Genomic DNA, 72,089 nt, shown 5'->3' with positions numbered 1-72,089 from the left:
GATTGAAAAACACCGTCTCCACTGTTGCACTGCGTTTTGGTTTGTTGCTCCAGTCGGCAAGACCAGAGCTCCAGCGGAGGGGCGTCTGATGCCATGATAAGGTCAAAATAGAGTGAAATGTTGGTAGCAAAGGCCGACTGTTTGAAAGTGCATTAACGGGATTGTACGATTCAGTACGGACTAAAGAAAAATAGCTTTCCTCATAATGGAAAATTCATTGCAGTAATCACTTTTAATGGAAAAAAAAATTCCTCATATTATATATATATATATATATATATATATATATATATATGTTATATATATATATATATATATATATATATATATATATATATATATTTTATTATAATACCTCAGTCATGCACCAGTATCTATGGTGAGGTCCTGAAAGGTTTATGATTATAGTTTTATTTTTCTTATATAATGGTGTGGATTTCAGGGGAATTTATTCACCGCTGATAATATCTTTTTTTGTAAATTTTTTTTATTTTTTATTATTAGGACAATTAGATTCGCTCATCTATTTAAAGAAAAATAATTGTTAATGTTATTTATAAAGCATTTATACTTGATAACTAAGTTATTAATTAGTTTAATATATTGTTATGTTATGTATTGTAAGTGCTTTTACATATACTATACAAAAATCCTTTTGAATCTTCATTACAAGTAATTCAAATTTTTATTTCATATCTCTTGCAAAACAAATTAGAAAAAGATGAGAGACCTGACAAAACATCAGGAGAAGATGCAAAAGCATATGGAGACATATAGGCGCATGGAATGCGAAAACAAGAAGAAAATGGAGGAGATTGAGGAGATAATCATTAAGTTATCTTAGATTTTGTTTTTTAGGATTTATTAAAAAGTTATTCTTTAGAAAAAAAAAACGTGTGGTCTCCTTTTTAATTATTATTTATGTTGTTTATAACTGCTGAATAAAAATTTTCATGTGGGCTTTTCGTAGGGAGGAGTTAACAACAATGGTCTAATTGGTCTGCCTGACTCACCTGACCTTTATAGACTTGACAGAACACTTGACTTATAAATTAAACATCATTTTAAAAGTAGAACACTACTTTTGCACACAAGTTAAGGTATTAAAAGACCAATTTAAAAACATGAGAAAAATAACAGGTCGCCCTGGGGTCACTCTGCCAGAGAGGACCTTGACCCTAAGGACAGATACATAAATAAATAAATAAATAGCTACCGGTAAATAAATAATTAAAATCAAATGTACAGATTGATTTACATAATTTCATGATTATAAATAATATATAAATTAAACCATGATTAAAAAATTTATAAATTCATCATCAAATTACTATATTAATATTAAATTCATATATATATATATATATATATATATATATATATATATACATACACATAAATAAATAAATAAATAAATACATAATTAAAAAGTAAAAAAACAACGGATTTAATGGAGGGATAGCCAAGGAGAGGGAATGAATGACAAGGGACCCTTCAGCGCCCTGAACCGACGGCGGGTGCCACAAAGTCGCCGCCGATCCAGGACTCATTCATCTTGATGAATGTGAGTCTGTCCACGGAGTCTGTGGACAGACTGGTCCTCTTGTCCGTGACCACCCCACCTGCCACGCTGAATTTCCGCTCAGATAGTACGCTGGAGGGGGGGCAAGACAATAACTCCATCGCATACTGAGCGAGCTCGCGGCAGGTGTCCAATCTGGCAACCCAGTACTCCATGGGGTCATCGGTGCTCATACTGTCAGAAGCACCAACGGACCCCATGTAGTCTGCCACCATGCGGGCCAGACGCTGGTTGTGACTGCTGCTGCTGCTGCTACTGGGTCACTCAGATTAGAAGAACATCCTCATCTCACCCATTAGGTCCCCTGCTCACCTGCTGCTGCTGCTTGGTGCAGCCACCTGCTGGGTGAGATGGGCAGGGACAACTGGAGGCCGGGGAGTTGCCTGCTCCAACTGGCTGACAATGCAGGCCTGCAGTTCCTCCATCCGGTGCTGCCTCCGGCTGGCTGGGAGGAACTGCTCCAGTTTCCCCTTGCACCGTGGATCTAAAAGGGTGGCCATCCAAAAATCATCCCTCTCCTTGATAGTCTTGATCCGGGGGTCCCTCCTGAGGAATCGCAGCACGTGGGCAGCCATGGGTAAGAGCACAACCCGCTGTGACTCTTCATGGCTGCCCGGGTCCATGACCTCTTGCTCCTCATGCTGGAGGCGCTGCTGCTCACGCTCTGAGATGCCCCACCCCCGGACTATCGGTGCCCCCAACACCGGCTCTCGCTCCTGACCAGGCCCTGACTCCGCGACGTCAGCAGTAACCTCCTCCTCGTCCTGGGCCTGGTCTTGGTGGAGCAGTGTTGCCTCCTCCTGCTCCACCAAGGCACTCTCCCCAGCATCGAGCAGGCGATCTAGTGCCCTGTCCAGCAGGAACACTATGGGGAGCACGTCATTGAGGCCAACATGCTCCCCGCTGACCATCTTGGTCGCCTGCTCTAAAGGGGCCAACACATGGCAGACCTGCTGTATCTGCCCCCACTCCACATTGGTGATGTACGGGAGGGTTTGTGTTGGCACGGAAGTGCCTTGCTCCAGCAGGTATTCTCTCACCGCCATTCGCTGCTCCCACAACCTCTCCAGCATGTGGAGGGTGGAGTTCCACCGCATCATACTGTCCACAATCAGCCTGTGAGGGGCAGGCTGTTGTCCTGCTGCAACTTGGACAGGGACGCGGCAGTGGTTGGTGAGCACCTGAAGTGGCTGGCAATCCTCCGTACCCTTAGCACAATGTCACTCAACACGGAATAGGTGTGCAGGAACTTCTGCACCACAAGGTTGAGGACATGTGCTAGAGAGGGCATGTGGGTCAGACTGCCAGCATGGAGGGCAGAGAGTAGGTTGCTGCTGTTGTCACAGACAACCATACCTGCCTGGAGCCTTCGGGGTGTCAGCTACTTCTGGACCTGAGCCTGAAGTGTGCTCAGCACTTCATGTCCAGTGTGTCTCTGGTCCCCTAAACTAACAAGCTGGAGCACGGCCTGACAGCGCACGTGCCCCACACTTGAGTCGCTTGCTGGGAGGCTCAGCAGCTGTGGAGACAGTGGCTTGAGGGAGACCAGCAGTTCTCCCCTGGACACCCCGGGGAGGCACCACAAAATCTGATGCCGCCGATCCCTCGGAGGGAAACCCAATGGGTCGTGAAACTGATGTATCGCCCCTGCCCATGCCTGCTGGTCCAGCCATCCATTGTGAGATGCACCCTGTCGCTGATAGCGTGATCCAGCGACAGGGATACATTCTCCACAATGTGCTGGTGTAGGGCAGGGACACCAGTCCTGGCAAAAAAATGGTGGCTGGGGACACGCCATCTGGGTTGGGCCTGCTCCAACATCTGTCTGAAGGGGTTGCTGTCCACAATGTTGAAGGGTAGCAGATGTTGGGCGATAACCCTTGCCAGTAGCCCATTGAGGGAACGCACACGTCGGTCTCCAGGGGGGAAGGGAGTGGTGCCGTCAAATGCGTCAGTGACAGACGGCTGGCGCTGGACGCCAGTGCAGGACACTGAAGAGGAGCGTGCAATGGAGGAAGAGGTCTGACTGCCAGTACCAGTACCTCTACCAGAGGGAGCGGGGGGGGCATGAACTAATGGGAACAGGTGAGGGTGTGGCAGGGGCTGCTGTACCCTGCACACTGGTGGTGGCGCTGCTACCACCACCCCTCATCCGCTCATACTCCCACCTGTGGTTGACTCGGAGATTCTGGGTCAGAGCTGTGGTACCCAGCCGAGCCAAACACTTACCTCTCCTCACTCTGGCACGACAAAGCTGGCAGATGGCTATGGTAGGATTGTCTGCTGCCAGGGTGAAGTAAGCCCAGACAGGTGACTTCAGCACCGCCCTCCTATCAGATGGGGTGATGCTGACTTGCATCTGCTGGGCCTCGGTGCGCACAGGTGGAGCTGGCTGCTGCTGCTGCTGCTGACACCTCCTGCTGCCATCACCAGGGGAGATCCTGACGCTGGTCTCCATGGTGACCTGGCGTACCGTTTCCCCAGGGTGCCTACCTTCCTCGTCACTGCTGCTGTGAACTGACAAGGGAGGTGGCACCCATGTTGGGTCACCCTCCTCTTCGCCCCCAGATATGTCAGACCCAGGGCTAAACTGTGGTGGGCCGAGGGAAACAGCAGGCATGGAGCCGCTGAACTAGCTCCGCTGTCCTCTCACTGACGCCTGGGTCTGACTAGATGCGGGTGTTTCTTGCCCAAAAACACCCGCACCACTTGGAAGGGATGTCTCTGGGGTACTGACAGCAGGTACCCCATCCTCCTCCTCCATAATCCCTTCCAAAAGGTCCTGAGCATCAGGACAGAACTGGATGTCTGCCTGATGCAGGGCCTCCCCCAAGATATCCCTCTCACTGTCACTGTCAAACAGTAAGAGGCTTGACTCTTGGAGCTGGGGGTGGGTCCTAAAGGCACTGGTGGACTGGTGTTACTGCTGTGGGGGCTGCTGGGAGTCGGGACTGAGGACTCCGTGGTACTGCTGTGCCCCATAAACTCCACCACTATTGGAGCCTGAGATGGTAATATCGGGCGGCTGCCCGAGGAATAAAAATCGCGGATCAGACGGACTCCCCTTCCACCTGATCCACTTGTAGGGGCGCGAGAGCTACCCCGTGCTGGCAGCGACCCAGCACTGGGAGTAACTCCCCTACCCCTGCTGTCATGGCCACATATGTTGCTCATACTTGCTGATGGGGGGGGGGGAACCTTATTGGGGGGGGGAATGTGAGAAGATAAATTTGATGTCTTTTTTTAAAACAAAGACAAGCATGCAGACAAAGACGCAGACAAAGACTACTCAACTACAATAATTTTTTATTTATTTATTTTTTTTCACAAGGACAAAGACGTAGACAAGGACACAGACAGCTACTAAACTAGAACAACTAAACTACTACAGCTAAAACTTTTTTTTGTACACTAACTGACGCAGACATGGACGATGACAACAAATACTAAACTATATGTAAACTACAACTAACTTTTATTTTTTTTTCACAAAGACAAAGACAAGGACACAGACAACAACTACTAAACTGGAACTAAAACTAAACTAACAGCTAAAACAAAACTTTTTTTTTTTTTTTTTTTTTTTAAGCTAACAGACAGACGCTGACACGGACGATGAAAACGAATACTAAACTATTATAAACTAAACAATAAGCTCAAAGGACGCTGGAAAAATGACAGAAGCACTCCACTCTCAAAACCACCATGTGAATCTGCAAGGAAATAATGCTGGGAGTGATCTTATATACTGGTCGTGCCAGCAAGTTTCTATTGGTTGCTATGGAGGTTGCTAACCTCTGACAACTGTGGTTGCAGAACTATCATTGGCTCAGAGGCATAAGAAGGGCGTGGAAAATATTTGCGAATATTCGCAATACGAATATTCGCAATATGAATATTCGCATGCACAAACTAATCACCTTAGATTCTCCCCCCATGGTCTCTAATCATACCAGCAATGCAATTATCCGTCGATGGAGATCACTATAATGTGATCTGTGTTTAAACAAGTTTGGGGAAAAATGAATATTCGTAATCGCAAATATTATTTGCGATATTCTAAATATTCGCGAATTCTCGAATATGCTATATTCGCGACGAATATTCGCATTGCGAATATTCGTGAGCAACACTACAGAATACAGACAGTGAATAATCTCCAGCAGAATACAGTCAGTGAATAATCTCCAATAAAATCAGTGAATTATCTCCATCAGAATAAAGTCAGTGAATAATCCCCAACAGAATAAAGTCAGTGAATAATCTCCAGCAGAATACTGTAAATGAATAATCTACAACAGAATACAGTAAATATTCTCCAACAGAATCAAGGTACAGTAAACAGGTTGGCTTTAAAAAATCACATATACACATCATGGGAAATGATCTCGCCATGGGCGCTTGCAGAAATGATTCCAGGGGCAGGAATGAAGCATAATTTTAAAGGGGTACTCCAGTACTTTAAAACTGAGACTCAGTTACATAACAAATCCCTCTTCTCCCAACTGCAGCCCATGCTCTCCAGAACGGGGCCATGTTTCTCCCTGTGAATGGAGTGGTGTACACTACATGCATTCTCTAGGGGAGTGCCAAAGATTTATAAGTGCTGTACTCTGGTATCAGAAGGAGATAAACCTCCAGGAGAATTTCATTTACATTAGATTCCAATAGAACTCCTAAAATCTCTACTGGTCAGTGAAGTTTAGTGTCAAACTTTTTATTCACACTGTTATTTACTGCAGTATTGAGAGGTATACACCTGCATGGTGTGGTAGGAAACTGTCTTTAGTTGCAGTCCAAACAGAAGGAAAATGAAAGGTTCTCCAGCTTTCAAGTAAAACTATCATTCTTTATTCACTTTATTAAAAAAGCAGAACAGATAAAACTGTATAAAAACTGAAACTAAAACACCTACGCATTTCGATCTAGATCTTACTCATGGCATATCTATCAACCACAAAGCCAGAAATGGATCAATAGAGAACAAAACAAACAACCTGAAAAGTAATACGTTAATAAATATCTGACAAATCATTATGATAGCTAAGACCTTAAGCAGTGCCGTTTGAAGAAATTTGGGGGCCCCAGGCAAAGTGGACATGGAGGGCCCCCCCCCCCTTGATGTTCACGCACGTCACGCTCTAGGGCCAGTGTCAGGACGTAGTAACGCCGGCCCTTGAATTCTGGGAGCGCAACGTGAGCGAACGTCGATATGAGGCCCCCACATTAGGTGCAGCACAGTTCCCCCCACGTTAGGTGCAGCACAGTTCCCCCCACGTTGGGTGCGGCACAGTTTCCCCCCCCCCCCCATCAGGTGCAGCACAGTTCCCCCCATGTTAGGTGCGGCACAGTTCCCCCCACGTTAGGTGCGGCACAGTTCCCCCCACATTAGGTGCAGCAGAGTTCCCAACACATTAGGTGCAGCAGAGTTCTCCCCACATTAGGCTAGGAGTGTTCCCCCACATTAGGTGCAGTATAGTTCCCCACATTAGGTGCAGTATAGTTCTCCACATTAGGTGCAGTATAGTTCTCTCCACATTAGGTGCAGTATAGTTCTCCACATTAGGTGGGCAGTATAGTTTATCCCACATTAGGTGCAATATAGTTCCCCACATTAGGAGCAGTATAGTTCTCCCCACATTAGGCTATAGTTCTCCCACATTAGGTGCAGTATAGTTCCCCCACATTAGGTGCAGTATAGTCCCCCCACATTAGGTGTAGTATGTTCCCCCACAGACATACAGCCTCCAGCCATACAGTGAATAGCTGGAGGCTGTATGCCTGTTTACTGCCCTACTTCAGGGCTCCGACCACTGCTCCTCTGGTTCGGCCACCATAGCAGTAGAAGGCACTGAAGCTGATGTGCCACTGGTCACTTACCATGCTGGCCAGCGCATGTCCTGTTCGCTGCTCCGCTCCTCCACGTTGCTTTCCAATGGGTGCACGCACGGGACGTCAGTGCACTACCTCCCAGCGGTCCCTACGAGGGCCGCAGAGGGTTAACAGGGGCATGGGATGTCCTTAATAGGGATGTCCTTAATAGGGATGGGGAAATTAATCTGGGCGGGGGGGCCCTGGATCCGCCACTGCATGCAATATATACACACACAACACACTGTACTCATTACATACTGTACATGCATGCTTCATACACACACATACTGTATACATTACATACTGTACATGCATGCTTCATACACACACATACTGTACACATTACATACTGTACATGCATGCTTCATACACACACATACTGTATACATTACATACTGTAAGAATATAAAGAAAACATAGCCTGCACTCACTGCACAGTTCAGGTCTCTCGGCCTCGGATACCCGACCTCCTCGGTAGCGTGGAACTTGCAGCAGCTGCTGGTAGCGCTCAGAAAACAGGCAACTGCCGGCGGTTTCGCATTACAATCAACACTTCTTCCGGCCTAGAGAAAACGTCATCGTGCTAATAATTTTATCAGGTGATGCTGGAATCATGTGACCAGGTGACGTATTAGAGCAGAATAACGGAAAGGAAAATAATAAGTATAACTTCATATACCATCACCAAAATAAGTTAACACTATTCACTATTAGTAATTAACACTTTAATACAAAAAGGGAGACATATCTAATCTGTCATTTAGACCTAGTGGACCCTGCGCGTCAAGACACAGAATCCACCTGGCCTCCGCTTGCAGTAGAGCTTGCCTCCTATTCACATTATTACGGTAAGTTGGAACGAGTTCTATTCCTCCAAATTTTAGACCGGTACAATTCCCATAATGTACCGTATGCATATGTTCAACGAATCTGGGGGAACCTCCTCCTTTTTTTACAGAATATAGATGTTCACGGATTCTAATCCGTAATTGTCTCTCAGTCTTTCCAATATAAAAATTGCCACAAGAGCAAAGCAAAAAATAGACTACATGCATACTGCGACAAGTAATCAAATTCTTTATCATGACTGTATGTCCTCCTAGTGTACATAAATCCGAATTGATATTCATATTACATTGATTACATGATCCACGCTTCTTATTTCCTTTTGGGAAGGGGGATGTTAACCAAGACTCCTGTATGTGCTCTTTATTATATTGCTTGGATTTATTTTTCAAGAAATCCTGAACGGTACCATTTTTCCTGAAGGTTACAATAGGTCTATTCACTGCTGTCTCATTTATGTCTGAATCTGCAAGTAAAAGGTGCCAGTTGCTGGATATAGCTGTTTTAATCATGGAATTTAGTGGACTATTCTTAAAGGCAAAAACAAATCTCTTATTGTTACTATCTGCATTTTTATTTTTAGAGCTGTTCTTCACTTTAATGAGATCATTCCTGCTCCTAGTTTCTGCTTTCTTATAAGCTTGGTTAATAACTCTGACTGGATATCCTCTTGCTCTTAATCTCTGTGAAAGTTCTGCAGCTTGTTTTTTATAACACTCATCTTCTGCGTTATTCCTCCTCAATCTCAGGAACTGACTGTACGGAATTCCGTCTTTTACCTGTTTTGGATGCGAGCTCCCATAGTGCAAGATAGCATTTCTTGCCACAGATTTTCTGTGACCTTGGGTAATTAATTGTGCATTTTTTACTAATAAGCGCAGGTCCAAAAATTCAAGGCTGTACCCTCCATACACACTAGTAAACAGCATGTTCATTTTATTCTCTGTATTTAGGAAGGATACAAAATTCTCAAATTGTGCTCTTGACCCCTCCCACACCACTAGAATATCATCCATATACCTCATATATGCTTTCAAATGTTTAATATATGGGTTAGTTGTACTTTATATGTATTGTTGTTCAAAAATTGCTAAAAAAAAAGGTTTGCATACGAACATGAGGTCTGGCTCCCCATGGCAGTCCCCGTACATTGCCTAAACCACTGGGTATAAAATTTAAACGTGTTGTTGGATTGTATAAACATTAAAGCATCACAAATAAAATTGATATATTCAGCTTTTTTGTCTGTTTGATTGAGCACTGAACGAACAGCTTGTACACCCGTTATATGTGGAATTCTTGTGTATAATGACTCAACATCAATAGATGCTAATGTATAAGACTCTTGCCCACAAAAATCCTGTACAAATCTCAGTACATCTCCCGTATCCTTTAAATAGGCCGGCATCTGTGACAGTAGTGGGCACAGTGCCCAATCTACATATTTCGATAGATGCTCAGTTACTGAGCCTATTCCGGCCACAATAGGCTTTCCTGGGGGAGAAGTATGGGATTTATGGACCTTAGGAAGAAGGTACCATTTTGGATCTTTTGGACTATCAGGTATAAGCTGCTCTGCAAGTTTCAAATCAATAGCTCCAAATTCAACATGTCTCCTAAGGAGTGACCTCAAATTTTCTTTTATTCTAGTGGTGGGGTTTTTTGATAATTTTTCGTAGGTAACCTCATCCTCCAATTGACGGGACGCTTCCTGATTATATTGATCTTGAGACCAGATCACTATACTTCCTCCCTTGTCTGTTCTTGACACTATAAGGTCCTCACGCTGTGCAATCTTCCTGAGAAATGATACTTATGGCTTGAGGGTAGACTAATGCTTTAATATCACTCCTCACCGCCTTACAGAACAGATCTAATGGACTTCCAGGAGCAATAGGGGGATTGAAAGATGAAGGCACACCCCCTGTAAATCGCGTAGTTTTGGTCTGTACACTCTCCTCCAGATTAGGCTCTCCAGCTGCTATATCAGCTAATACCTTAACAAAATCAACTTCCTCAGGACCAAGCCCTGATGTAGGGCAAAAACCTAGTGGGTCTGTGGTACATGGAGAACTATGATCTGCAAGAGATCCTGAGATTTTTTTCTGGGATTCTAGAAAAAAAAATTCTAATTAATTTTTCTTATTGCTTCAAACAAATCAATCTCAAATGCAGTAAAATCAAAGTTCTCCATTAACCCGAAATTCAGACCTTTAGAAAGAGCAGATATTGTAGTTTCAGGCATAGTTACTTCTGTCAAATTCTCCACTAAATTCACATGTTCTAATCTCTCCATGATACCCCTTTCCTCTTCTGGTAGTATCTTCCGCGAGGTCTTTCTTTTTCTCCCACCCTGCCTCGTCCTTCGCCTAAAGGGGGCCTCTGAGCACTTTCCTCAGGGATATTTGTATCCCTACTTGCCTCATCTGAGGTGCTAGTGTCGGACTCGGTAGTCCAAAAATCCTGACTCCGTTTTTTATGGATAGGGCTCCTTCTATTAAACCTACCTCCCCTTTCTTATTTTTCGCTGTATTCCAATAGAAGACATTGTCAGAATCATAGTCTCGTTTGTCGCGTATGAACTTATCCCTCTTTTGCTCTTTAATTTCAATTTGCAATAGTGCCATTTTTTTAATCAAGATTACATACTATACATGCATGCTTCATACACACGCATACTTTACACATTACATACTGTACATGCATCATACACACACATACTGTACACATTACATACTGTAAATGCATCATACACACACAACACACTGTACACATTCCCAACCAGTGAGCCTTCAGAGGTTGCGAAACTACAACTCCCAGCATGCCAAGACAGCCTTTGGCTGTCCGGGCATGCTGGGAGTTGTAGTTTTTCAAAAACTGGAGGCACACCCTGGTTGGGAAACACTGGTATAGATATACCCATGCACTTTACATATAGTCATCCACAATAGTAACACACACAGGCACAGTACATAGACATACACATATGTACACACACATATATATATATATATATATATATATATATATATCCACACACACATGCTTATACACATATATATACATGCAGGGACACCTACATTAGTCAGGCCCCACGTTGTACAGCCTCTGCGGTCTCCTTTCCTCACAGCTCTCTCCTCCCCCCTCCTCCTGCTTAGATGTCTGAAGGCTGAGAGAAGAGTCTGGGCTGAGGGAAGATATCAAGTGCAGCGGGGGTGGGGGGAGCATGATTGTGGTGAGGTGAGAAGAACTCCAAAGCTGCAAATGAGTTTATTTTAAAAAAAATGTCAGAAATTCTGGGGCCCTCTTGTTTGACTGGGACCCTGGGGCCCGGAGCACAAGCTCCAAGAGCATTATTGTTAATCTGGCCCTGGTGATAGGGGGAATTGCCCTGTCGCTACAGGACGGGCAAGCACTGGCTCTGCTTGGGGCCCCCCAGCCAGCTCGGGGCCCAAAGCAATTGCTTGGTTTGCCTGTCCTGTAGCGATGGGCCTGACCTTAAGGGTATCGTATATCGAGCAGCAAAATCCAAAACACAGCTTATGTAAAGACCGCACAGCCCAATATCTAGTTCACTGGGGGAAATGGACACAATTCATATCCACAATAACAAGGTTTGACAATATCACCCTGTTGCGCATCAAGGAAATATTTAGATGTCCTAACATGGAATGTTGAATAGTGTTAAGACCTAGAGGCATGTTCACATGCTCACTAATGCGAATCTCAGTTTTGTTGTCATATATCCTATGTAGAGATAAGCAAGAGGAAGCAAGAGAGAGGAAGCAAATATTGCTGAAACCAAAAAGTCATCAAAAATTCTAATCTACAGGGTGGGCCATTTATGTGGATACACCTTAATAAAATGGGAATGGTTGGTGATATTAACTTCCTGTTTGTGGCACATTAGTATATGTGAGGGGGAAAATTTTTCAAGATGGGTGGTGACCATGGCGGCAATTTTGAAGTCGGTCATTTTGAATCCAACTTTAGTTTTTCCAATAGGAAGAGGGTCATGTGACACATCAAACTTATTGGGAATTTCACAAGAAAAACAATGATGTGCTTGGTTTTAACGTACCTTTATTCTTTCATGAGTTATTTACATGTTCAATGTGCTGCCCATTGTGTTGGATTGTCAATGCAACCCTCTTCTCCCACTCTTCACACACTGATAGCAACACCACAGGAGAAATGCTAGCACAGGCTTCCAGTATCCGTAGTTTCAGGTGCTGCAGAATGGGCAAAACAAAAATTGGAACAGGACCCTCAGTTTGCGCAGAAGATTTTGTTCAGTGATGAGGCAAACTTTTATGTGAATGGTGAAGTTAACAAACAAAACCACTGCTATTGGTCTGACACTAACCCACATTGGATAGATCCCTCCAAGGCTGTTGGAACACAAAAATTGATGGTATGGTGTGGTATATGGGGTACAAAGATAGTAGGGCCATTCTCCATCAATGGAAACCTCAAGGCCACTGGATATGCAAAATTGCTACATGATAATATGTTTCCCTCTTTATGCACTGAAGCTGGCACGTTCCCTGAGTTTTTCCAGCAAGATGGTGCACCACCACATTATGGGTGTCAGGTCCGAGCATTCCTAGATGAACCGTTTCCTGGAAAGTGGATTGGTCATCGTGGGCCAGTTAAATGGCCCCCAAGGTCTCCTGATCTGACCCCTTAGACATTTATCTTTGGGGCCATCTGAAGGCAATTGTCTATGCTGTGAAGATACGAGATGTGCAGCACCTGAAACTACGGATACTGGAAGCCTGTGCTAGCATTTCTCCTGTGGTGTAGCTATCAGTGTGTGAAGAGTGGGAGAAGAGGGTTACATTAACAATCCAACACAATGGGCAGCACATTGAACACATTTTATAAGTGGTCAGAAACTTGTAAATAACTCATGAAAGAATAAAGTTACATTAAAACCAAGCACATCATTGTTTTTCTTGTGAAATTTCCAATAAGTTTGATGTGTCACATGACCCTCTTCCTATTGAAAAAACAAAAGTTGGATTCAAAATGGCTGACTTTAAAGCATTGTGAGTGAAAGTTGACTAGTAAGTGAGCAACAAATCACCCCCCCCCAAAAAAAAAAAAAAAAAAAAAATACATATATATATATATATATATATATATATATATATATATATAAATCTTTAAAAAAAAATGTGTCTGGTAAAGGAATTTTATGACAAGGTAGAGGAGAGAACACCTCTGCCATGTCCTCCAGGACCAGCCAGGTGCCTAGTTGTAGTAGCCACAGCAAGCATCAGTATGAGGAGACCCTATAGTGGCTGAATGACACAGCATGGAGGCCACAGCAGCATAAGGAGACCATATAGTGGCTGAATAACCCAGACTGGAGGTGGCAACAGCCTGACGAGACCATAGGGTCTAACAATTGAAAAGATTAAATATAATTTTTTAACATTTAAATTGAACATTTCAAATAGATGAACCTAAAAAGTTTTATTTAATGTGCCAGTAGCATGAGGAGATTACATGGCGATACAGTGACACCGCCTGGAGGTGGCAGAAGCATGAGGAGACCATATAGTGGCTAAATGACACAGTCTGTAGTTGGCGGCAGCATGAGGAGACCATATAGTGGCTGAATGACGGAGCCTGGAGTTGGCGGCAGCAAGAGCAGACCATATAGCGGCTGAATGACACAGCCTGGAGTTGTCGGCAGCATGAGGAGACCATATAGTGGCTGAATGACACAGCCTGGAGGTGGAGGAAGAATGAGGAGACCATATAGTTGCAGAATGAGATAGCCTGGAGGTGGCAGCAGCATAAGGAGAACCTATGGTGTCAGAATGAGACAGCCTGGAGGTGGCATCAGAAGCATCAGGAGTCCTGAAAGTGACCTGGTGACATAGTGGGGCAGTGGGTGGCAATACCACTACCAGTGACGAAGGTGGGTGAAAAAAGGAGAACTTGGCATCAGCTGTGAGGCATCAGGTAGGTGGCAGGAACAGAATAGTAGCTGAGGCAGGTAGGCAGAAGAAAACAGTCTCTTTTGTAAAATTGTTAGTGTGCACAAGTAAGATTTGAGGATATGGATTACCTAAAACTTAACTTTTAACCCCTTAAGGACAATGGACGTACTCCTACGCCCCCGTTTCCGAGTCCTTAAGGACCGAGGACGTAGGAGTACGTCCTGTCCATTCCCAGCCCCCAGCCGCTAGCCGGAGGGGAGCCGGTGCCCGATGCCTGCTGAAATCGTTCAGCAGGCATCGTGGCATATCGCCCAGGGGGGTCATTATGCCCCCCCATGTCGGCGATGGCCACAGATTGCTGGACAATTCAGTCCAGCGATCTGCAGCGATTCCGGGTCAATCGGGTCTCCAGTGACCCGGTGACCCGGAATTACTGGCTGAGACGGCCCCGAACAGCCATAGCCAGCAGGGGTGAGGTGGCACTGGTGTCACGATCGCCCTGATTCGTCAGCCGGTTTACAGGGCACCTGCTGCGGGTGTCACTCCCGCAACCCGCTCCGTCCCTCTTCCGGAGGACGTGAGCGGGTGCGGGAAGTTGACCCTGGCAGCTGGGGACCCCGATCCCTGGCATCAATGTTGGGATCGGGGCCCCAGGAGCAGCGGCGGCGGCGAGGGACTGATCTGTGCGGCGGCGTGGAGCAGCAGCAGGAGGTGAGTGACAGCCTCCTGCTGTTGCTAAGGGCATGCTGGGAGCTGTAGTTATGCAACTCGTACTAGGACTCCGACCCCCCAGACAAGTGTACCGAATCCCTCTTCTGGTGAACCTGTCTGGAGACCCCCAGAGGCTTATCAGCCACGGATTCCTGAGTTTGTTGGCGACTCAGGAATCTGGATTAACACCGCTGGATACACTGAAATTTACAATTTTAGTTATTTTTTCAGTGACAGCTTTGTCAATCTAATGGTGGAGCAGACGAATCTGTACGCCCAGCAGTTCATTGCCCACCACCCAGATTCTTTTTTTGGCAAGGTCCAATGAATGGTACGCCATTGTTGCAGCAGAAATGAGGACATTTTGGGGCCTTGTGCTGCATATGGGCCTGGTCAAAAAACCCAGTGTCAGACAGTACTGGAGCGGGGGCATTGTATACCAGACCCCGCTTTACAGTATGATCATGACACGGAAGCGGTTCGAGGCCATTCGGAAATGCTTCCATCACTCTGATAATGTGGCATGTCCCTCCCGAGGTGATCCCACCCATGACCGGCTTTACAAAGTGAGGCCGGTCATCAATCACTTCAGGACCAAATTTTGGAGGCCTACTTACCGCTCAGGGAGCTCTTGGTTGATGAGTCTCTTATCAGTTTTAAGGGGAGACTCATCTTCCGCCAGTACATTCACTCGAAGCAGGCACGGTATGGCGTGAAGCTCTACAAACTTTGCGAGCGTACCTCCGGGTACACTTACAAGTTTAGAGTATATGAGGGACGAGATTCCCGTATTGAACCCCCACAAAGTTCCCCCACTCTGGGTGTTAGCGGAAAAATCATTTGGAACTTGTGCACCCATTGCTGGATAAGGGTTACCACGTTTATGTGGACAATTTTTATACCAGCATCCCTCTGTTCATTTCCCACATCAGCTTGTGGGACTGTGCGGAAGAACCGGGGAGGCCTAACTCTAAATTTGATCCAGACACCTTTTCCCAAGGGAGAGTCCCGTGCCCTTACCCATGAAAACCTGTTGCTGGTCAGGTATAAGGATAAGAGGGATGTCCTTATGCTGACCACAATAACAGCAGCTCACCTGTCCCTTTGCGAGGTACCACAACACCGGTCCTCAAGCCTGATTGTATTCTGGACTACAATTGGTATATGGGCGGAGTTGATCTCTCTGATCAAGTCTTCAAGCCATACATGGCCATGCGCAAAACACGGGTATAGTACAAAAAAGTAAGACCTCTGGGGGTATCTTTTCTAAAATTGGGTCATGTGTCACTGAGTCACTCTCATCTGTGACTTTTTTATGTTGCCTCAAATGCGCATCTCTCTCCACCTGAACGGGGCGTGCATTTGAGGCAACAGGTAAGGACGGCCACACACATCACATTCCCAGAATGATGATTCAGAGCATAGGGTTTGGGGTGGGCATATTTTTTAGTTTTGGCTATGCTCTGGGTCATCATTCTGTGAACATAACCTTTTTATGATTTTACATCCCACTGTACCCCACTTTAGTAACTTAGTGTACCCCATTTTAGTAATTTACCCCATGTAATGCTCTTTGAGGGGGGTTCCACTGTTCTGGCTCCATAGGCAGCTATGTTGAAGCTCAAGGCCCCTGACTGCGCTCCTGCTCTTTTGCGACCTGTGTGCACCCGCAGAGCTGTTTAAGCCCAGATATGAGGTATGTCCTTACTCCAAAGAAATCATTTTACAAATTTTTGGTAACATTTTCTTCTGTTACCACTTGTGAAAAGGAAAAATTTGGGGTAACCCCAGCATTTTAGTGCAAAAAAAATAAAATTTTTCCTTTTCACATCCCCCTTAATGAACATTTATCAAACACCTGTGGGGTGTTAAGGCTCAATGTACCCCTTGTTACGTGCCTTCAGGGGTGTAGTTTTCAAAATAGTGGGGTGGGGTGTTTTTTTTTGCTGTTCTGGCACCATAGGGGCTTCCTAAATGCAACATGCCCCCCCCCCCCCATTACAGCATCCCCTATTACCCCTTGTAAGAATTTAAAATTTGGGGAAAAATCTGCATTTTAGTGGAAAAAAAACAATTTACACATCCAAAGCCGTCAAACATCTGTAGGGTGTTAAGGCTCACTGTACCCCTTGTTACAATCCTTGAGGACTGTAGTTTCCAAAATAGTATGCCATGTGTTTGTTTAGTTTTATTTTATTTTATTTTATTTTTTTTGCTGTCCTGGCATCATAGAGGCTTCCTGGATGCGATATGCCCCCCAAAAAACATTTCAGCAAAATTTGCTTTTCAAAAGCCAAATGTGACTCCTGTTCTGAGCATTGTAGCGCACCAGCAGAGCACTTGACGTCCACACATGGGGTATTTCCATACTCAGAAGAAATGGGATAACAAATTTTGGGGGTCATTTTCTCCTATTACCCCTTGTAAAAATGTAAAATTTGGGGGAAAACCAGCATTTTAGTGAAAACAAAACAAATCATTTACACATCCAAATTTAACGAAAAGTCGTCAAACACCTGTGGGGTGTTAAGGCTCACTGGACCCCTTGCTACGTTCCTTGAGGGGTATAGTTTCCAAAATAGTATACCATGTGTTTTTTTTTTTTTTTTTGCTGTTCTGGCACCATAGGGGCTTCTTAAATGTGGCATGCCCCCCAAAAACCATTTCAGAAAAACTCACTCTCCAAAATCCCACTGTCACTCCTTCCCTTCTGAGCCCTCTAGTGCACCCACAGAGCACTTGACATACACATATGAGGTATTTCCTTACTCGAGAGAAATTGGGTTACACATTTTAGGAAGATTTCTCTTCATTTACCCCTTGTAAAAATAAAAAAAACTGGGTCTACAAGAACATGCGAGTGTGAAAAATGAAACATTTGAAACACCTAAAGAGTTAACAAACCTTTTGAATGTCATTTTGAATACTTTGAGGGGTGCATTTTTTATAATGGGGTCATTTATGGGGTATTTCTAATAAGAAGGCCCTTCAAATTCACTTCAAAACTGAACTGGTTCCTGAAAAATTTCGATTTTGAAAATTTTGTGAAAAATTTCAAAATTGCTGCTATACTTTGAAGCCCTCTGATGTCTTCCAAAAGTAAAAACATGTCAACTTTATGATGCCAACATAAAGTAGACATATTGTATACGTGAATCAATATATTATTTATTTGAAATATTCATTTTCCTTATAAGCAGAAAGCTTCAAAGTTTAAAAAAATGCAACATTTTCAATTTTTTCATTTAATTTTGGAATTTTTCCCCAAGAAATTATGCAAGTAGAAACAAAATTTTACCACTAACATAAAGTAGAATATGTCTCGAAAAAACAATCTCGGAATCAGAATGAAAAATTATTAATGCTTAAAGTGACAGTGGTCAGATGTGCAAAAAATGACCGAGTCCTACAGTGAAAATTGTCTGGGTCCTTAAGGGGTTAAAATGCAAACACTGAGCCTGAAATGGAACAGAGTCTGCAGTACTCAGTTACAAACACACTGTAACACTGCTTTAAAATGCCCCCTCAACATGTTTTGCTGTATTGCAGCTTCATCAGGAGGAAATCTGCCTCTATATCATTCTGACAACACTGGTGGTAATAACTGGCAAGACGATGAACCGGAGGCATCACACAATCATACTGTATTGACTTTATTCAATTTCTGAGGTTTCCTGTGACTAAAATAAATTTGCTTTCTATCTGACTTTAATACCAATAAAGTTTCTCCTACATGGCACAGATTGGAGCTCGGTAATTGATAATTTGGTAATTTTAGCGGCACCTGCTGCTTCGGCAATTTACATAATCTTACAGCTTCTCCTTCTTGGTGTTGCAATTTCAATACTGAGAAGTGTGTACTGTTTGAAAGATATAAAATATACCTATATATGTTAAATTAGCAAAAAAAAAAAAAAGTTTATTTATAAATATCCCATGTGATGTGACTGCTCATTCACCTGAACTCCATGTGCTTCCCGTAAAATAAAATAAATAAATAGATAAAGGTAAATAGAAATGATTTTTAAAACTTTTGCAACAAATCTGACACATATGAATACTTTCTTATAGTTTAACATCATTTTATTGAAACCCTGAAAGACAATTCCATTAATATTGACCATATTACTGCATGCTTACATGACTTTACAAACAATAAGTCCACTCGAAATATTGGTAAAACCATTACATTCCAAAAATAAAAAATTAAATATTCAAAATATCACATAAATGGCTTTAATAAAAAACACATTGAGGTATTGGTATAACCATTACAACCTGAACAAAACATTTCAAGTTTCATTCAATAATTTCATTAAGTTTTTTTTTTTTTGTAACATACAATATAAGAAAATTACCAGGCAAACGTAGGAATTGTCTTCTACACAAATGGGTGCACATACTAAGCTAGCAGATAAAAAAAGGCTTTTATTCTGTCAAACACCATTACGGAAATGCTTTAAAATGTTAATTCGGCATACATGAGAAGTACAAGCTTCTAAAATTCAGTACTACCCTGTTTCCCCAAAAATAAACCCTACCCCGAAAGTAAGCCCTATCAGGATTATCCCGGTCTTATTTTCGGAGAAACACGGTAGGAAAACTGGTCATTCTACTAATATTTCCGTCATATGAAATGTTACATTTGGTGAATGTTTTATTACCGTTACACCGGCATTGGCAGGTTTCTATTTTATTAATGTGTCTGAGAACTAATGGTTTCGCATTTTCAGTATATAAATAAAAGTAAAAATTTTAAGATTGAAATGTGATAGAGGAGAGATTATTATAGTCGTAAAATTAACAGTCATAAGAGTCCATGATTACAAATATGATCAGCAGGGAAATTCAATGGCAGATTTTTTAACTTGGAGATTTCCATAGGATTATCTGTTAAAAAAAAAGACAGAAATAAATATAAAAATCAGTTATTTAAAGTGGTACTCCGGTGCTTAGACATCTTATCCTGATGCTGGGGACCCACCGTGATCTTGCACGCGACACCCCAGTTAAAATCAGTCCCCGGAGCATGTTCGCTCCGGGTCTGATTACTGTTGATCACGGGGCCGGAGCGTTGTGACGTCAAGGCCATAGGCTTGCATTGAGGGGCGGAGCGTGACATCACACAGGGGGGAGGCGTGACGTCACACGCTGCCAGCCCTGTGGTCGCCGGTAATCAGACCCGGAGCGAACATGCTCCGGGGACTGATTTTAACTGGGGTGTCGCGTGCAAGATCACGGGGGTCCCCAGCGGCGGGACCCCGGCGATCAGGCATCTTATCCCCTATCTTTTGGATAGGGGATAAGATGTCTAAGTGTCGGAGTACCCCTTTAAGAAAAACTGCAAACCTAAATCTAAAACTCTCCACTCTCTAGTGTATCTTGAATGTAGCACCTAAGCTTCTCTTTCTTGCTTATGATCTTCCCTATGCCAATCATTACATTGGTTGCCAATTACTTAAGAGTTCAATGCACATACACCCCCACATCTTTTTTCTCATTTACTGTACATTCTGCCAATGATCTATAGAATAAAGGGGTTATCCAGGATAAGAAAAAGAGAGCTGATTTCTACCAGAAACTGTGCCACTCTTGTCCACAGGTTGTGTGTGGTACTGCAGTTCAGTTCCCTTGTGTTTACATTTGTTTTTTATAACATTTTGTAAACATAATAAGTATAACATTTATGAGAATATCTTCACACGTCAACATTTAACAATAGTGATCAAGCTTCATGTAAGAAAATCTCTCATGCTATGTTAGGACTTCACCCTCATTTGCCAGTGGTGTGGCATAACACCGCCAAAAATTCATAATATTTTTGAGCTTTTGAGCTGTTTGACTTTTTCATAACAAAGCTGGGGTATATTGATTTGTAAATCCCCCCTAAATGTACATTTTTTTTTCTTCATAGTCTGACCATATGGGTGACTGATCCTACCATTTGGAATCTGTTGAAAGCATCCATTTATTGTAACTGTCCAAGTGTGTACAGTACATTAAATGGAGGCCATAAAAGTCATGTTAACACAGCCTTAAAGGGGTACTCCCACCCTAGACATCTTATCCCCTATCCAAAGGATAGGGGATAAGATGTCTGATGGCGGGGGTCCCGCCGCTGGGGACCCCCACATTATTGAATGCGGCACCCACCTGTGTTCTCACCAGAACTGCTGGAGGGTCCGCCCCGTGTGACGTCATGCCCGTCCCCTCAATGCAAGTCTATGGGAGGGGACGCCCCCTCCCATAGACTTGCATTGAGGGGACGGGCGTGACGTCACACGGGGGCAGAGTCCTGATGTCACGGACTTTCGTTCCCGGAGTCGCGACTCAGACCCTCCAGCGGTTCCGTTGAGAACACAGGTGGGTGCCGCATTCAATAATGCGGGGGTCCCCAGCGGCGGGACCCCCGTGATCAGACATCTTATCCCCTATCCTTTGGATAGGGGATAAGATGTCTAGGGTGGAAGTACCCCTTTAAAGGAGTACTTTTCCCCTAGACATTGTATCCCCTATCCAAAGCAGCCAGACCCCAGAGATCTCCATGCGGGCACCCCTACCGTTCTGAACATTATGTTCAGAACGCTGGGTTGGATGGCTGGGGTCGGGCCATCACATCACGCCCCCTCGTGACCTCACACCACGCCCCCTCCATTCATGTCTATGGGAGAGGGCATAAAGTATGATCCATAACTTCTTATGGTTCTTAAAATTAAAAATGTTGGCATAATTTGGCTGTAAGCCTGTTGAGTCACTACAAAAATCCGTACCTATAATCCCCTTAAGCAGCATGGTGACTCATTACACAATTTTTGAAGAGTCATCCTACATAAATGTATCGCTGGTGTAAAGGCATTTTTATACCAGCAAACACAAAAGCGCTCAATTGTCGGCTAAACAGACTTTTTATACAGCTATTTAAATCATCCTTATTAGCCACACATCCCTCTGTGTAAACGGGTGATATGTGGCTGACTATGATGATGTTAAAGGGGTATTCCACCCATAGACATCTTATTCCCTATCCAAAGGATAGGGGATAAGATGTCTGTTCATGGGGGTCCCGCTGCTGAGACCCCCACTGCGATCTTCGTGCAGAACCTGGCATTCTGTGCCAGGTGCTGTTCCAGTCTAAGAAACGCTGGTTTCCCGAACTGGAGACGTGACGTCACGCCACGCTCCCTGGACCTCACATTCCTCATGATGTCACGCCACGTCCCCTCCATTCATATCTCCATGCCGTCACGCACCCTCCTATAGACATAAATGGAGGGGGCCTGACGTGATGTCACAAGGGGGCGTGGTATGACATCACAACCACGTGGATTGATGTCCCGACCACCGCCTCCTGAACCTAGCATTCTGAACAAATTGTTCGGAACTCTGGGTGTCTGCACAGAGATCGTGGGGGGTCCCAGTGGCCCAAACCACCGTGATCAGACATAAGATGTCTAGCAACTGAGTACCCCTTCAAGTAACATGCTGTAAATATTAATCAGATTGAAAGCATTTGAGACTCTTGAGTTGTACTTACTGTTGACGATCTAAGCTTTCCAAGGACGCAAGTCCATTGTTTTGAATTTGGAACAGGCAATAAAATTTTTGGGAAACTTATTAGCCAAAAACACATTTTGAGGAACTTGTTTAATTCTGGTATTAGCACATATGATATGGGCCATAGACACTGACTCTATAGCTTTTCTTTGTGCTGAACTGAATACTGAAGAATTTTCATAATAATACCTAAAAAAGAGTAAAATGATTAGTCTAGTTGGCATGAGGTGTACAAAATGTGAAGGGAAAAACACATGAGCATGGTACATCACTGCATTGGCTTAAAGGGGTTCTCCAGTAGTTAAACAGATTTGTAAATTGCTTCTATTAAAAAATCTTAATCCTTCCAGTACTTATCAGCTGCTTTATACTACAGAGGAAGTTCTGTAGTTCTTTTCAGTCTGACCACAGTGCTCTCTGCTGTGGTCAGACTGAAAAGAACTACACAACTTCCTCTGTGGTATACAGCAGCTGATAAATACTGGAAGGATTAAGATTTTTTTTTTTATAGAAGTAGTTTACAAATCTGTTTAATTTTCTGGAACCAGTCGATTAGAAAAAAAATAGGTTTCCACCGAAGTTCCCCTTTAATGCATACTTCTAATGGTGTGGTCATTTTTCAAGAAACAATGTATTTAAAATTCAGCACCTAAATTCCTATAGGGGCACTGCTGTCTCCGCTTTGCCCTGTATATTTCTACGCGCTGTCAGACAGAGCCAGTACCATAGATTTCCATTTCACCAGGTCTGATGCTGGAGTTGTGTGCTTTTAAGGCAGAGCGGTAGGAATTTTGGTGCCGAAATTGAAATAAAATTGATTTAGACAAATGACTATTGTGCACAGTGCTACACGATAGTTATATGTCTAAAAAGCATTAGAGGTGCGCTATAAATGGATGGATGGTAGTGTCCATAGCCACGCTTCTCTGTTACTGAGTCTGATGTACGTACTGTAATAACACAAGGGGCATGTTTCTACTTACTATATGGACCAGAACCCCAAATCGGTCTTGATATCACAAAAAAATTGTAATACTGCTCTGCTTCAAAGGGGTTGTAAAGTGTTATGCAAAAAAAGATTCATATTTGTATAATTAAATGTTCTTCAATGCCTCAGCATTTTTAAAGGGGTACTCTGGTGAAAAACTTTTTTATTTTTATTTTTTAAATCAACTGGTGTCAGAAAGTTAAACAGATTTGTAAATTACTTCTATTAAAAAATCTTAATCCTGTACTTATTAGCTGCTGAATACTACAGTGGAAATTCTTTTCCGTTTGAAACACAGAGCTGTCTGCTGACATCATGAGCACAGTGCTCTCTGCTGACATCTCTGTCCATTTACGGAACTGTCCAGGGTAAAAGGAAATCCCCATGCTGTTCTGGAAAGTTCCTAAAATGGACAGAGATGTCAGCAGAGAGCAATGTGCTCATGATGGCAGCAGACAGCTCTGTGTTTCAAAAAGAAAAGAATTTCCGCTGTAGTATTTAGCAGCTAATAAGTACAGGAAGGATTAAGATTTTTTTAATAGAAGTAATTTACAAATCTGTTTAACTTTCTGGCACCAGTTGATTTAAAAAAAAAAAAAAAAAAAAAAGTTTTTCACCGGAGTACCCCTTGAAGATCTTGACTTGCTCTCATTGAATGGCTACAAATTTATAATCAGTCTAAAAACCTGTCCTGATCACTTCCTGTCCAAATGAGAGTTGTCACCGGTGCATCAGTTTAGACAATCCTCTGCGCTAAACAAAGCTAAAGCCCAAATCTCTTCTGACTGCTGACATATTATAGACAGATGGCATCCCTGATACAAGGATCATGAGAAGCATAGATATGAACAAGGTATACATGTACACCAGTTAAGAAGCAATCCTAGTTGACTAAAACATGTCGATGTTTACTGTCTGTGCATTATATATATAAAAACCAAAAACAAGAACATAGGAGAAATGGCAAATATAAGCATAGATGTGAACATAGCCTTATGGCCCTATTACAGAGGGCTATTATCGACCAAACATGTCTACATCACCCTGTGTAATAGGTCTATCAGATCAGTGCTTGTTTATAGGGTGGCTGGGGCTATCTTATACGGGTCTTAGCCAAAGCAATATTTATGATAGTATTAGCAATAGAGGTGAGCGAACTTACAGTAAATTTGCTTCGTCACGAACTTCTCGGCTTGGCAGTTGATGACTTATCCTGCGTAAATTAGTTAAGCCTTCAGGTGCTTCGGTGGGCTGGAAAAGGTGGATACAGTCCTAGGAAAGAGTCTCCTAGGACTGTATCCACCTTTTCCAGCCCACCGGAGCACCTGAAAGCTGAACTAATTTATGCAGGAAAAGTCATCAACTGCCGAGCCGAGAAGTTTGTGACGAATCGAATTTACTGTAAGTTCGCTCATCTCTAATTAGCAATTCACCAATTAAAGAATCACCTTTAATTGGTGTATTGATGTATCTATTTATCTAAAGCTATGTACAGGGGTCAAGTCCTGGGAAAAAAGTGTGGGAACTCACCCAAGATATCCACTCAAGGGCTGGACTCATGCTAATGGGAACACTGTTCCTGCTGTGAAAAAAGTGCAGGAAATCCATTCCCATCTGTTCCTGCAGGACTTGAGCCCTTGGCTACATACAATAAAAATCTTGGGGTTCCAATTTGCTAACTGAGGCCTCCTGTAGCACATGTAGAGGTTGGGCAATGTTGCTGTCTAACTCTTGACTCTTGTCTGCCATATACATATTTAATTTGGACCTGCTTATCTGACTAAATTCAGAGAAGTTATTCTTATATATTTTTTCAAAGCTAGGCAATGTTTTTTTCTGTTAAAAATTGTCACATACCGATCTCCATCTCTCGTCCTACGGAACTGGTTTCCAATCAAACAAGACAACAACTTCCCAGTTCTTCCATTGGGAACTAAAGGCTCAGAGACCCCGCCAACCCAGATGTCAATATTTTCAGGTGTTCCATACAGCTTTATGAGCTTTTCTGCAAGTTTCCTATTATTCAGCACAGTGGTGAGTTCATCAACATTACGTGGTGCGGAAAGGCCACAGTACCTTCTCCATGCATTGTATCCTATGAGATAAAGCAAATGCAGCCTAAAGAATTTTTTTTGCCAACAAGAAAAATGTTGTGGTCTTGGAGTTAGGGTATGTTTACATAAGATTTTTCTAGCATGGATTTAGGACGTATTCTGTGACTAAACCCAATGCGAAGCCCAATGACAGCAAACACCCCATGCATGTTAATGGATTTCCCATTACCTTTTTCCTATGTAATATAACATTTCTGCATGGGGTTTTTATTTCTAGTGGCATTTCACTTAAAATATTTCTGATAAAAAGAAAACAAGGTAAAGCTAAACAATGACAAAAGAGCTAACACTTGTGCAAGATAATGCACTTGGGGCGTTATTGTACTCAAACAACAAAAAAACGTGGTCTCAAATGGCTGGAGGTGCTCAACCCCAAATGCGGTTGTGCATTTATACTGGGGGAGCAGATCCTGCCCTTGTAGTCTGTTGCTAGGGGTGATCCCCAGCATAAAAATGCATACAATGGAGGATGCCTGCAGCGGACTACAAGTGCCACAATAGAATCCTACACCAGATAGATGGTGTGGATGTGTAACAATTAGAATAATACAATACAGGAATATGTGTGCACTACTATGGTAGATGTATACAATGACATTGGCTAATCCATCAACACTGATGTTAAAATTGAGACATTCGCCAGTATATCCTTATATGAAGGACATACCAGAGCCCGCACACCAGCGCCAAGGTTTCTCAAATGGCGCGGGACCTAACGCTAAACCTACCTGTGCGTAATCAGCAAAACAGGGGCCAGTGGGCAATTCGGTCGACTCACAGAGTTCTCCCAGGTACCCTCCAGCGTGACTAAGCACACGAACAATGGGAGGAGGGAGGCAGGCTGCAAGCCCCACCTAAGTTGGCTAATATAGGTGCATGGCCTCAAAGGTGCTACCCTAATGCTGCCTGGAAGATATTCGAGGCGCATTACATATGGAGTTTACACACCTCCAAGTATAAAATTTAAACAAACAACAAAAAAACGTGGTCTCAAATGGCTGGAGGTGCTCAACCCCAAATGCGGTTGTGCATTTATACTGGGGGAGCAGATCCTGCCCTTGTAGTCCGTTGCTAGGGGCGATCCCCAGCATAAAAATGCATACAATGGAGGATGCCTGCAGCGGACTACAAGTGCCACAATAGAATCCTACACCAGACAGCCTGCCTCCCTCCTCCCAATGTTTGTGTGCTTAGTACCTGGGAGGACGCTGTCAGTCGACCGAATGCTGCTGTAATTTCCCACTGGCCCCTGTTTTGCTTATTACGCACAGGTAGGTTTAGTGTTAGGTCCCGCGCCATTTGAGAAACCTTGGCGTTGGTGTGCGGGGTCTGGTATTTCCTTCATATAAGGATATACTGGTGAATGTCTCAATTTTAACATCAGTGTTGAGGGATAGCCAATGTCATTGTATACATCTACCACAGTAGTGCACCCATATTCCTGTATTGTATTATTCTAATTGTTACACATCCACACTGTCTATCTGGTGTAGGATTCTATTGTGGTACTTATAGTCTGCTGCAGGCATCCTCCATTGTATGCATTTTTATGCTGGGGATTGCCCCTAGCAACGGACTACAAGGGCAGGATCTGCTCCTCCAGTATAAATGCACAATCGCATTTGGGGTTGAGCACCTCCAGCCTTTTGAGACCACGTTTTTTTTTGTTGTTTGCTTAAATTTTATACTTGGAGGTGTGTAAACTCCGTATGTAATGCGCCTTGAATATCTTCCAGGCAGCATTAGGGTAGCACCTGTGAGGCCATGCACCTATATTAGCCAACTTAGGTGGGGCTTGCAGCCTTCCTCCCTCCTCCCATTGTTTGTGTGCTTAGTCACGTTGGAGGGTACCTAGGAGGACACTTTGAGTCGACCAAATGCTGCCATAATTGCCTACTGGCCCTTGTTTTGCTTATTACGCACAGGTAGGATTAGCGTTAGGTCCCGTGCCATTTGAGAAACCTTGGCGTTGGTGTGCGGGCTCTGGTATGTCCTTCATATAAGGATATACTGGCGAATGTCTCAATTTTAACATCAGTGTTGAGGGATAGCCAATGTCATTGTATACATCTACCACAGTAGTGCACCCATATTCCTGTATTGCGTTATTGTACTCCCCTGCTATATCAATTCCCTCTTATCCTATCAGATAGGACAGAAACTATATATTCAGCAGCTCTCTGTGCCTGGAGGGATATAGAGATGAACAAGCAAGGCAGAGCAAGGTGGGGAAGTAAAGGGCCTGAGAGGTACCAGGAAGGGTCTAATATGGGAATATGATCCTGTACAAACATTTTCTGGGGTCTCAGTGGTGGTCACATGATCCAGCTACAATAATGAAATGTATGGATGCAACTGAGCTTGGGTGAAACAAATTATACTGCAGTAAAGCTGGTAGTGATTAAGCACTTTATAAGCCAAACAAAGCGTGCTTCTTAATTCTTCTAAAAATGTTAATGTTCGCACTTGCTGACTGCTTTTGGATTTACACTGAATATTCTTGGAAGAGGATTTCTAAAGTTCCACTGACATAAAACTATGGGGGGGGGGGGGAGATAATTTAGCAATGTTGGCATTAAAAAAAAAATCAAAATTTTTGCACAAGCCTTATTTCTGAGGAAAGATTTGAAACCTTTTCAGTGCTTTGCACGAAAATGATGAGTGTTGCATAAAAACGTGCAGCTTTTTATTCTAGTTTTCTGGTGTCAAGCATTTGATCAAGTTCCCATAGGCCAGGAGTTTTGCTAGGATATAACTTTCAGCTCCGTCTCACCCAGGCAACTTCTTAAGCGCATGTTCATATCTGTCCTGAAATCTATGTAAAATCCTATCTGCATGAAATGGAAGATTTCCGTATAGTGCTTTACTGCTGAAAAAGCTGTTAACCCTGCATTTTACAGATAAAACGGGAATATAATAAGGACTCTAGCAACAATAACTATCCTTTGTCTTTTGCTTAATGTACCGTATTTTCCGGTGTATAAGACGACTTTTAAACCTGGTAAAATGTTCTCAAAAGTCGGGGGTCGTCTTATACACCAGATGCTGCAGTCGGCCGGGACGCCCGGGGTATGGATTATCCATACCCCGGGCGTCCTGGTCGAGATTAATTTCCCCCATCACATTCGGAAAAATCCCTGTGTCCTGAAATATCTTTTCGGGACACAAGGATGTCCCGGTTACCTTTCTGTGGTCCGCGTTAACTTTAAAAATGAAGGAGCCACCGGTAGGATGAGGGGTAGTCTTATACAGCAAGTATATCCTAAATTCTATATTTTAACTGTAAAAGTTGGGGGTCGTGTTATACACTCAGTCGTCTTATACGCCGGAAAATATGGTATTATATTAGGCAGTGTTTCCCAACCAGGGTGCCTCCAGCCATTGCAAAACTACAACGCCCAGTATGCACGGACAGCCAAAGGCTGTCCAGGCATACTGTTACGCCGAGCGCTCCGGGTCCCCGCTCCTCCCCGGAGCGCTCGCTTCACTCCCTCCGCTGCAGCGCTCCGGTCACGTCCTCTGACCCGGGGCGCTGCGATCCTGCTGCCAGCCGGGATGCGATTCGCGATGCGGGTAGCGCCCGCTCGCGATGCGCACCCCGGCTCCCCTACCTGACTCGCTCCCCGTCTGTTCTGTCCCGGCGCGCGCGGCCCCGCTCCCTAGGGCGCGCGCGCGCCGGGTCTCTGCGATTTAAAGGGCCACTGCGCCGCTGATTGGCGCAGTGGTTCCAATTAGGGTTTTCACCTGTGCACTTCCCTATATTACCTCACTTCCCTTGCACTCCCTTGCCGGATCTTGTTGCCTTAGTGCCAGTGAAAGCGTTCCTTGTGTGTTCCTTGCCTGTGTTTCCAGACCTTCTGCCGTTGCCCCTGACTACGATCCTTGCTGCCTGCCCCGACCTTCTGCTACGTCCGACCTTGCTTCTGCCTACTCCCTTGTACCGCGCCTATCTTCAGCAGCCAGAGAGGTGAGCCGTTGCTAGTGGATACGACCTGGTCACTACCGCCGCAGCAAGACCATCCCGCTTTGCGGCGGGCTCTGGTGAAAACCAGTAGTGGCTTAGAACCGGTCCACTAGCACGGTCCACGCCAATCCCTCTCTGGCACAGAGGGTCCACTACCTGCCAGCCGGCATCGTGACAGTAGATCCGGCCATGGATCCCGCTGAAGTTCCTCTGCCAGTTGTCGCTGACCTCACCACGGTGGTCGCCCAGCAGTCACAACAGATAGCGCAACAAGGCCAACAGCTGTCTCAACTGACCGTTATGCTACAACAGTTGCTACCACAGCTTCAGCAGTCATCTCCTCCGCCAGCTCCTGCACCTCCTCCGCAGCGAGTGGCCGCTCCTGGGATACGCTTATCCTTGCCGGATAAATTTGATGGGGACTCTAAGTTTTGCCGTGGCTTTCTTTCCCAATGTTCCCTGCATCTGGAGATGATGTCGGACCTGTTTCCCACTGAAAGGTCTAAGGTGGCTTTCGTAGTCAGTCTTCTGTCCGGAAAAGCCCTGTCATGGGCCACACCGCTCTGGGACCGCAATGACCCCGTCACTGCCTCTGTACACTCCTTCTTCTCGGAAATCCGAAGTGTCTTTGAGGAACCTGCCCGAGCCTCTTCTGCTGAGACTGCCCTGTTGAACCTGGTCCAGGGTAATTCTTCCGTTGGCGAGTATGCCGTACAATTCCGTACACTTGCTTCAGAATTGTCCTGGAATAATGAGGCCCTCTGCGCGACCTTCAAAAAAGGCCTATCCAGCAACATTAAAGATGTTCTGGCCGCACGAGAAATTCCTGCTAATCTACATGAACTTATTCACCTAGCCACTCGCATTGACATGCGTTTTTCTGAAAGGCGTCAGGAACTCCGCCAAGATATGGACTCTGTTCGCACGAGGCGTTTCGTCTCCTCGGCTCCTCTCTCCTCTGGTCCCCTGCAATCTGTTCCTGTGCCTCCCGCCGTGGAGGCTATGCAGGTCGACCGGTCTCGCCTGACACCTCAAGAGAGGACACGACGCCGTATGGAGAACCTCTGCCTGTACTGTGCTAGTACCGAACACTTCCTGAGGGATTGTCCTATCCGTCCTCCCCGCCTGGAAAGACGTACGCTGACTCCGCACAAAGGTGAGACAGTCCTTGATGTCTACTCTGCTTCTCCACGTCTTACTGTGCCTGTGCGGATGTCTGCCTCTGCCTTCTCCTTCTCTACAGTGGCCTTCTTGGACTCTGGATCTGCAGGAAATTTTATTTTGGCCTCTCTCGTCAACAGGTTCAACATCCCAGTGACCAGTCTCGCCAGACCCCTCTACATCAATTGTGTAAATAATGAAAGATTGGACTGTACCATACGTTTCCGCACGGAGCCCCTTCTTATGAGCATCGGATCTCATCATGAGAGGATTGAACTTTTGGTCCTCCCCAATTGCACCTCGGAGATTCTCCTTGGACTTCCCTGGCTTCAACTTCATTCCCCAACCCTGGATTGGTCCACTGGGGAGATCAAGAGTTGGGGGTCCTCTTGTTCCAAGAACTGTCTAAAACCGGTTCCCAGTAACCCTTGCCGTAACTCTGTGGTTCCTCCAGTAACCGGTCTCCCTAAGGCCTATATGGACTTCGCGGATGTTTTCTGCAAAAAACAAGCTGAGACTCTACCTCCTCACAGGCCTTATGATTGCCCTATCGACCTCCTCCCGGGTACTACTCCACCCCGGGGCAGAATTTATCCTCTCTCTGCCCCAGAGACTCTTGCCATGTCCGAATACGTCCAGGAGAATCTAAAAAAGGGCTTTATCCGTAAATCCTCCTCTCCTGCCGGAGCCGGATTTTTCTTTGTGTCCAAAAAAGATGGCTCCCTACGTCCTTGCATTGACTACCGCGGTCTTAATAAAATCACGGTTAAGAACCGCTACCCCTTACCCCTCATCTCTGAACTCTTTGATCGCCTCCAAGGTGCCCACATCTTCACTAAATTGGACTTAAGAGGCGCCTATAACCTCATCCGCATCAGAGAGGGGGACGAGTGGAAAACGGCATTTAACACCAGAGATGGACACTTTGAGTATCTGGTCATGCCCTTTGGACTGTGCAATGCCCCTGCCGTCTTCCAAGACTTTGTCAATGAAATTTTTCGTGATCTGTTATACTCCTGTGTTGTGGTATATCTGGACGATATCCTAATTTTTTCTGCCAATCTAGAAGAACACCGCCAGCATGTCCGTATGGTTCTTCAGAGACTTCGTGACAACCAACTCTATGCCAAAATTGAGAAATGTCTGTTTGAATGCCAATCTCTTCCTTTTCTAGGATATTTGGTCTCTGGCCAGGGACTACAGATGGATCCAGACAAACTCTCTGCCGTCTTAAATTGGCCACGCCCCTCCGGACTCCGTGCTATCCAACGCTTTTTGGGGTTCGCCAATTATTACAGGCAATTTATTCCACATTTTTCTACCATTGTGGCTCCTATCGTGGCTTTAACCAAAAAAAATGCTGATCCCAAGTCCTGGCCTCCTCAAGCAGAAGACTCCTTTAAACGACTCAAGTCTGCCTTTTCTTCGGCTCCCGTGCTCTCCAGACCTGACCCTTCCAAACCCTTCCTATTGGAGGTTGATGCCTCCTCAGTAGGAGCTGGAGCTGTTCTTCTACAAAAAAATTCTTCCGGGCATGCTGTCACTTGTGGTTTTTTCTCTAGGACCTTCTCTCCAGCGGAGAGGAACTACTCCATCGGGGATCGAGAGCTTCTAGCCATTAAATTAGCACTTGAGGAATGGAGGCATCTGCTGGAGGGATCAAGATTTCCTGTTATTATCTACACCGACCACAAGAACCTCTCCTACCTCCAGTCGGCCCAACGGCTGAATCCTCGCCAGGCCCGGTGGTCTCTGTTCTTTGCCCGATTTAATTTTGAGATTCACTTTCGTCCTGCCGATAAGAACATTAGGGCCGATGCTCTCTCTCGTTCCTCGGATGCCTCAGAAGTTGATCTCCCTCCGCAACACATCATTCCACCTGACTGCCTGATCTCCACTTCTCCTGCCTCCATCAGGCAGACTCCTCCAGGAAAGACCTTTGTTTCTCCACGCCAACGCCTCGGAATCCTCAAATGGGGTCACTCCTCCCATCTCGCAGGTCATGCGGGCATCAAGAAATCTGTGCAACTCATCTCCCGCTTCTATTGGTGGCCGACTCTGGAGACGGATGTTGGGGACTTTGTGCGAGCCTGCACTATCTGTGCCCGGGATAAGACTCCTCGCCAGAAGCCCGCTGGTTTTCTTCATCCTCTGCCTGTCCCCGAACAGCCTTGGTCTCTGATTGGTATGGATTTTATTACTGATTTACCCCCTTCCCGTGGCAACACCGTTATTTGGGTGGTCGTTGATCGATTCTCCAAAATGGCACATTTCATCCCTCTTCCTGGTCTTCCTTCTGCGCCTCAGTTGGCTAAACAATTTTTTGTACACATTTTTCGTCTTCACGGGTTGCCTACGCAGATTGTCTCGGATAGAGGGGTCCAATTCGTGTCTAAATTCTGGAGAGCTCTCTGTAAACAACTCAAGATTAAATTAAATTTTTCCTCTGCATATCATCCCCAGTCCAATGGACAAGTAGAAAGAATTAACCAGATCCTGGGTGATTATTTGCGACATTTTGTTTCCTCCCGCCAGGATGACTGGGCAGATCTCCTTCCATGGGCCGAATTCTCGTATAACTTCAGGGTCTCTGAATCTTCCTCCAAATCCCCATTTTTCGTGGTGTACGGCCGTCACCCTCTTCCCCCCCTCCCTACCCCCTTGCCCTCTGGTCTGCCCGCTGTGGATGAAATTTCTCGTGACCTTTCCATTATATGGAGAGAGACCCAAAATTCTCTCTTACAGGCTTCTTCACGCATGAAGAGGTTCGCGGATAAGAAAAGAAGAGCTCCCCCCGTTTTTTCCCCTGGAGACAAGGTATGGCTCTCCGCTAAATATGTCCGCTTCCGTGTCCCTAGCTACAAGTTGGGACCACGCTATCTTGGTCCTTTCAAAATTTTGTGTCAAATTAATCCTGTCTCTTATAAACTTCTTCTTCCTCCTTCTCTTCGTATCCCTAATGCCTTTCACGTCTCTCTTCTCAAACCACTCATCCTCAACCGTTTTTCTCCCAAATCTGTTCCTCCCACTCCTGTTTCCGGCTCCTCGGACGTCTTCTCGGTCAAGGAAATTTTGGCTGCCAAAAAGGTCAGAGGGAAAATTTTTTTTTTAGTAGACTGGGAGGGTTGTGGTCCTGAAGAGAGATCCTGGGAACCTGAGGACAACATCCTTGACAAAAGTCTGCTCCTCAGGTTCTCAGGCTCCAAGAAGAGGGGGAGACCCAAGGGGGGGGGTACTGTTACGCCGAGCGCTCCGGGTCCCCGCTCCTCCCCGGAGCGCTCGCTTCACTCCCTCCGCTGCAGCGCTCCGGTCACGTCCTCTGACCCGGGGCGCTGCGATCCTGCTGCCAGCCGGGATGCGATTTGCGATGCGGGTAGCGCCCGCTCGCGATGCGCACCCCGGCTCCCCTACCTGACTCGCTCCCCGTCTGTTCTGTCCCGGCGCGCGCGGCCCCGCTCCCTAGGGCGCGCGCGCGCCGGGTCTCTGCGATTTAAAGGGCCACTGCGCCGCTGATTGGCGCAGTGGTTCCAATTAGGGTTTTCACCTGTGCACTTCCCTATATTACCTCACTTCCCTTGCACTCCCTTGCCGGATCTTGTTGCCTTAGTGCCAGTGAAAGCGTTCCTTGTGTGTTCCTTGCCTGTGTTTCCAGACCTTCTGCCGTTGCCCCTGACTACGATCCTTGCTGCCTGCCCCGACCTTCTGCTACGTCCGACCTTGCTTCTGCCTACTCCCTTGTACCGCGCCTATCTTCAGCAGCCAGAGAGGTGAGCCGTTGCTAGTGGATACGACCTGGTCACTACCGCCGCAGCAAGACCATCCCGCTTTGCGGCGGGCTCTGGTGAAAACCAGTAGTGGCTTAGAACCGGTCCACTAGCACGGTCCACGCCAATCCCTCTCTGGCACAGAGGGTCCACTACCTGCCAGCCGGCATCGTGACACATACTAGTCATTGTAGTTTTGCAACAGTTGGAGGCACCCTGGTTGGAAAACACTGATAGAAGTTTTGGGTAAGGAGTAGGTTGAGTGTGTTGAATTGGAATGTATCATTATAATTGTCTACATTTTGAAAACATTTAAAACATCCATTACTTTCTCACCAAAAAAATGCAAATTTGTTAAACGCCTTACCTGGTAAACCATGGTCTCGACCTCGCTGTATATTAAAAGATGCTAGATCACGACCCAGGCGATTAAAAACTGGGAAAAGACGTTCCCTCAACTCGTCAACCATGATCTGGTCCTGTTGGTTTAGCTTGGCATTATTAACCATCATACCTCTCAGTATAGGATCAGTTCCACCTGCAGGTATAATATAAGGTCATCAGGAAAGCAGAGGAAGGGAGTAAACAATAAGGTTAGGGAGGATGACATTTCCGTGCAGAATTCCGCATGGACAATCCTCTGCAGCAGAGTCCCATTGATTTCAATGGGATTCTGCTGCACTGTACAAGCAACAGAATTTCCCGATTCCGGAGTCCGCAATAAGAATAGACATGTCTATTCTTTCTGCGCAGTCTGCATGGAAATGCATTGCCGCCTATGAGACGGCACATATCTGAGCAGACCTAGTGCCAGCATGTTCTGCTGGCACTCTGCTGTTGGTGGAATGTCCGCCCCGGAAAATTGGCGGACATTTCACCGTCTGTACATAGCCTAAGGTTTAATAAGTACATTTATTGCCAGCATCATGGAAAATCTGACTGTTTCAATGTATATGTAGTATGGAAGAAAGGTAAGGTTACCTTGTCGGATTAATTTCCATGAAGCAAAGAAGGTTTGGTGAAGTGGGACTAGTGGTTCAGGACTGTAGGAACTATAATCATCTGCCAATTTATAAATGATGGGCTGCACCAGAGTATGACCCATTCTGTAGGCGATGCTGAAGACATTTGCTATTGTTGGGTCCTCATCTTCACTGTAGCTCCTGTATTTAGGCAATACTGTTGACATCTCATTGCCCAACAGGAGGGGCAGCCAATCTTTGTATGTTATTTTCTGTAAAAAAAAAAAAAAAAAGTCTTAGCAAAAGAAAAACTCTAAGAAACCTACTATTTATTTGATGCAGAAATGATTAACTCTAGCATTCAATTAGGACAATTCCAGTGGCTACTCTATTAAAGTGAATGTACGTTAGATATGAATTATATCTCACTCTCTAAATTGTGTGGGGCTTAAGTGGGCTCCCAGTCCTTACTAATGTATAGAAATAAACTATAATCAATGTATTATGTAATTTTTATTTTTGCAATCCACATGCACATATACAATGACCCCCCCCCCCCCGACCTACGATGACCCTGACATACGATAATTTCAACATGCGATGGCCTCTCAGAGGCCATCGCATGTTGAAGGTAGCATCAACATACGATGCTTTTGAATGTCCGGACACCACGGGGACATGGCGACAGCGATGGAGGGCGACATCCAGGGCAGCGGAGACGAGCAGTGACGGTCCGGAGCTGCGGGGACAGGTGAGTACAACTTCCTATACTTTACATTGCACGGATCCCTCAACATACGATGGTTTCAACAAACGATGGTTTATTTGGAACGGATTACCATCGTATGTTGAGGGACCACTGTATCGACGTTTTGGTCCTTGTAAGTGATATGCTTTACTGTAGCCTGGTTAGCTGCTACAGCCTAGATTGGTTAGTGCGTAGCCAAGCAACCAGGCCAAGCCAAATATCAGGGATGGTTAACCCTTCAAGTTCTTATTGTCCAATTCTTATGAATTGGATCAGTTTCACTTTCCCTCCGGTGCTTTTTTGGCAAGCAATAGAGAGTAAAGATGACTGATGCCGGACATATATGAACGAGCCCTTACGCATTTATTATGTTGTACGTGTGTGAGCCATTTTAACTAGTTGTTACAGATGATGATGTGCACATGACTGGATTTCTGACATGCCTTTGGCTAAGAATGATGTTTATTTTTGCAGTAGCCACCAGCATTGTTTTAACTGGAGTGCTGGAATTATTATTCTTTTTTACATTGACTTATTATCTGGTGACTTAAGTGGTTGCAGCTGAACTATATGCTTTAATGGATTTGTTATCAATTTAAAGGAGTAGTCTCATGGATAAAAATGTATCCTCTATCTGGAGGATAGGGGATAAGTTTTAGATTGCTGGGGGTCCAAGTCCTGTATGGAGCTCCGGCTCTCTCTTGGAGCGGCGTGTCACGACCCCAACCCATAGAGGAGGCTGCCATGCCTCCTCTATATATCTCTATAGGAGAGCCAAACTCCATACACAGAGATATATGGAAGGGGAGTGGCGGCTGCGGATATTGGATACGTTTCTATCCATGAGATATCTCCTCTAATAGTAGATACTTAACAATTATACTGTACCTGCAAGATTGCTCCTACTATTTTGCGGGTTTCTTGATATAGCATCTCTCCTGACCATCTTGGATTTAATTTACGCATCTGTGTTGCAATGCGATTGTGTTCTCTCAAGAAGAGAGTATGGAATGTAGTCAGCATATTTTGTTCATTAGAACGAATGTCCCCTAAAATAAAAATAAAATCATCACAAAGATGCGCAGAATTTAACCAGAAATCCTGATATGACATTTTTCTGTTGTTTTTGTTGATGGCCTATTCTTGGCATAGCAGGGGTCCAACTCCGGGGATTGTTGTCCCAGACAAAAATGCACATCCATACAGATGGCAATGCCTGTGGCATGGCAGCTCATCCTTAATTCAGCCCCATTCACTAGAGAAAAGAATTGAGCTGCAGTCCCACAACCACTGGCCCAGATTTATTATTGTAAAAACTTAATGCAACATATCTATAATGAGTTTTAGACTCTTTTAAGGAATTTTTCCTCAAAAGGGTGAGGACTCTGTAAAAATGGGTGACTTCAGTGTAAAAGGGGTGTGACCCTGATGCACCAACATTTTTGTGTGATTCTGAGTATAAACCCCCACAACACACATTGATGGTCAAAAGATAGGACATCAATTTCTAAAAAAAATTATAGAAAAGTTATTTAGACAGCAATGCAACACACATAAATTCTACATGCAGTTATGAATGGAGTAACCAGGTTTAACATTTGTCTAGATGACCAGTGTGGGAACATTGCTCATTTTTATGATCATCTTAAGAAAGAACTTTAATTACAATGTTCAGCACAAGTAAAAAAGGAAAAGACAAATGTCACATCTGCAATAACAGCATAAACTGAATGAATGAGGAAGAGGAGATTGCTGCAGTAGCTCTATCTTTTTGTGTGGCATAAGACTGAATACCATGAGGGGGGCATAGTCAGAAAGAGCCTGCCCATTCTGCAGGTGTTCAAAACGCATACGGGGGCTTTTAAAGGACCCAAAGCACTACCTGTACAACATCTAATATATTTCTACACCTGTCTCAGCAGTCAATTCCCATTTTGGTAATGAGAGATAGACTTTAAATTGTTGTAAACCCATCAAAGAGTCTTCCAAAACCTCACCTGCCAGAAAACAAGGTAATCCCAATGTTGAGTTCGTGTTGGAACATTGGTCAGGAGCCTTTCCTATGAAAGGCAGAAAGGGTAATCCATTGTCGGAGAAGTTCTGATTTATAGCCAATAGACCCAGTTGGTTTGTGTTGTTGCGTAGCTTGTTAGCAACATTCGTGTCACTACCGTACACCTGGCTTCCATCAACGAATGAAGTCAGGCCATTTATCTGCTGACGCACCGGAGTTGTCAGGCTGCACACCGCTGCTGTGCGGATCATAGAGATACACCTACTCCCATTAATATACCGAGGATCAGTTGGTGGAATCTGTTAATATATGGAACAGACAATGAATGTATCAATGTTGAAACACTTCGATCATCAATTTCATTTGACAGGCTACAGCCTCATGCATGTAGCCATATCACTACAGCAAGAGAAGTAATCACTGTACAAAGCGCACACCTATAGGTCAAGAAGTCATCTATAATTCCTTTATTAGTAACATACACATAAATATAAATGCATAAACAAAGGGCATTAAAAACAATTAAAATCGCTCATAAAGAGCAACACACAACATGGGAGAGGAGGGGCCATGAACCCCCTCTCTCCACTGACCCCGTCCTCTAATACATGTATCTTATTGCTGTTAATCCCGACTATGCAAAAATATCACAGCAATGGTAAGTAAATAAGTGCAATATGCTCTATCAATGAAGTGCCCAAATAATACCATACATTTTCTCATCAATTGATAATATAATCATGAATAGTTGCCACAGTGCACTAAGTACATCAAACAGAGATAGTATAAGGTATAGCAAACCACAAACGGAGAAACAGCAGGATGTATAATACTTGGGACAGGATCACCAAAAGAACCCCTGTAACAGAGCTCATATTCAGGTGCAAAAGCCTCTACTTTAAAGGGATACTCCGCCCCTAGACATCTTATCCTCTATCCAAAGGATAGGGGATAAGATGTCTGATCGCAGGGGCCCTGCTGCTGGGGACCCCCACGATCTCCCTTATTCACCCGCCGTTTGTTTAGCTTGTCAGGTGCAGTGTCGGAGGCTCGGGAAGTTACGACCACTCCCCCTCAATGTAAGCCCATTGGTCTTGCATTGAGGGGGCATGGTCGTGATGTCACAAGCGGGGCGTGACCGTGATGTCACAAGCCTCCGCCCCGCATCGCCAGTGAAGAACATTTGTGAAGAACATTTTGGGTATCTCGATTGTTCATCAGTATGCCGTCGCAGTGTGTGATGCACTGTTGTGACATAACCAGAACTCACAACTTTACAACAGTTAGGATGGAGGTAACCAGCTGGGTTTGGCACTCAATAATATATTGACCAGTACCATATGTGCTGCCTAATCCACAAGGTATGCCTCTGAATTTATAAACAGGCAAACAGATGTTTGTTCTGTAGGATCTCATATATATCCAACATAAAATAACTGATGACAAATGAAGTTATTCCCTCGAGAAGCAATGCTGGCTGTGTGGCTCAATACTAGAATTCTATATGACCTTCTTGAAAAAGGATCTGTCAAGTGTATGTGTTATAAGCGAGATGTGACAACCAACATGACTGCCCTATCTGTTGTCATGAAGAGAACAGATATTCGGTTTATGCCAAATTGTAAAACAATTTATATTTTAATATTTCAATTTCCTCAATAAAATGACCAGTGGAGATGCCAATAAAAATGGCCTTACCATTAAAGGAAAACAAGGGTGTGTGTTGGCGCAGGTGTTAGCGCAATCCACATTTGGCAAAAACGATGAAGTTGCTGGGGTGGCAACTGAGATGCCAACATCATGATCCAACCACTGACCCCATTGCATGAACATAACAGATCTACCATCATCCAGTGTTAACTCTTTAGAGACTTTAACAATTTCATTTGATACCTCACGTGCCTGTTGAAAATAAAAGGTCATGTTACAGGTGTGGCAAGGGAAGAAATCATAAGCTGGGACTCCATACAACTTTTGTGTAAAATTTTTTGGCCAGAAAAAAAAAACACCTAAAAAAACTGCAGTTTTAGTGTGTTTTTTATTTATTTATTTTTTGAAAAATAGTGGGATTTCATTGCAGTTTTTCACTTATGTTTTTTTTTCATTACAAGTCCTGTGCTTATTTCATCATATGATTCAAACTTTTGCATGCCAAAGTTTCCTGAAAAAATGCAATGCCTTCAACATGCTTTGATTTTGAAAAACTATCCCTGACCCTACCATACAGCAAGTGTGGCTTTCTTGGCCATTTATCCAAAATAAAGCCAAGTGGAATCCCAGTCTAACATCAATAACATAAGACTGCTGAATGGCTGCTCCCGCCAAACTGCATACAGTTTTGAAGGTGTTTTTCGAGTTCAGCAAATCAATGCAAACTTAAAGGGGTACTCCGCCCCTAGACATCGTATCCCCTGTCCAAAGGATAGGGGGTAAGATGACTGATTGCGGGGGTCCTGCCGCTGGGGACCCCCGTGATCTCCCTGCTTCACCCAGTGTTCGTTTAGAGCATTGGGTACAGTGCCAGAGGCTGGAGACATCACGGGCCACGCCCCGCTCATGGCCATGCCCCCTCAATGTAAGTCTCTGGGAGGGGGTGTGGCGGCCGTCACGCTCCCTCCCATAGACTTGCATTGAGGAGGCGTGGCCATGATGTCACAAGCTTCCACCCTGCATCGCCAATCATCCGGCACGGAACAAAGTTCGCTCCATGCACCTGATGTCTACGGTGATGCAGCCGAGATCCTGGGGGTCCCCAGTGGGATGACCCTGCAATCAAACATCTTATCCCCTGGTCTTTATATAGGGAATAAGATGTCTAGGGGAGGAGTACCCCTTTAAATACATAAACTTTTTAAAATGAAAAGTCATACAGTTTTGCAACACACTTGGTCTTGTGATCGCTTCTTGCAGTCATTCAATAGGAATCTTAGTAGGGCCAATTTCACATTAATGTATTACAAGCACATTTATGCGTTATTATGACTGCAAGTCCCAAGCAACCTTACACACAACATAAAATCAGGAAAATTATCAATTTTGGTAATTTCGTGTGACCATCTTTTAAAATGTATATATTAACAATTATTTGCAATGGCCAACCAGTGATTGACTATTGTCTGCCAAAAGTGAAATCCTTTAAGTTATATATATATATATTTTTTTTTTATGATTGGTTGGCTGAAAATACAAGTGTATAACATGGTTAGCTGAATTTGAAAACTTTTTGTAATTTTTTCCCACTGATCGGCTAGTTTAGCCTGGCGTGTTGCTACATATATTCTTACAGTATAGTGTACATAGTTTACACAGAATTAGAAACTATGGTCCAGAAAGAACATATTGGAGTGAATTGTAACCCTCCAATTACCTTGCTGGCTCAAGTAAATAACTGAAAAAACTAATCGATACTAATTCCATCATTATACTCCTGCCAGACTTGGAAGATTCTCATAAGAAGTTATTCTTACCAAGGGTAGAGTAAACCCATTGATGGGACGGCTTTGAGTCCAGCCTCGTGGCAGTGATACACCATCCTCATATTCTGGGCTGAGAAGACGTCTGTAACCAGTGTTGGATACTCCAAGGATAGAATTCTTTCTGTAACAATAAAATGACACATATTGGGCCTTAATTGAGTAAGAGTGTTGGGTTTTTACTAGTGTGAAATGTTGTTTTTTCGACTTGTAGGATTCTGCTTTATGTACTATGGGGATTCACAAACTTACAAGTCGTGAACATTTTCTGACCAGTTTTTTCTTGGTGGAAATTTCAAGCCATTTATTCACAGGATTTTCTGTGAATTCAATGGTAAATAAAATAGGTTGGGTTGTGAAACCATGCCCCTGAGTGACTATGCGATTTTATGCGTGACGTCACACGGGGGCGGAGGCGTGACGTCACACGGCGCCGGCCTTGTGGTCGTCGGTAATCAGACCCGGAGTGAACACGCTCCGGGGACTGATTATAAACGGGGTGCCGCGTGCAAGATCCCGGGGGTCCCCAGCGGCGGGACTCCCGCGACCAGGCATCCTTTGGATAGGGGATAAGATATCTAAGCACCGGAGAACCCCTTTAATCTCTCTCTCCCTCTCTCTCTCTCTTTCTCTCCCTCTCTTTTTCTCTCTCTCTTTCTCTCTCTCTCTCTCTCTCTCTCTCTCTCCTCCTAAACAAATTAAAAGTCATTACTCTCTTTATATTAAGAAGTCCCTTACCTGTTATTACATTCTCCAGTAATGCTGCGGTAGGGGGAGGGTTCACATACTTTTGGCAGGTACTGATAGGCACATCCAGTCAGCTTGGAAATTATTTCATTTTGTTCTGCTGTTAGAAATTCTACAGAGTAACATAAGTAGATTAATAATAACTTGGCATTTCGCTCCATTACTAGTACAGCATCTATATTTTCTGGTTTAGTGTTTGAAAACAATGCAGTAATACTTTTAATCAATCAGTCAAAGGGGTACTTCCCCCCCCTAGACATCTTCTCCCCTACCCAAAGGATAGGGGATAAGATGTCTAGGGGGGGGAGTACCCCTTTAAGGCAGTCCTGTTGTAACTCTTCAATACCTGATACATTTTTGGCCTGGGGGTAATTAATTTTCAGCTTCTCAGAGATGAGCCAACGGGTCACATCCAAGTAATCTGCTGACCGGATGACATTTCTAGTGGCTCCTGCAGCTTGTTTGAAGAATGCCATTATATCGGAAAGTCGTGCAGCTTCCCTTTTTGATTGTATCTTTAAACTGAAAATACATTGAAATTGTGTGGATTACCAACATTTTAACACAAAAATGATCTAGAATATCATATATTCTTGTGTATAATCTGTGTGCTCATTCACATCACATTTTGAGGCATATCCCCACTGGAATTGCGCCGCACCCCATACATTTTAATGAGTCAGCTAGTGACTCAATTTTGGGCTGTATCCAGTTTTGTTGCCGGATTGACAACCGTGGTCTCCTATGGTTTCGGTCCAGCAACAAAACCGTTTACAGTACAAAAATGAGCCGACCAGAGTCACTGGCTGACTCTGTCCTGCTCATTCAAATAAATGGGGTGCAGCATGGGTCTGGCGGGGGTACACCAGTGGCCGGTTTTCAAATACTCCTCCTGGATCCGGCTGCTGGATCCCCAAAATATTATGTGAGTGCACCCTGACCTGATTAATCCTGTTTATGATGATAAACTTATTAACATATATTTATATGTAAAAGTCTGAAAGTTAAGTGTTGATAAAAGTGTACCGAACAGATGGCACTGTGTTTTGCAATGAATTACAAAGTATATTACAATAGGTGGCAATTGAATAAAGAAGGGGTTACTGATGCATTAGCTTTGCAAGGTGCTATAAGCAGATAGGAAAGAAACAGCAGCAGCACAGCATAGAAGGAGTTACACTAAGCACTGAACTGATGCTGAGAAGTTAAAGGGAGGGAAGGTGGAGATTACACTACAGCATTGTGGGCATACAGCTACACTGGTACACTTTTATTTGCCCAAGGGCAACTGCCTAAAGCTTTATGGGTATTCACATATTATAGGAAAGCCTGGATTTACCTTTATGAACAGCATGGATCATCTTAAACAGGGAAACTATCTCAGCTTGCAAGTATATGGCCCAGAATCTTCTTCCCTATTTATCTCCTCTGCACATAGCATGTGCTAAGCCCTGCCCCCACTTCCTATGTTCTGTTCTGGTCTGCTGGTTACTAGAGACAGATTTCCCTTAACAACAGACACTAAACAGCAGAGTTCAGAGAAGTGAGGCACTTAGTGACCACTTAAGGGCTGTTTTTTTTCTTGGGTCAGGAGTTTCTTTTTACAAATGATTTGCACATATTAGGAATTGCATTGGCTATTACATGGAAGGAAGTTATTTAAAAATAACAGTAACCACTTAAAGGCCCATTAACATGATGGTAAATTTTACCACCCCCTTTACACGTGGTCATCAACTGGCGTATCACAGTCTAAATCAGTACCTGGCAGGAAGGGGGGCATTTCAATGCATCTATATTATCATATTTACTGTCAGGAGTAGATTAAACAAGGGCCTGGCAAACAAAGTATCACCTGGAAGCCAGAAGGACTGGGATTTCAATTAATTGTAGGGGCAGATTTGGGTTCTGATTTATTTTATTTGCCTGCTCTGGGGTCTATGTCACTGTAAGCCTTTGGATTTGGGGTCTTAATTTATTTAGGAGTCTAAACTGGGGTCTATATTTCTTTAAGAGTATGTGTTCTTAATTAATTTAGGGTCTGGTTTGGTTTTACCACCAACAAAATAATAAATTGTGATGTAAATAATTTGGGAACTTTTAACCAAAAGTCATCTTTACTGTTGATGTCCAGCTTGGACCTGCCCTTCTTTTGACCCAGACCTTTATTTAAACTAGTTGTGTACCCTTGTCATAAAGGGCCTCTGTGTCTGAGCCCAGAGGTCATTACCCAAGGGCATGTTTACACAGTTAAAATCTGGGGGAATTTATCGTTGGTTTTACACTTTTTTTGTGATAAAAAGTTACAGATTTTTGAACAGTTGGATCAAACAGTCACACATTTTTGAGCAAGTCATTTAGACATTCAGTCATTTGTAATAGTTGTTTTTCAAGTTCTGCCTGTGCGTACATCAAAAGTACATCCCCCAGATTGTTCACATTCTTCATGAACAGCAAAGCAGTTTAGATGTATAAAATCTGTCTAAAAAAACAGCCCCAAAGACTATTTTAGGGTGTTTTTTTCAAGCTGGTTTTTTGGTACTTTTATTGGTGTGGTGTTTGTTTCATACAAAAAAGAGCACCAACATGGACATGAACCTCGTCAAACATAGAACTAATTATTTTTGACTTTCCAATTCATTTAAAAGGAAAAAGAGAAAAAAGCCCAAGGATAGGGTTACACATAGCATATATACGCAGCACAATTTACTGTGTGCAAAATCTGCTGTGCAGCTGGAAATGTGCTGCATATTCTTCTATGAGCAGACACCTGGTGTAAGTCCTGTGTGTGCAGTAAGGTTTGGCCCGTTGCCACCGGGTAGCTCTGTGTGTCTGCTCATAGCAGAATAAGCAGCATATATCTTGCTACACAGCATGAAATACACTTAGTATACGCTACGTGTGACCCCACCCTAAATGTAAAATCCCTCCAAATTATTTTCATGCAGAAAAAACACATGTAATGTATCCAGTTCTTTTTTTTAAGTTATTAATGGGAGACCTATAAAAGATGGAAGCTGGCTTTCATGCAAAAAATAACAAAGTTTTTAGGAAATAAATATTCACCCCCCCCCCCTCAAAAACTATGCTTATTTTGTCCATGTGAACATGCCCTAGGACAATGACATTGCACCACATGAGGGTGGCCATTGACATATCATAAAACAATAGCTGTCTTGTGATACATCCTATCTATAGTAATCTTACTTCGTCCTTGTCTGGAAGTATGCAGAGTCCACTAGGTTCTTGGCGTCTTTGACAGACTGCATGATAACATGATCGTGCACAGCGTTTTCTTCATCTTAAAAAATAAAGATCAGTCAGAAAATACAATGCACACTGGAAAAAAATCAACATGTTTTTAGAGATTTCCAATTCTGAATAACTCAGTTGTATACAATAGGCTGCACAATAAAGTACAATGTACATGTCCTATAACCAACCGCGTGTTGTCTGGTAAGTTAAACGAATGGAGATTGAGTTGTCAAACAAAAACTAAGTAAAATCCAGAACCTGTAGGCTGAGATTTAGTTTTTTTTTTGCTACATCAACAATTTCTGTTGCAGACTTGTAATGAATGATAATGAGGGAGAAAAGGGGCAAAAGCAGATCAGCCAATGATACAATGACAATCCAATAGAGTAGAAGATAAAAAAATTTAAAAAAACACGGCACTCACCTTTTTCCTGCTGTTCATATTACCTCTTTATTGAAGCATGGCAGGTAAAACAGACTTAAAGGGGTACTCCAGTGGAAAACATTTTATTTTTTTTTTTAAATCAACTGGTGCCAGAAAGTAAAACAGATTTGTAAATGACTTCTATTAAAAAATCTTTACCCTTCCAGTACTTTTTAGCAGTTGTTTGCTACAATTCTTTTCTTTTTGAATTCCTATTTTGTCTTGTCCACAGTGCTCTCTGCTGACACATCTGTCCGTGTCAGGAACTGTCCAGAGCAGCATAGGGGATTTTCTCCTGCTCTGGACAGTTCCTGATACGGGCATCAGGTGTCAGCAGAGAGCACTGTGGAGAAGACAAAAAATAAATTCAAAAAGAAAAGAATTCCTCAGTAGCATAAAAAGTACTGGAAGGGTAAAGATTTTTTAATAGAAATCATTTACAAATCTGTTTAACTTACTGGCACCAGTTGATTTAAAAAAAAATATATAATGTTTTCCACCGCAGTACCCCTTTAAACGGGCTTATAAAGCAACAGAACATTTTATACTATATAGCATGAGGCCAGAGGAATAGCTGAATATAGCACAAAATAGTCCATTGCATTATATGCCCCTGCAAATCTGTTTCACCTGCCATGTCGATATGTATAGTGAAGAAGTGATGTGAACAGCAGCAAAAAGGGTGAGTACCTTGTTTCTTTATCTTGTATTCCATTGGATTAATATTAACATTGCACCTTATAGGAGCACAACACCAATAACTTACTTTGACTGGGGAGTTCAGGAAAAAGGTGCTTGTCTTAGGAAAGTAGTGTGTAGTGCCCATGCCTGACATTCTATACACTTACCTTGCAACCATGATAACACCACAATAAACTATGTTGGGATTATAAAATAATGTTTGGCTTTATAGCTGTCGCATATCAGATCAACCTGTCTATTTTGATGAGATTGATCAACTCTAACATATATAAGCCTCATGTAAAAGAATAACGGAAGGCGCTCACAATCAGATGCTATGCAGGACTTCTTTATTTGGGGGTGCATAAAATATCAACAGGCTATCTTTAAAAAAAACGCTTTCACGTAAGAGAGTATCCCAATACAGTCTTAGAAGAGGCTATGACTAGAGCACAAAATCAAACTACAAGGTGGGCCATTTATATGGATACACCTTAATAAAATGGGAATGGTTGGTGATATTAACTTCCTGTTTGTGGCACATTAGTATATGTGAGGGGGGAAACTTTTCAAGATGGGTGGTGACCATGGCGGCCATTTTGAAGTCAGCCATTTTGAATCCAACTTTTGTTTTTCAATAGGAAGAGGGTCATGTGACACATCAAACTTATTGGGAACTTCACAAGAAAAACCCTGATGTGCTTGGTTTTAAGGTCACTTTATTCTTTCATGAGTTATTTACAAGTTTCTGACCACTTATAAAATGTGTTCAATGTGCTGCCCATTGTGTTGGATTGTCAATGCAACCCTCTTCTCCCACTCTTCACACACTGATAGCAACACCGGAGGAGAAATGCTAGCATAGGCTTCCAGTATCCGTAGTTTCATGTGCTGCACATCTCGTATCTTCACAGCATAGACAATTGCCTTCAGATGACCCCAAAGATAAAAGTCTAAGGGGGCCCATTCTTCATCAATGGAAACCTCGAGGCCACTGGATAAGCGAAATTGCTACATGATTATGTGTTTCCCTCTTTATGCACTGACGCTGGCATGTTCCCTGAGTTTTTCCAGCAAGATGGTGCACCACCACATTATGGGTGTCAGGTCCGAGCATTCCTAGATGAACAGTTTCCTGGAAAGTGGATTGGTCGTCGTGGGCCAGTTAAATGGCCCCCAAGGTCTCCCGATCTGGCCCCCTTAGACTTTTATCTTTGGGGTCATCTGAAGGCAATTGTCTATGCTGTGAAGATATGAGACGTGCAGCACCTGAAACTACGGATACTGGAAGCCTGTGCTAGCATTTCTCCTGCAGAGTTTTCCCCCTCACATATACTAATGTGCCACAAACAGGAAGTTAATATCACCAACCATTCCCATTTTATTAAGGTGTGTCCATATAAATGGCCCACCCTGTAGAACAGAATTACTCAGAAGGCATAAAAATGTGAATAAGCAACAACAAAAATTTAAAGATAAAAATGTAAATGAAATTGAGGCTACTTCCTTTAAATTTAGTTTTGCATTCCAGTATAGCCCAATGGCAGAAAAAATAAAAAAAATCTATAAAAAATAAGTGGTTCCTGTTACAGAATGACACCGATCTTGCAGATTACACATTAAATTTTCCCTTGGTTACTTTAAAAAAATGCAAGAGTATTAAAGATCATCTTTTCACCAGTAAATTAAAATCATCCAACAAACAAGAAAATTGCCTAGGTCGAACACTCAGCCCTGGTAACTACCGCTGTGGGACTTGTAACTGGTGTGAATTTATTTGTACAGAAAAAAACACAAGTCTGGGTGGAGTGCCCATTACCTTTCGAGATGTGATATGTTGCAGAACAAATTATGTAGTATATGCCATTATGTGCACATGTAGAAGATTTTATATCGGTTGCACCATTAGGGCTATGCATACTCGATTCAGAGAGCATATAGCATCGTGAAAACCGGAAAAGGCTCTCCGAGGCTCATATCACATATAAATGAGGCACATTGGGGCTCTTCAACAGACCTAACCTTCTTCGGAATTGAACAAGTTACTCACTCAGAAATTATTGATAAACGCAAGGCTCTTTTACAATGTGAGGCCAAATAAAGGTCTAGGTCTGAATGACCAGCTAGACCTGAGCGTTCTCTCTTGAGAATCCACGGCTTCGATATATATTTGCTCGAAAATTAAGAAAAGCATTATGCTAGAGCTTTACCGCAATGAATATATTACAAGTACTGATGTCTATTCTTGTTTTTAAATATTTAATTTTTAAGATGTTAACGCCCTTACCTGGGAGCGTCATAGGTCAGATGGTATTTACCTGACCAGCCGCTTCAAGGTAGGCGTGGTCTGAAGAAACACTGTTTGGCAGGCGCCAAATGGCTATTACATTCTACTTGTCTAACCCGACCTAGCGTCCTGCTGTTGATATTTTATGCACCCCAAATAAAGAAGTCCTGCACAGCATCTAATCGTGAGTGCCTTCCGTTATTCTTTTACATGAGGATTGAAAACTGCATTTCTATTACTGAGAAAGAGCACCACATTTTATGTGCACACACCTGTGCTTCATGGCTCTGATAGTTAATGGATTGGGATGTTACATGGAGTCTTAACTATTCAGTTAGTGCCGATCACTTTTTATACTTGACTTAACATATATAAGGGGTGCCTCAACTGTTTGATTTTGGCATGTCCGCACCTTTCAGGTGATATCTGCCAAATGTGTTTGGCCACATGGCCACCTGAAAACAAATGTGTTACATTTACCTGAACACCCACAGAACGAGACTACCATTAGCTAATATTAGTAACACTCAATATAAACTTAAAAGGGTATTCCGGTTTAAAGAAATATTTTCACATGTTGCTGGGGCCGCAATGACAGTTAAAAAGAACCAATACTTCCCTCCCTCACTAAATGCTCCAGCTGCTACTTTCAAGCAGAATTAGATATGGGAACAGGAAATGAGGTCGGGATATGAGGAAGGGATATGAGGTCAGGATATGAGGTCGGGATATGAGCTTGGGATATGAGGTCGGGACATGAGGTCGGGATATGAGGAAGGGATATGAGGACGAGATATGAGGACGGGATATGAGGTCGGGATATGAGGCCGGGATATGAGGATGGGATATTGGGACGGGATATTGGGACGGGATATGAGGTCGTGATATGAGAACGGGATATGAGGTCGGGGTATGAGGATGGGATATGGGGACAGGATATGAGGTCGGGATATGAGGTCGAGATATGAGGTCGAGATATGGAACAGGATATGAAGGTGGAATATGAGGAGGAGATTTGAGGTCGGGATCTTAGGAGGGGATATGGGGTAAGTATTCCATAAATGGAATATGAGAACAAAAGCATCCTCCTTTGTTGCTTTTCCTCCCCCACAAGAGAAGGTAGGAAAAACCGCGCAGCGCCGGGTACACAGCTAACATATGCAGTGGGGCAAAAAAGTATTTAGTCAGCCACCAATTGTGCAAGTTCTCCCACTTAAAAAGATGAGAGATGCCTGTAATTTTCATCATAGGTATACCTCAACTATGAGAAGCATAATGAGAAAAAAAAAATCCATAAAAAATCCATTAAAAAATCCATAAAAAATTGTCAAATTTTTAAAGAATATATTTCCAAATTATGGTGGAAAATAAGTATTTGGTCACCTACAAACAAGCACGATTTCTTGCTCTCACAGACCTGTAACTTCTTCTTTAAGAGTCTCCTCTGTCCTCCACTCGTTGCTTGTATTAATGGCACCTGTTTGAACTTTTTTATCAGTATAAAAGACACCTGTCCACAACCTCAAACAGTCACATTCCAAACTCCACTATGGCCAAGACCAAAGGGCTGTCAAAGGACACCAGAAACAAAATTGTAGACCTGCACCAGGCTGGGAAGACTGAATCTGCAATAGGCAAGCAGCTTGGTGTAAAGAAATCCACTGTGGGAGCAATTATTAGAAAATGGAAGACACACAAGACCACTGATAATCTCCCTCGATCTGGGGCTCCACGCAAGATCTCACCCCGTGGTGTTAAAATGATCACAAGAACAGTGAGCAAAAATCCCAGAACCACACAGGGGGACCTAGTGAATGACCTGCAGACAGCTGGGACCAAAGTAACAAAGGCTACCATCAGTAACACACTACGCCACCAGGGACTCAAATCATGCAGTGCCAGACGTGGCCCACTGCTTAAGCCAGTACATGTCCAGGCCCGTCTGAAGGTTGCTAGAGAGCATTTGGATGATCCAGAAGAGTATTGGGAGACTGTCATATGGTCAGATGAAACCAAAGTTGAACTTTTTGGTAAAAACTCAACTCGTCGTGTTTGGAGGAGAACAAATGCTGAGTTGCTTCCAAAGAACACCATATCTACTGTGAAGCATGGGGGTGGAAACATCATGCTTTGGGGCTTTTTTTTGCTAAGGGACCAGGACAATCCATGTAAAGGAAAGAATGAATGGGGCCATGTATCATGAGATTTTGAGTGAAAACCTTCCATCATCAAGAGCATTGAAGATGAAACGTGGCTGGGTCTTTCAGCATGACAATGATCCCAAACACACCACCCGGGCAACAAAGGAGTGGCTTTGTAAGAAGCATTTCAAGGTCCTGGAGTGGCCTAGCCAGTCTCCAGATCTAAACCCTATAGAAAACCTTTGGAAGGAGTTGAAAGTCTGTGTTGCCCAGCGACAGCCCCAAAACATCACTGCTCTAGAGGAGATCGGCATAGAGGACTGGACCAAAATACCAGCAACAGTGTGTGACCTTGCCAACAAAGGGTATATACAAAGCAACATTGCCAACAAAGGGTATATAACAAAGTATTGAGACAATGTGATTTAATGGATTTTTTTTCTCATTATGTCTCTCATAGTTGAGGTATACCTATGATGAAAATTACAGGTCTCTCTTCTTTTTAAGTGGGAGAACTTGCACAATTGTTGGCTGACTAAATACTTTTTTGCCCCACTGTATATAAAACTCAATGTATATGTGTGTGTGTATGTTCCAGCATCACGTTCAAACAGCTAAAGATATTGCCATAAAACTTGGTACACATGTTACTCATATGTCAACTAAAAATATAGGATAGTTAAATTAACCGTTACCCACCCTCATTTGCGAGGGTTGGGTATTTTTTAATGTCCCATACAATTCTATGGGAAATATATGTTACTGCATAAATTCCAAAGGGCTGGAGATATTTTGAAAATACTTGGTCACATGTTACTTGTCCACTAAAAATATAGGATAGTTCATTTCACCCTAACCTACTCCCATTTATGAGGGTCAGGGTTTTTGTTTAACCCCTTAAGGACCAATGCAAATAAACCTGTACGCCCCTGAAAGACCAGGCCTGTTTTTTCAAATCGGGGATGTCTGTCTTTATTAGAGAATAACTCTGGTAACGTTTTGCCAATCACGATAATTCTGACATTGTTTTTTTATCACAAGTTGTCCTTCATGTACATAGTAAAAGTAAGCCGATATCATTTGTAGTTTTTTTTTACAATGCAAAATATCATGACATTTTTACAAAAATTAAGATTTTTTGCTATTTTAACACTAATTGGAGACAGTTAAGGCTCCTGATGGATATATCCGCCATGTTGTGGGAATAAGCACCCGCTCATGGCGAATATATCCATTACTGCTGCGGCTGGGTAGCTCAGTGTGTCCGCTCATGACTGCTGGCGGAAAATCCGCCGCTATGAGTGGACGCACAAAGCTACCCAGCCGCAGCAGCGAGCTCATTACCGTGACTGCTGCATAATGTGTAGGATCACGTGGCGGACATCCGCAGCATATTACATGCTGCGGATGTCCGCCAATGCGATCCTACACATTATGCTTTTTTTTTATTAGATTCACTTAATAAATGTATTTTTAATATATATATATATATATATTTTTTTTACACTTTTATTACATTTTTATTTATTTTTACACTTTTATTTTATTTATTTATTTTTACACTTTTTAATGCTTTGGAATACTTAGTATGCCAAAGCATTGCAGTTATATGCTGCCTGCCAGTTTTCACTAGCAGGCAGCATATTTCACTAGCAGGCAATACCCAGGGCAGACCTGGGGGTCTTTGTAGGACTCCCGACTGCCCAGGTATGCAGCAGCACCCCGCGATGCTCCGGGGTGCTGCAGGAGAGACAGAGGGAGCTCCCTCCCTCTGTCAGAACTCCTTACAGCGCGCGGTCACTTCTGACCGCGGCTGTAGGGGTTAAACTGTTGGAAGTGAAGTGAACTTCACTCCCGGCAGTGCGGCCACACACAGCACCCCGCGATCGCGATGAGGGGTGCTGCAGAGGAGACAGAGGGAGTTCCCTCCCTCTGTCATAACACTTACAGCCCGCGGTCACTTCCGACCGCGGCTGTAAGGGTTAAAACTGCCGGGACCAAAGTTTACTTCGGTCCTGGCAGTGCAGCAGGGTCCCGGCTGTGTGATACAGCCGAGTCCCTGCCGCGATCTCGTGGGTGCACTGGGCAGCACCCACAAGAAGAATGGACGAGTATAGACGTCCATTTGCGGGAACAGCCGCCAACCTGGACGTCTATACTCGTCCATGGTCGTTATCGGGTTAAAGTCCCATGCATGTCTATGGGAAATGTACTGTTTATTCCAGCATAATTTCGTACGGCTAGAGATATTTTGATAATACTTGGTACACATATTACTTATATGTCAAATAAAAATATAGGATAATTAAATTAACCTTAACCTACCCCCTTATGTGAAGGATGGGGTTTTTGTTTCAAGTCCCATGCAAGTATATGAGACTTCCGGTGCCTTACTCCACAAGCTCTGCTTCTCCTGGTGAGTGCGTCAGTCCAGCTTGCAAGCCAAACCCTCCCCACATGCTATGCCCAATTTCTAAAAACCACGCCCACCCATTAAGCCACACCCTTTTATTTTCTATCCTTTTTGTACATCGGTCTGGTTTGCACATCATGGCCACGCCCACAAAGCCACACCCCCCTCTTCTATTTTTCGGCTTACAATATCTTTATCACAACTCAGCCCCACCTGAGGACACAATATGAGGACAGGATATGAGGACACAATATGAGGATGGCATATGAGGACAAGATATGAGATTGGCATATGAGGACAAGATATGAGGATAGGATATGAGGTCAGGAAAGAAGGTCGGGACAAGAGGTTTCGATATGACTTCGGGATTTAAGGTCATAATATGAGAATGGGATAAAAGGTCAGGATATGAGGACAAAATATGAGAACTGAATATGAGGTCGGGATATGGGGTCAGGATATGAGGACAAAAGCTTCCTCCTTTGTTGCTTTTCCTTCCCCACAAGGATGAGGTAGGAAAGAGGAGGCAACGCCGGGTCCTCAGCTAGTAGTAAATAAAAATAGCAGGTTTACAATTTTCTGTATAGGATATCAAATGTCAAAAGATCAATTTACAATTCTTCACTTGTTTCAACTAGGATGCTATAAGTGTAAAGGTTTTATAAAAAAAAAAATTAACATATAACTTACATAACATATATATATCATCTTAGCTTTAGTATTCTGTGCTGATAATTTTATTATATTATTTTATTTTATTATATTATCTCCAGAGGAAAAAATAGCTAAAAAGAGCATGTCTCACTCTGGAGGTCTCAGCAGGTCTGGGTGTTAAATGGACAGCCCTTTCTTAAAGGGGTACCCCCGTGGAAAACTTTTTTTTTTTTAAATCAACTGTTGCCAGAAAGTTAAACAGATTTGTAAATTACTTCTATTAAAAAATCGTAATATTTCCAGTACTTTTTAAGGGCTATATACTACAGAGGAAATGCTTATCTTTTTAGATTTCTCTGATGTCATGACCACAGTGCTCTCTGCTGACCTCTGCTGTCCATTTTAGGAACTGCCCAGAGCAGCATGTGTTTTTATGGGGATTTTCTCCTACTCTGGACAGCTCCTAAAATGGACAGCAGAGGTCAGCAGAGAGCACTGTGGTCATGACATCAGGGAAATCTAAAAAGAAAAGCATTTCCTCTGTAGTATATAGCCCTTAAAAGTACTGGAAGATTTTTTAATAAAAGTAATTTACAAATCTGTTTAATTTTCTGGCTCCAGTTGATTAAAAAAAAAAAAGTTTTCCACAGGAGTACCCCTTTAACAAACTGTAATGCAGTGTCCTCAGTTGATGCAAAACTCAAACTCCCAGCATGCCTTTTGCTTTCCGGGCATGTTGGGAGTTGTAGTTTTGCAATAGCTAGATACAAACTGTTTGGAATACACTCCTGTAAGGTTTTATTTGCCCTTTGTGACACAGCAGGGAAGCTGAACACATGCTGCTGGGTTTCTCCATAGATTACAGCTAATTGTTGGCAGCCCAGAATGGGAACACCCCATAATCATCTTATTGCTAGTAAACCCACATAACATGAAGTTTAACCTCTTAAGGACCAATGACGTTGTGGAACGTCATGGCACCCTGGGCTTTAAGGACCAATGACGTTCCACAACGTCATGGCGTTTTCCGGTCTCTGCCGCTCGCCGGGCAGAGATCGGAACCGGATGCCTGCTGAAATCCTTCAGCAGGCATCCAGGGCAAACGCCGAGGGGGCCATGTAGGCCCCCCATGTCGGCGATCGCCGCAAATCGCAAGGGAAATCGCCTTTGCAATCTGCGGCAATACCGGGCTGATCGGGTCTCTGGGACCCGATCGCCCGGTAATTTTGCATGATCCCGGCTGTCACAGACAGTCAGGACCATGCTGAAGACTAGGAGCGAGGTGGCAAGCATGCCACCTCCTCCGATCCCCTGCGATTCGTCGGTTAGTTAACCGACCAATCGCAGGGGGGGTTACTTCCTCCCGCCCTGCCCGGCCCCTGGAAGTCCGGAGAGGACGGGAGGAAGACCGGAGGATGCGCCAGGGGACGGGGGAGTGCTGAGGCCCGGCCCCGGTACTTACCTCGTCCCTGAAGACCCGGATCCTTGTGGCGGAGGCGACAGGTGAGTTGATCTTCAGCCGCGGTCGGGCCCTTTACAGCAATGCACGTCGCCGTAAAGCGACATGCATTGCTGTATTGGGACCCTGTATACTACAACTCCCAGCATGCCCAGACAGCCCTTGGCGTCTGGGCATGCTGGGACTTGCAGTTTTGCAACATATGGAGGTCCACAGTTTGAAGACCACTGTGCCCTTCCAGGTGTTGCAAAAGTACACATTCTCAGCATGCCCTTACTGTCCAGGCATGCTGGGAGTTGTAGTTCTGTAACATCTGGTCCTTCAGATGTTGCAGAACTACAACTCCCAGCATGCCTGGGCAGTTTTGGCATACTGGGAGTTGTAGTTTTGCAACATCTGGAGGTCCCCCCCCCCCCCCCCCTGTGAATGTACAGGGTACATTCACATGGGCAGGGGGCTTACAGTGAGTATCAGGCTGCAAGTTAGCGATGCAGCAAATTTTGCGCTGCAGCTCAAACTCGCAGCGGGAAACTCGCTGTAACCCCCCCGCCCATGTGACTGTACCCTAAAAACACAACACTACACTAAGACAAAAAAAAAGTAAAAAACACTACATATACACATACCCCTACACAGACCCCCTCCCCAATTAAAATGAAAAACATCTGGTACGCCACCCTTTTCAAAATGGAGCCTCCAGCTGTTGCAAAACAACAACTCCCAGTATTGCCGGACAGCCGTTGACTGTCCAGGCATGCTGGGAGTTTTGCAACAGCTGGAGGCACCCTGTTTGGGAATCACTGGCATAGAATACCCCTATGTCCACCCCTATGCAAATCCCTAATTCAGGCCTCAAATGCGCATGGCGCTCTCACTTTGGAGCCCTGTCGTATTTCAAGGCAACAGTTTAGGGTCACATATGGGGTATCGCTGTACTCAGGAGAAATTGCCTAACAACTTTTGTGGGGCTTTTTCTCCTTTTACCCCTTATGAAAAGGTGAAGTTGGGGGTGTACACCAGCATGTTAGTGTAAAAAAAAAATTTTTTTACACTAACATGCTGATGTTGCCCCATACTTTTCATTTTGACAAGAGGTAAAAGGGAAAAACACCCCCCAAAATTTGTAATGCAATTTCTCCCGACTACGCAGATACCCCACATGTGGGCGCAAAGTGCTCTGGGGGCGCACAACAAGGACCAGAAGGGAAAGTGCGCCATGTACTTTTGAGGTGATTTGCACAGGGGTGGTTGATTGTTACAGCGGTTTTGACAAACGCAAAAAAAACAAAACCCCACATGTGACCCCATTTCGGAAACTACACCCCTCACGGAATGTAATGAGGGGTGCAGTGAGAATTTACACCCCACAGGTGTCTGACGGATCTTTGGAACAGTGGGCTGTGCAAATTAAAAATTTTGTACAGCCCACTTTTCCAAAGATCTGACAGACACCAGTGGGGGGTAAATGCTCACTGTACCCCTTGTTATGTTCCTCAAGGGGTCTAGTTTCCAAAATGGTATGCCATGTGGGGGTTATTTTGCTGTCCTGGCACCATAGGGGCTTCCTAAATGCGACATGCCCTCCGAGCAAAATTTTCTCTCAAAAAGCCAAATATGACAACTTCTCTTCTGAGCATTGTAGTTCGCCCGTAGTGCGCTTCAGGTCCACTTATGGGGTACCTCCATACTCAGAAGAGATGGGGTTACACATTTTGGGGGGTATTTTCTGCTATTAACCCTTGCAAAAATGTGAAATTTGGGGGGGAAACACACATTTTAGTGGAATTTATTTTTTATTTTTTTTACGTATGTAAAAGTCGTGAAACACCTGTGGGGTATTAAGGCTCACTTTATTCCTTGTTACGTTCCTCAAGGGGTCTAGTTTCCAAAATGGTATGCCATGTGTTTTTTTTTTCCTCTTCTGGCACCATACGGGCTTCCTAAATGTAGCATGCGCCCCAAAAACCATTTCAGAAAAACGTACTCTCCAAAATCCCCTCGTCGCTCCTTCGCTTCTGAGCTTTCTACTGCGCCCGCCGAACAATTTAAATAGACATATGAGGTATGTGCTTTCTCGAGAGAAATTGGGCTACAAATATAAGTATACATTTTCTCCTTTTACCCCTTGTAAAAATTCAAAAATTGGGTCTACATGAACATGCAAGTGTAAAAAATGAAGATTGTGAATTTTCTCCTTCACTTTGCTGCTATTCCTGTGAAACACCTAAAGGGTTAAAACGCTGACTGAATGTCATTTTGAATACTTTGGGGGGTGCAGTTTTTATAATGGGGTCATTTATGGGGTATTTCTAAGATGAAGACCCTTCAAATCCACTTCAAACCTGAACTGGTCCCTGAAAAATTGTGCTTTTGGAAATTTTGAAGCCCTCTGGTGTCTTCTAAAAGTAAAAACACGTCATTTTTATGATGCAAACATAAAGTGGACATATTGTATATGTGAATAAAAAAAAAATTATTTGGAATATCCATTTTCCTTACAAGCAGACAGCTTCAAAGTTAGAAAAATGCAAAATTTTCTATTTTTTCATCAAATTTTGGAATTTTTCACTAAGAAAGGATGCAAGTATCGACAAAATTTTACCAATAACATAAAGTAGAATATGTCACTAAAAAACAATCTCGGAATCAGAATGATAGGTAAAAGCATCCCAGAGTTATTAATGCTTAAAGTGACAGTGGTCAGATGTTCAAAAAACGCTCTGGTCCTAAGGTGTAAAATGGCCTGGTCTTTAAGGGGCTAAAGCAAGTGTTCTATACATTTTCTTTGCTTCAAAGGGAATTTACATTAACAGATTCAAGCCAAATACTGAAACAAGTTCTTCTTTTCTAATCTGTTTCTATTTTCTGTTTTCATTTCACTAGTTGTACATTATTATGGGAGTAGTGTATTTTTTAATAGCATTTGAGCTGACTCTAATTATTTCTATTGGAGAGTTTTCTAGGCGTGAGGGGGGGGGGGGGGGTGAAATCTGAGCTCTGAGCTCCAGCTATTGTGAATAGTGTGATCCTTTCTTATCTATTCCTGCCTGTGACGATAAAGAGGAGATGCCTGCTTAAAGGGAATGTGTCACCATTTTATTTTATTTTTATAAATAAAATTATTCCGTAAAGATAAAGCATTTCATTTATGTATTTAGTTTAAGGACAATGTAGTTTTTATTTTATTTATTAATAAAGTGTGTACTGGGGGCTGCCATTACTGTAGCCTTTGTTTGGTGTCAGTTCACAACACTTACACAGTTGCTTTATGGCAGGCACAGGTCATAAGAAAGTTAAGACTGAGAGTGTCTCATAGAAAAGCATGGGCTGCTTACTGTACATGTGCATAGCACAGGCTAGGTGAAATGAAAGGGGGGTCAACCACCATTTTCTTGAAGTCCCTGAGGAGCAGTGACCTATCAAAAGACATCTAGTCTGTTCTTTACCACTCTTCAGACACCAACAAAATGGTGACAGTGGAAATGAAAAAACTACAAAACCCCCTCCCCCCTCTCATTTTGCACATAGACAGAGGAGAAAGGTAGACAGGCAAGGTCAAATTTGCAGCAGCCAGACAAGTTGCTTTCTTTCACAAGATTCCTCATGTTAGCTCCCTCTGCTGGTCAATAGTGGGAGATTTTATAAGTTATTATTCAATTTTTCATATTTTGTGACAAGTAGAATTTTTTTTATATTTCCAAAAATGTGAAAAATGTGAAAAAATTATTTAACCTCTAATAATAATAATAATCACATTTGGTGACACATTCCCTTTAAATTTTCTCTACCGAGCAGGAAATTTCAGCTTCTTCTTAGCCCTGAAATATTTTAGGATTATCTTATTATATAGATAGTAAAAATTAAAAGAAATAGAAAACAAAATCAAGATTTTTTTTAAATACTAAAACAAAAAAAAAACATGTTTAACATGAAAACTTGATTTAAATAATAGTTCATTTTCTGATGACACATTCTCTTTGATGGATGATGGTAATGGAACTGTAATTACTATGTAATTCTTCTTCTTTTCCATTTTTTAACCCTGATCCTTCCTGAATATAAAGACTTTCCTCTTTCTATTGCATTAATGGTTATTATGATAAGCCTTTAGGAGAGAACTGTAATTCAGACTGCATACTGTTTGTCCTGTGTATTAGCATTATTTAGATATAATCCTGTGAAGGAACATACAATGGGAGTGCTTATATAAAAATGTAGAAATATTACTTATTTTGTATTCATTCCAGTGCAGGTAGTTAATTTGCATTTTATTGTAACACAGCAACAAAGAAGAAAAAAACATACCTTGACTGGAAGCTGCATTTGTCTGGGTCACGACACTTGTTAACAGAAATACAACACAAATAAGTAGATAATTCATATTGAGACCTGAAAGAAAAAATACATTGGTATAACAATAGAGTCACTCAGTAGTGAGACACCTTGGATACTGAGCATCTCCTACCTTCCTTGTCCTGATGTAAAAGCTCTCCACTCATCTTGTTATTTATAGACATGGTTTTGAACAGGAATTAACCAAAGATACACCCCCATGGGCAGGCCCAGAAATATGGCAGCACATATTGATGGGATCCTGTCAGTAATAAAAAGTTTCCAACATTTTTTTTTTTTTTTTTTTATAATCTTTCTTTTATCTTGCAGGAGATCACCTGCAATTACCAATTCTGTATAAATGTGACACAGTGCATCTCAAACAATATTTTTAATGTTGCAATATTTAAGTTACAGAAGAAAGTATTGTATAAATAGTGATCAATGTACCGGATCCAATTATCCAGAAGATCAAGGAGAAACAAATATCCTGAATATTTATTAGGAAAGCATGACTGTATGAGGTGTGGTTATGGCACTCACTATAACTAGATGGTCCATGTGTACCAGGGGCAGGTTTGTTCATTGCCCACAGTAAATATGTCTATTTTGGGTTTAAAATATATGGCAGATCAGGTAAACATGGAACCCCTCGGAGCAAGATTTTACATAGAGTTCCCCTCAACTATAACAGTAGTGTGTGAAGTGCAAAAACTAGTAAATGACATGTAAGAAAGGACCTTAGAATAAAGATGTGCTGTCCCAGCTCTCCTGGTGTTGACCAAACACCAATAACAGCCAAAAACTGAGGCAACAGTTAGTTCAGAATATGAGGTGGGAAGTATGGAGATTCACTAAGGAAGATCAGAGCACTGGAGCTGGACTGGGTAGAATAATAATATATACAGAGAACCTCCAATTGTTGCAAAACCTAAACTCCCAGCATGCCCAGACAGCCTTTGGTTGTCTGGGCATGCTGGGAGTTGTAGTTTAGCAACAGCTGGAGTCTCCCTGTCTGGGAGGACACTGCCAGAAGGATTTATTCACATTATACAAAATGGACAATGTGAACAGAGCTTCAGACCCTTACCAGCCTGACTCCCGTCTGTAGCTCCGTACCCTAATGATATCATCACTAGGGGTCGGAGCTACACGGACCCGGCCGTGACAAGAGCAAGGGAGGTAAGTGGAGGTCGGCTTCTGTATACACTATGTACAGGTCAGCTATCTATAGATAGCTGTATATTCTATATACCGCCCAAAGGGGAAATAGGAGCAGGGAGTCCTGTCAGTCTGGTGAAAGGATTCCTGGCTCCTGTATAGTATATATGGGTACACTATGCAACCCTGTATACTATACGGACAGGGGAGGTGAGTAGTGATGCTGTATATCACTCTTCATCTCCTTACACTCTATGGACCGGGCGCTCAGTATCCGACCCACAGAGTGGTACCCTGAAGACAGTGAGAAAACTGCCACAGGGGACAAAATTGGCTGTTTCCACACACCAGGAAAAACACCAGAAAAAACTGCCAAAATGCAGGAAAAAGCTGTGGCAGTTTTTCTGGCATTTTTGCTGGCGTTTTTTATTTTATTTTTGGTGTTAAAAAAAAAAACAAGTGGAAACCAGCCCAGCCAGCTTGTCAGGATCCGGACTGGTATGCGGGGAGGACACGGGTGGTGGATCCTCTGTGTCAGTGAGGTGATGGCGTGGGCTGTACCAGGGGAACGGAATCTAAGGGGTTACTGGTTTTCACCAGAGCCCGCCGCAGAGTGGGACGGACTTGCAGCGGCAGGTAACCCCCAGGTCCACCCGATAGCGACTCAACCTCACTGACAGCTGAGACAGGCGCGGTACACAAGGACAAGGCAAGAGCAAGGTCGGACATAGCAGAAGGTCTGGGCAGGCAGCAACGGTTCGTAGTCAGGGGGCAACGGCAAGGGTCTGGATACACAGGCAATGGAACACACAGAAACGCTTTCTCAGGACACAAGGCAACAAGATCCGGCAGGGACAGGAAGGGGAAGTGGGTTTTTATGGTGTGGGGAGTGCTTGGAACTAATTGGGCCAGGCACCAATTAATGGTGCACTGGCCCTTTAAATCTGAGAGACCCGGCGCACGAGCGCCCTTGAGAGTGGGGCTGCGAGAGCCGGGACTGAGCAGAAGGACGGGGCCGGTGAGTGACACGGGATGCGACCCGTGGGCGGGCACGTTCCGCCACAGGGATCGCATCCCCACCGAGGGACACAGAGCAGCGCTCCCGGTCAGACTCGCTGACCGGGACATTGCAAGCAGGAGAGTAACGCCGCGACCGCTCTGGAGGGGAAGCGGGGCCCGGGGCGCTTGCCGTTACACAGCTGTTGTTTTACCAGGAGGTGACACAGTGGGCCCACACCCATAAAAGCCTTACATATACACTATTTACACAAGACACAGCTGCCCTGAGCTTTTTGTGAATGGGAAGCCTTGATTTACCTTTTAGGAACAGTGTGCATCATCTTCAGCAGACTGGCTCCGCTTGCAGGCACACAGCCCAATCTTTCTCAGGCTCTTTCACACTCCTGCACATACACTGCTCAAAAAAAATAAAGGGAACATTAAGATAACACATCCTAGATATGAATGAATAAACTAATCGTATGAAATACTTTTGTCTTTACATAGTTGAATGTGCTGACAACAAAATCACACAAAAATTATCAATGGTAATAAAATTGATCAACCCATGGAGGTCTGGATATGAAGTCACACTCAAAATCAAAGGGGAAAAGCACACTACAGGCTGATCCAAGTTTGATGTAATGTGCTTAAAACAAATCAGTAGTAGTGTCACAAGTCAGGCTCAGTAGTGTGTGTGTCTCCACGTGCCTGTATGACCTCCCTGCAACACCTGGGCATGTTCCTGATGAGGTTACACGAACTCCTTGACAGTCTGTGGTGCAACGTGGAGTTGGTGGATGGAGCGAGACATGATGTCCCAGATGTGCTCAATCAGACTCAGGTCTGGGAAACGGGCGGGCCAGTCCATAGCATCAATGTTTTCCTCTTTCAGGAACAGCTGACACACTCCAGCCACATGAGGTTTAGCATCTCGGTGCCTAATGGCAGTCAGGCTACTTCTGGCAAGCACATTACTCGGCCCCCCAAAGAAATGCCACCCCATACCATTACTGACCCACCGCCAATCCGGTCATGCTGGAGAATATTGCAGGCAGCAGAACATTCTCCACAGCGTCTCCAGACTCTCCAGCATCTCCAGTGCCACGTCTGTCACGTGCTCAGTGGGAACCTGCTTTCATCTGTGAAGAGCACAGGGCGCGAGTGGCGAATTTGCCAATCTTGGTGTTCTCTGGCAAATGCAAAATGTCCTGCATGGTGTTGGGCTGTAAGCACAACCCCCACCAGCCCTCATAGCACCCTCATGGAGTCTGTTTCTGACGCTTTGAGTGGACACATGCACATTTGTGGCCTGCTGGAGGTCATTCTGCAGCGCTCTGGCAGTGCTCCTCCTGCTCTTCCTTGCACAAAGGTGGAGGTAGCGGTCCTGCTGCTGGGTTGTTGATGTATGGGCCTGTCTCCCGGTAGCGCCTCCATGCTCTGGACACTATGCTATAACGTAAAACTCCTCCAAAACCCAGCAGAGTCAAACAGGCGCTTGAGACCAGGATAAAAGCACAATGTTTTCTTTATTTCCACAATGCAATGCGTTTTGCGGAAGTTCCGCTTCATCAGGCATAGGAGCTGGGACAAGGTGTGTGGATTTTATAGGGAAAATCATTAACCCCTTCAGGGGAAAAGGATGAACCCTTTTAACCCTGAAGGGGTTAATGATTTTCCCTATAAAATCCACACACCTTGTCCCAGCTCCTATGCCTGATGAAGCGGAACATCCGCGAAATGTGTTGCATTGTTAAATAAAGAAAACATTGTGCTTTTATCCTGGTCTCAAGTGCCTGTTTGGCTCTGCTGGGTTTTGGAGGAGTTTTACGTTATATCTACATTTGTATGAAGTGGAGCAGCTGCAGAGACCCTATTATTATACACCTTTATCCATGGTTGTACTTGGACAGAGTAAAACTATCTCTCGTAAGCTCATATTCACATGTTGCTTTACCATTGTATCCTGAGATATCACACTACGGAGCGCCTTCCATAGTTCTTTTATGTTTCAGTTTGTTACATACACAGACACAGCAAATTTTTTTTACCACAGCTCGCATTGATGTGCCATCCTGGATGAGCTGCACTACCTGAGCCTCTTGTGTGGGTTGTAGACTCCGTCTCATGCTACCACTAGAGTGAAGCACCACCAGCATTCAAAAGTAACCAAAACATCAGCCAGGAAGCATAGGAACTGAGAAGTGGTCTGTGGTCACCACCTGCATAACCACTCCTTTATTGGGGGTGTCTTGTTAATTGCCTATAATTTCCACCTGTTGTCTGTTCCATTTGCACAACAGCATGTGAAATTGATTGTCAGTCAGTGTTGCTTCCTGAGTGGATAGTGTGATTTCACAGAAGTGTGATTGACTTGGAGTTACATTATGTTGTTTAAGTGTTCCCTTTATTTTTTTTGAGCAGTGTAGTTCAACCCTGCCCAAACTTTCTGTAATTTGTTCCAGTCTAGCTGTTACCAGAGACATATTTCCTTTGACAATGGGCACTGGGCAGTGAAGAGAATTGCAGAAATGTGAGACACCCAATGACCAGTTAGAGCAGTTTTTTATGGGAGGGGGGGGGGGGGGTGAAGTCATTTTTGTTAAATTAAGTGATTTACAAATATGTTAGGAATGGATGAAAGTTGTTTGAAATGACACTGCCCATTTAAATATGTGATTTACACTTTTCCTTTGCTTAAATATCATTGCTCAAAATCATTGGTCGACCATGTTTTTGCCTGCGGTCGGGGAACCGCATACGGCCGAAAAAGCAGCCGACCGGAGGCTGCGGTTCACTCCAGTCGGCTCATAGACATGCATTAACTACGGTTCCCGAATCTGGCTGAGTGCGGGCGTCGTGATTAAGCCACACCCACCCCTCCTCCCAGCCGTATACGGGAACCGTAGTTCAAATCGTAGTGTGAACCCAGCCTTAGAGGGTTTTGTTTTTATGGTAAAACTTTACAGCAAAACTTACAAGTTCTCTTTATTCTGTGGGTCAATAGGATTACAACCATACCCATGTTTACATAACTTTTGAATATCTTGTTCATCTTGTTGTGTCAAACATCCACATCCTATGTCACTAGTATGCCATATTACAGCCTTTTAGACATAGGCCTGTCAGTATATATGTGATTATTGTCGCCTACATGCCTGCACGTATGCCTACAATAAAAAAAACATTTTTGTGAAGGTGTACCTTCTATGTAACTAAAGGTCTGGGGAAAAGTATTTTTTTTTAACTTCCTTCTTCCTCTAGATGTTTATAGGATTTGTCATTTTCTAACATCTTATGGAGCCACTGGTGTTATCATAATAAAAAAAACAACTTGTATCAATAGAGCAAGCGGCTGGGGCTTTGTACTCTCAATTTTTTTTTTTTTTGGGGGGGGGGGGGGGGGGTTGTTCCAGGAAACAAGCAAATAAGCAGACATATGTACCAGGGACAGACTGATTTTCACAGACCAACAATACACACTATGGGGAAGATTTATCAAAACCTGTGCAGAGGAAAAGTAGAGAGGTTGCCCATAGCAGCCAATCAGATTGCTTCTTTCATTTTTAAAGAGGACTTTAAAAAATAAAATAAAAAAAGCCATCTAATTGGTTGCTAAAGACAACCAGTCTTCCTCTTCTACACAGGTTTTGATAAATCTCCCCCTATGTTCCAAGTGATAAAGCACATGGCATTTTTGTTTGAGAAGTAAAACTAACACATTATTAGAAAACAAAAACAAAAAAACAAAGTGTTTATTTTACTTAACCCCTTAAGGGCAAGGCCAATTTTCACTGTAGGACCTGAGCGTTTTTTGCACATCTGACCACTGTCACTTTAAGCATTAATAACTCTGGGACGCTTTTACCTTTTATTCTGATTCTGAGATAGTTTTTTCGTGACATATTCTACTTTATGTTAGTGGTTAATTTTTGTCAATACTTGCATCATTTCTTGGTGGAAAATTCCAGAATGTGATGAAAAAAGGAAAATAGACATTTGAAATAAATTATAAATTGATTCACATATACAATATGTCTACTTTGTGTTGGCATCATAAAGTTGGCATGGTTTTACTTTTGGAAGACACCAGAGGGCTTCAAAGTTCAGCATCAATTTTCCAATTTTTCACAAAATTTTCAAAAGCGGAATTTTTCATGGACCAGTTCTGTTTTGAAGTGGATTTGAAGGGCCTTCATATTAGAAATACCCCATAAATGACCCCATTATAAAAACTGCACCCCCAAAGTATTCAAAATGACATTCAGTAAGTGTGTTAACCCTTTAGGTGTTGCACAGGAATAGCAGCAAAATGAAAGAGAAAATTCTAAATCTTAATTTTTTACACTTGCATGTTCTTGTAGACCCAGTAAAAGGAGAGAAATTTTCCTAAAATTTGTAACCAAATTTTTCTCAAGAAAGGAAATGCTTCATATGTGTATGTAAAGTGTTCGGCGGGTGCAGTAGAGGGCTCAGAAGGGAAGGAGCGACAATGGGATTTTGGAGAGTGAGTTTTTCTCAAATGGATTTTGGGGGCATGTCCCATTTAGGAAGCCCCTATGGTGCTAGGACAGCAAAAGAAACCCCACATGGTATACTATTTTGGAAACTACACCCCTCAAGGAATGTAACAAGGGGTACAGTGAGCCTTAACACTTCACAGGTGTTTGACAACTTTTCATTAAAGTTGGATGTGTAAATTAAAAAATTTTTTCACTAAAATGCTGGTTTTCCCCAAAATTTGACATTTTTATAAGGGGTAAAAGGAGAAAATGCCCCCCAAATGTGTAACCCCCATCTCTTCTGAGTATGAAAATACCCAATGTGTGGACGTCAAGTGCACTGCGGGCGCACTACAATGCTCAGAAGAGAAGGAGCCACATTTGGCTTTTGGAAAGCTAATTTTACTGAAATGGTTTTTGGGCGGGCATGTCCCATTTAGGAAGCCCTTATGGTGCCAGAACAGCAAAAAAAAAAAAAAAAAAAAAAACACATGGCCTACTATTTTGGAAACGACACCCCAAGGAACGTAACAAGGGGTACAGTGAGCCTTAACACCCCAAAGGTGTTTGACGACTTTGGATATGTAAATGAATATTATTATTTTTTTTTTACTAAAATGCTGTTTTTTTCCCAAATTACATTTTTTTACAAGGGGTAATAGGAGAAAATGCCCCCCAAAATTTGTAACCCCATCTCTTCTGAGTATGGAAATACCCCATGTGTGGATGTCAAGTGCACTGTGGGCACACTACAATGCTCAGAAGAGAAGGAGTCACATTTGGCATTTGGAAAGCAAATTTTTCTGAAATGGTTTTTGGGGGGCATGTCCCATTTAGGGAGGATGGTGCCAGGACAGCAACAAAATAAAAAAACACATGGCCTACTAATTTGGAGACTACACCCCTCAAGGAACTTAACAAGGGGTACAGTGAGCCTTAACACCCCACAGGTGTTTGACGACTTTGGATATGTAAATTAATATTTTTTTACTAAAATGCCATTTTTTCCCCAAATTTTACATTTTTACAAGGGGTAATAGGAGAAAATGCCCCACAAAATTTGTAACCCCATCTCTACTGTGTATGGAAATACCCCATGTGTGGTCATGGTGAACTCTGTAAAAGAGTTCAAAAAGTGTCGTGATGCATTTTTGGAGAATAATAACATCGCGGGTTATGTATACTAGATTTATAGGGACAGATAGGGACAGAACGTTGATCCAGGGATTTATTCTGACTGCGATATTTGGAGTCAGGAAGGAATTTTTACCTCTAGTATGAGGGTTTTTTGCCTTCCTCTGGATCAACTCAACTCAGTAGGGGCTCATTAGGGTTATAGGTTGAACTTGATGGACTCTGGTCTTTTTTCTACCTTATGAACTATGTTACTATGGCAACCTGTACCAAGTAGACCGCAACTTTTTTGTACCATACCCGTGTTTCCCGCATGGCCATGTATGGCTTGAGGACTTGATCAGATCAACTCCCCCCATATACTGATTGTAGTCCAGAATATCGGTGTTGTGGTACCTCGCACAGGGACAGGTGAGCTGCTGTTACCATGAATTGTGGTCAGCATAAGGACATCCCTCTTATCCTTATACCTGACCAGCAACAGGTTTTCATGAATAAGGGCCCGGGACTCCCCCTTGGGCATAGGTGTCTGGATCAAATTTAGAGGGAGGCCTCACTGGTTCTTCCTCACTGTCCCACAAGCGGATGTGGATCTGGTGGCAAGGGATGTGAACTGAGGGATGCTGGTATAAAAGTTGTCCACGTAAAGGTGGTGACCCTTATCCAGCAATGGGTGCACAAGGTCCCAAACGATTTTCCTGCTAACACTTAGAGTGGGGGAACAATCTGGAGGTTCAATACGGGAATCTCATCCCTCATATACTCTAAACTTGTAAGTGTACCCGGAGGTACTCTCACAAAGTTTAAAGAGTTTCACGCCATACAGTGCCCGCTTCGAGGGAATGTACTGGCGAAAGATGAGTCTCCCCTTAAAACTGATAAAAGACTCATCTACCGAGAGCTCCCCGAGGGGTACATAGGCCTCCAAAAATTTGGCCCCAAAGTGATCGATGACCGACCTCACTTTGTAAAGCCAGTCATAGGAGGGATCACTTTGAGGTGGACATGCCGCATTATCTGCATAATGGAGGCATTTCTGAATGGCCTCGAACCGCCTCCGTGTCATGACCATACTGTAAAGCGAGGTCTGGTATTAGATGTCCCCACTCCAGTACTGTCTGACACTTGGCTTTTTGACCAGGCCCATATGCAGCACAAGGCCGCAAAATGTCCTCATTTTGGCTGCACTGACGGCGGTGGGCGATTAATTGCTGGGCGTACAGATTTGTCTGCTCCACCATGTGATTGACAAAACTGTTACTGAAAAAACAACTGAAATAGTCAATTTCAGTGAATCCAGAATTGTCAATCCAGATTCTGGAGTCGCCAACAAACTCCAGAATCCGTGGCTGATAAGTCTCTAGGGGTCTCCAGACAGGATCACCGAAAGGGGCTCCGATACACTTGTCTGGGGGGGTCGGACTCCTAGTATGAGCGGCATGGCCACTCGTACTAGTGCCAGCCACTGGGCCACTATCATGGCGGGTGCGTGGCCTCGCCTGGCGGCGTCTCCGCCGCCGTACAGGGGAATCATCATCAGTGCTAGATGATGAGGAGGATTAGGAACACAGGGATGTAGGATCTTCCTCGTCCTCACTTACAGATTCGGAGTCAGAGGCAATTAAAACATATGCCTCCGCTGCCAAAGGGATGTCAGGGGGGACATGTCAGGGGGGACATTTTTTTCTTCACTTTTTTTTTTTTACTTTTAACCCTACCTGCCTCTTGCTGTATCCTGTCCCTGCTCTAACAAGGGGTCTTCTTCTCTGAGGGGCTCCGATCTTCACAGAGATGGGTCCCTGGCTCCTTCTCTCAGCTCTGCCCGCTGAATGAACTCAGTGGGCTGGCAGAGCAGTGAGAAGGGGCCGCTAACCCCTCCCCTGCCAGCTGCTATCGTCCGGCCAATTGCAGTGATTCTAGGGGAGTGAAAAAATCGCCACCTCCCCATAGATATAGTGGGTGATTGTATCCTACACCCCTGATCACCATGTATCTCCAGGTCAGCGGGTCACACGTGACCCGCATCACCGGAATCGCCGCAAATCGCAGGTGTGAATTCAGTCTGATGACCCCCCTGGGCATTTGCGCTCGGTGCGTGGCAGGGACCGAAATTCCCACGGGAGTACAGGTACGCCCTTGGTCCTTAAGTACCAGAGAGCAAAGGCGTACCTTGGTCCTTAAGTGGTTAAAAAATCTGATAAATATTTTACTTGCACAATAATTTGTAACACGGTGTACTCACCGTATAAAACCAAACAAACCACAGATGGTAGACTTTAGTGTATGTTTCTTTAGTGTGGCTGTACTGGCTAGCAAACAAGCATTGGGGTTTCGCATACATAGTCTGTATGGTTTTGTTGCCTATGTCATTTTTTACCTACAGTCTTTACCATCAATTAGGGTTCCTCTTATGCAATTGGTCTAATACAAAAAATCAATTAGGGGATTATACGTGTTGTAGTCTGTGACAACACACTATATAGGGGTATTTATACATTTAAAGGGGTACTCCACTGGAAAAAAATGAAAAATGTTTTAAATCAACTGGTGCCAGAAAGTTAAACAGATTTGTAAATGACTTCTATTTAAAAATCTTAACCCTTCCAGTGCTCCAAATGAAGTTCTTTTCTTTTTGAATTTCCTTTCTGCTTGACCACAGTGCTCTCTGCTGACACCTCTGTCCATTTTAGGAACTGTCCATCCTGCTCCAGTCAGTTCTTAAAATGGACAGAGGTGTCATCAGAGAGCACTGTGGTCAGACGGAAAGGAAATTCAAAAAGAAAACAACTTCCTGTGGAGCATATCGTAGCTGATAAGTACTGGAAGGGTTAAGATTTTTAAATAGAAGTAATTTACAAATCTGCTTAACTCAATGGCACCAGTTGATTTAAAAAATATATATATTTTCCAGGGGCGTACCCCTTTAAGGATTCAACTCTGGATTGTTATTATTATTATTATTATTATTATAACAAGGATGAACTGTTTTAGAAGATTTGGTCTCTTTGAGAATGATTTCTTCACCTACTTAATTGTAAACTGAAAATTAACATTTGGACACTTTCCGTGAAGGTTTCCTTACACCTGTGATGCAAAATGGAGTTTAGAAAACTGACCCACTCCCTTCTCTGGCAAACGGACCCACGTGCTTGTCTTGGGGCTTAATGACTGTGTTGTGATAATTCTGATGCTTTCTTTTTGTGAAATGGCTATTTCCTGTTTGAGTTCGCTCCTTCCAACTACAAGTCCCATGATTCCTTGTTTGTAAGTGAGCATTCACTTTTTTCCCTCCAACACATCAGCCATTCCACCCATTGAACCCATTGAACACCTGGGACAATTCCCTGCAGCCATGTGCTGAATGATTTCCCCCCCCCCCCTCCCCCTTACCCAGTGGTCGCTCCACCCATTGAAGCAAAGACAGGCTTCCTTTAAACAACTGACTAGTGATGTAAGGTCTCTGCAGCCCTGCAACCTGGGATAACCTGAGCCGACACTCTGACATCAGATGTAATTTTGTATGCTGCTAAAAATAAACATCGGGGCAAAGATGACATAAGAATTGCGAGACCATCCTTCAAACACAGGTACATACACTTAATTATGAACTACACTAACTTTACAGCCGGCAAACTATGTTTTATGTCTGTCTTCAATAAAGACAACTGCAACATAAAATGTTTAACAAACATTTAGTGTTACCTGAGTCATAAGGGAAATTACAAAAGTAAAAAAGAGAAGTTAGCACATTGCATTATATTACCAAGACAATTGAGAACATTGTACTAAGGTGTCTCTCTCAGCACAAGTGATAAATCAGGGGACAAATAATCATACAAGTGTATAAACTTAACCCATAAAACAATATTCATTAAAAAAAAAAATAATAAAATAAAAAAAAGGAACATTGTGAAGTGGCAAGGTTTACCGTAAACCAAATTTTAATCTTCAAAAAAATAAATTTGTTGCTGGGGCCATGGAAAAATAGAGAAAAGCTATTCTTACCTACCTCTAGTTCCCCTATGGTCCCTATGCAGCTCCCGTTTAGCTTCTTCCAGTTCTACGATCTTATGTGTTCTTCCTACTTCCCAGATAAGAGCTTGGAGCAGGATATGTGTGTTCAGCCAATCACTGGCTTAGTAGGGGAATGGGGGTAGATAATTATGTGGTGTCCCAGCACCAAAGGCTGTT

General features: G+C 43.5%; 1 protein-coding gene across 1 annotated transcript; it reads right to left on the bottom strand.

Moving 5' to 3' along the window:
- Window positions 1-19,058: 19,058 nt before the first annotated feature.
- Window positions 19,059-60,154, bottom strand: LOC130357966 (myeloperoxidase-like). Its single transcript, XM_056560755.1, has 13 exons — window positions 60,076-60,154; window positions 45,664-45,757; window positions 42,803-42,978; window positions 42,448-42,568; window positions 41,704-41,833; window positions 39,935-40,138; window positions 38,220-38,535; window positions 37,111-37,271; window positions 35,494-35,746; window positions 34,880-35,050; window positions 25,367-25,604; window positions 22,502-22,710; window positions 19,059-19,857 (listed from the first exon to the last, which is right to left on the bottom strand). Exons 1-12 carry the CDS (start codon window positions 60,149-60,151, stop codon window positions 22,512-22,514), a joined length of 2,139 nt encoding a protein of 712 aa, XP_056416730.1. The 5' UTR covers window positions 60,152-60,154; the 3' UTR covers window positions 19,059-19,857; window positions 22,502-22,511.
- Window positions 60,155-72,089: the final 11,935 nt, after the last annotated feature.

Source organism: Hyla sarda, chromosome 2 (genome assembly GCF_029499605.1).
Source record: "Hyla sarda isolate aHylSar1 chromosome 2, aHylSar1.hap1, whole genome shotgun sequence".
Classification (NCBI taxonomy): Eukaryota; Metazoa; Chordata; class Amphibia; order Anura; family Hylidae; genus Hyla; species Hyla sarda.
The sequence above is the reverse complement of the archived record's forward strand: the minus strand, read 5'-3'. Positions and strand labels throughout refer to the sequence as shown.

Bases quoted from the DNA above. Each gene is read 5' to 3' on its own strand.
- LOC130357966 (XM_056560755.1), bottom strand. From the start codon at position 60,151: ATGAATTATCTACTTATTTGTGTTGTATTTCTGTTAACAAGTGTCGTG. The intron at 38,536-39,934 runs GTAAGGCCATTT...ATATATTAACAG, and splicing joins ACCCTTGTTTTCCTTTAATG to ATTCCACCAACTGATCCTCG. The intron at 35,747-37,110 runs GTACAGTATAAT...TTTTTTTTACAG, and splicing joins TAGTAGGAGCAATCTTGCAG to AAAATAACATACAAAGATTG.